General features: G+C 48.7%; 1 protein-coding gene, 1 long non-coding RNA gene and 1 pseudogene across 3 annotated transcripts; 1 reads left to right on the top strand and 2 right to left on the bottom strand.

The window, feature by feature from the left end:
* Positions 1 to 6,927: 6,927 nt before the first annotated feature.
* Positions 6,928 to 18,419, bottom strand: LOC115896479 (annotated as a pseudogene). Its single transcript, XR_004056358.1, has 3 exons — positions 18,415 to 18,419; positions 16,291 to 16,363; positions 6,928 to 9,339 (listed from the first exon to the last, which is right to left on the bottom strand). The product of XR_004056358.1 is annotated as an uncharacterized LOC115896479 (transcript).
* Positions 18,420 to 21,316: 2,897 nt separating this feature from the next.
* LOC115896452 lies at positions 21,317 to 33,133 on the bottom strand. Its single transcript, XR_004056338.1, has 3 exons — positions 33,027 to 33,133; positions 30,123 to 30,253; positions 21,317 to 22,247 (listed from the first exon to the last, which is right to left on the bottom strand). It is a non-coding gene; the product is annotated as an uncharacterized LOC115896452 (long non-coding RNA).
* A 102-nt stretch (positions 33,134 to 33,235) lies between these two features.
* Positions 33,236 to 69,458, top strand: LOC104662045 (succinate dehydrogenase [ubiquinone] flavoprotein subunit, mitochondrial-like). The gene is given in 18 exon segments (XM_030927130.1): positions 33,236 to 33,341; positions 38,391 to 38,477; positions 39,213 to 39,374; positions 40,275 to 40,418; positions 40,736 to 40,900; positions 42,730 to 42,878; positions 45,344 to 45,364; positions 45,366 to 45,457; positions 47,949 to 48,117; positions 49,202 to 49,397; positions 50,706 to 50,877; positions 54,647 to 54,688; positions 54,691 to 54,764; positions 64,477 to 64,588; positions 64,823 to 64,922; positions 64,924 to 64,951; positions 66,778 to 69,103; positions 69,334 to 69,458. Coding segments are annotated over 17 exon segments (2,043 nt in total). The 5' UTR covers positions 33,236 to 33,278; the 3' UTR covers positions 67,045 to 69,103; positions 69,334 to 69,458.
* Positions 69,459 to 70,611: the final 1,153 nt, after the last annotated feature.

The following is a 70,611-nucleotide window of genomic DNA, read 5'->3' as shown; positions in this document are numbered from 1 at the left end:
CAGCACCCTGAGCCCCTGACCACGGCTGAGCCCGCTGTACTCTGACTCTCTCTCATGGAAAGAGGACCTGGGTCTACCATGCTCAGTATCACCCAAAAATTCCTACAGAAGTCTCTTGGGACAAGAAAAGGCCTTCTTCCCTCCCTCCTCCTTTCCTCTTCCTTTCTTTCATCAGGGAACAGCTTCCGGCCGCCTTCACTGTTGGGGCGCTGTAATAAGCCGTGACGGCCTTCGCAGAGCTCCGGGTCTCACGGGTGTGGCTGACCTGCCCACAAATGAGGCGACAGAGGAGAGGGAGGGTCGGGCACCAATGGCTCAGGAGAGAAGAGATCCCTTCCGTAGGGGGAGACGGGGCCTTCCTGGATGGAGCCAGAGCGAGGGGCTCACCAGGGTGAGACATCCAAGGGACCTGGGGGACTGGCCATGGGACACTGTGGTCCCACGTGGCTCCTGGATGTGCTGTGTGTTTGCTGAGCTGGAGGGGATGGGGAGCCCATGTGCCAAACGTGGGCCCCTCGCGGGAGCAGGAGAGGCCATGCATGCCCTGAGTCGGGCTTTATAAAAACCTTCTGGAAACAGTACGAGAGGAGCCACACAGAGGTACGAGCCAGGAAGAGGCGGTGGGTAGTCAGGGGGATGTTGGGATGCATGGGTTCGGAGACCACCGAGCCCTGAGACCTGCACGCTGATGGTCAAAGTTGCAGAGGTGGCTGCTGTGGCGACTACAGGGCAGGGAGAGGTGGTGGGGTAGTGAGGGGATGTCGGGGTGCAAAACGCCAGACCCTCCCAGCCCTGGGACCTGTGAGTTGATGGTCAAGGTTGCAGAGCTGGCTGCTGCAGCAGCCGTGGGGCAGCTGTGTCCTCCAGGGCAGCAGCTCACAACAGCCAACCCCAGCTGCCCCTGCACTAGCCCGGCACCTAGGACACACTGGCGTGTACTGAGTCACTGACCACGCTGTGCCAGATGCCCAGATCAGGGCTGATCCCATCCCTCTTGCCATGTCTGGTCCGTGAGGCTGAAATGGAGGAAGGATCAGAGGACGTGTCCCTGGCAGATTTGCCCATGTTGAGGGAAATGCCCCTTCGACAGTGTCTGAGTGCGTCTCTGGCCATCACCTGCCTGAGTGCTGCCTGCCCTGCTCCCGGGGACGATAAGCTCAGAGCAGCGAGGGAGGGGACGCAGAGGCCCCGGAATAGGCTTACTGGGGCACCCGAGTGACTGCCATTCCATAACTCCAGTGGCTGCCTGGCCTCAGCACACAAGACCTCCTTAGGTGGAACTCACTCAGGAAACAGAAGGCCACAGGTTGAAACTCACCAGACCACGCGCCATTTTCATGTGGACACCCCTGCATATCTAGTGGGCCCAGCCACCATGTCATCACTGCCTGCGACTCTTCCCCTGCCTACGAGGAGGGAAAGGGCTGAGAGAAAGGCCCCTGCAGGCCAGGAGGGGCAGGCGCTGGGTGGGACGATCTCATGGCAGGTGGATCCAGGAGGCCGGGAGCTCGGGCCCTGCATGTAGTTGGGTTCCTCAGGGGCAAATCTCACTGCCGGGAACCGGTGGATTCTCCTGCATGGGAAGCCCACGGTCTCCTCAGTGGCTCCTGTCCTCGCCCTGCCACAACTGGCGCCCGTCACACACTGCCAACCTCTCAGTCGGGGCAGCGCCCGCCACACACTGCCAACCTCTGAGTCAGGGCAGCTGGCGTTGGGTCTGCAGATGCACGAGAGTACTACAGGCTTCCCTAGCTTCCCTGGAAGCCCCAGCAGTTGATGGTGAGTTTTCCAATCAATGATTTTATCCACAACTCAGCAGAACCCCAGGCCCTGGGAGTGGATAACCAGTGTCAGTCCCCGGCCATGTTCATAGAAAGCAGCACCGGAGAAACGCATGGGCAGAGCAGATGGCGCAGAGGGAGCCTCCCTCTGCTGGGAGCAAAGCAAGCACACAAGTTTTCACATATTGCATGGGCACTCAAACACACAGGACACGGGCACCCACACACAGGACACGGGCACACCACACACAGGACACGGGCACTCACACACACAGAACACGGGCACCCACACACAGGACATGGGCACACCACACACAGAGGACACGGGCACACTACACACAGGACATGGGCACCCCCACACACAGGGCACAAGAGCCCATACACAGGGCACAAGCGCCTACACCCAGGGCATGGGCACCCACACACAGGGTGCGAGAGCCCACACACAGGGCACCTGCCGGTCCTGACTCACACCTGGTGCACCTGGCGGCCGCCTCCTCAGCCATACACTGGAGCCACCCTGGCTCTGGGCAGCAGAAATGCTCTGGCTCCCAGGGAACCATGGTGGATTTAGCCGGTCTGAAGACACAGGGGCCAGGGCCACGGTGCTAACAGACTGCCTTGAACTTGAAGGCTGCCCGTTTCTGCACTCTTGCACCTGTCTCTGTGCGTGAGTAGGCTGTAGGAGTGCAGGATCCCAGCAAGTGCACTTGGCATTTGGACAGATGGTGGCAGGTCACCCACACAGCAGCTGCAGCGATGTGCACCCTGGCCACTTGGCCAGAGCAGGCTGATCACCCGCACTGCCATGGTCTTGTAGAAAAACTCTCTTAAGAGTCTGGCCTAAATTTAGCTGATGTCTCCCGGTTGTTGGGAAGACACAGCACCATCCAGCACCATCCATCAGATTAAACCTGCAGGAGACCTGCATGTGCTTCCAAAGGCGGGTTCTGGGCTCCGGTGTGGACGCCTTCGCAGGGGGCCCTTATGCTGCCGACCCCAGAGCCCTCCACGCTCCACTCACGGGTTCTCACCCAGAGGCCATTTCCCCCAGTGCCTGCAGAGGACCAGAAATCTTGGGCTTACAGAGCAGGTGACGATTTGTCCCACACTGGGGTGACCTGGCCCTGTCTTCCCAAGAAGCTTTAGGCAGCCTACGCATGTGCGTTGTGTTTTTACAGCTACATGTTTACTTCAACGGTTACCAAAACCATCAAGCCCACGAACGACCTCATGGATGAAGTGCTGCAGGTGGAGTAAAGCAAACCTGTGAGTCAAAAACAAGTGCCAGGACCTGACCCAGACAGTGCACAAATCACTCACGCTAGGGAAACACAGACGTAGAGGCTGATCCCCAGAACGAGGTGACAGAATCAAGCTTCTGAAACCCCACGGTTGTAGGGCTCGGAGGGTTGTGCTGGGTCTCACCCTCTTGCCCCCGTTCAGGTCACTCAGGCGTCACTCATGAGGCTTCATCAGTTGTACCCCATGAGCACGGATGACTCCGGAGAAAACCTTCTGAGGGTTTCCAGAGACACATTTTTGCTCCTTCAGAGTAATGGGAACAAGGGGTCACTCTGCTTCACGATAAAGCAGTGATCCGACATGTGTGTGCAGGTGCAAGTGCTTTCTCTTCGGCCAGAATAAAAGAGGAGGCTCACAGCCCTCCACCCAGCACCAGCAGCTGGCGACAGGGCCACGCGTTTGTCAGGACTGGACCCACGTGCACACACGGTTGTGTCAAGGGCTCTCTGCCTTGCATGTCTAGTTATAACAGAAAAACAGAAATCCAGGGGGAACATTATTCTGGTTCCCACCCGTTACACAGTTCTGGTTCAGGACCATGGCGACCTGGGCACAGGACTCCTCCACTCTCCACCTGCACCATGGCAAAGCCATCTCATGGTGAGCCTGCTAGAGAGTGTGGTGTGGACAGAGAGGAGGAAGCCCGTCCTCAGCTGTTTTCCAGCGGAACTCTGGATACTTTTGTGTTCTGCAGAGAATGAGGATGAAGTTGACAAAAAATCCAGAAAGGTTGCTGTGGATGGCACTGCAGGCCGTTCTCCCAGGGAGCTGGTCCCGCTCTGACCATCTTCCCTGCTCCGCAAGGGAATGGAGGGCCTCCGTGTAAGCAAACACCCTTGGGCTGTGCGTGTGGGAGATAACGTGCGCCAAACGCAATCTCATCAACCCATCTGCCCTTCGACACCCAGGAGCTTGGCCAAGCAGAGAGAAAACATTCATCCAGAGTTTAGCAAATGATGCCATCAATTGAAACAGGTTTACTTCCACTGAGATGTCTTTAAAAGCAGAGTGATTTTAAAATAATAGTTGGTTTTAAACTGTTTATTTAGGTGTCATGAGTGTTTTTGTTTTTTGTTGTTGTTGTTTTTAAGACAGAGTCGTGCACTGTCACCCAGGCTGGAGTGCAGGGATGTGATCTTTGCTCACTAAAACCTCCGCCTCCTGGGTTCAAGCGATTCTCATGCCTCAACCTCCCGAGTAGCTGGGATTACAGGCATGCACCACCACATTCAGCTAATTTCTGTATTTTGGACAGAGTTTTGCCATGTGGTCCAGGCTGGTCTCGAACTCCTGACCTCAAGTGATCCTCCTGCCTTGGCCTCCCAAAGTGCTGGGATTACAGGTGTGAGCCACCACGCCCGGCCGGGACTGTTTTTATAACATCGTTGTGTTTTAAGAAAACTTTCATGGCTTGTGACAAATAGTATGTAACGCAGTAAGTTTTGTGAACAAAGCTGTGTGAAAGGATAATAAAATCTTGGGACCCCAGTGCACTCTGCCAAAAGGAAAAATTTAAACTGGAAGCTGAATCATGCAAGAAGTGGCCTTTCCTTTTGTTCTAAGCAGAGGGCTATGGATAAAAGCATCTCCACCGGTAGCTGCTCTCCATAAAGTGCCAAGGTAATGAGCTCAAAAGGGACACAACATGGGCAACGCCCTGCCTGCTCTCTTTCTCTTGCAACACGTGGATTCCATAACGGGGCCACACCCTGCCTCTTCCCCCTCTAGCCCACTTTTCCCCTTTATAGTTCAGAGCCCTCAAAATTGTCTTTGGATAAAGGCAGGGACCACAGATTGTTCCTGTGGTTTTGTGTTCCCCTTTTCCAGAAATGTCCTTAACTTTGGCAAATAAATTTCAAAACTGATGGAGATCTGTCTCAGACACTTTCTGGTTTCCGCCTATGTAACCAGGACTGAGATCAAAAACAGGACCCTGGCAACCCCCTCTGTGGAGCTGTTACCTGACCCGTGCCAGGACCACTGTCCTGACCCAGCTGCCAATTGGGACTGCCCAGTTCTGAATTCCATGCATGTGGCCCCGGCAGAAGGCACTGGTGCCCTCCTTCCTTCCAGCATCATGCCAGCATCATGCCCGCATCACACCAGCATCACGCCAGCATTACCCTGTTGCGGCTGCACCTGAAGCTCGTTTACTATTGCTGCCTTGTTGGATTCTGTCCTGTGAACACACCATGGTTTACTCATTCATTCTGTCGTCAATGCGCATTTGGACTGCCTTCAGTTTGAGGCGATGAATGCACCTGCTGCGAACATTCAGATGCTTGTCTTTTGGTGAATTTACATACACATTTCTGTTGGGCATGTGCTAGGGTCTGCATTACTGGGTTACTGCCTGAGTCCCCTGTGTCCAGCTGCAGGACCCCCTCACATGCACCCCAGCTCCCACTGCTCCACAGTTAGGCCATGATTTGATATTTCTGCCTTTCTCATCTTAGCCATGCTAGTGCAGAACAGAAGTTCCTAATTTTGGCATAAATCAAATTTATCTGTGTAAGCTTCTGGAGCCTCTACTTGTTCCATGGGTCCATGTTTCTTTCCAGAGTCTCACCTTGTGTTATTTACTGTAACGTTAAATTAAGGCTCAATACCCAATAGTGATAGTACTCTGACTTTGCTCTTCCTCAAGATTGTATTAACTATTATTGACTCTTTGTATGTTTTTATTTTTTTATTATACTTTAAGTATAATAAAGTACTGGAGACCCGGGTGCTTGTGGTGTCAGAATCCAGTTGGAGTCTGAGGAGTGACCTGGGGCTGGCTGGGCTAGGCAGCATCACGGGTTTCTGCAACCCAAGTGCACATCAGGCTGGTGACAGTCACGCAGCCTGTTCATGTGTCGTCAGAACATCAGTAGAACACAGCACTTCAAGTGTGCAGATTTAGTGAGCCATAGTCTAAAGACAAATAGAGCCACTGAAATCCTAAATTTCAATCAATCATCTCATTGTTACTTGTCTTATTGGTATTAATCCTTTGAAATTATGTGGGGTGGGAGTTAAAGCTAATAACTAATTATGTTAATGCTAAAACTAAGATTTTTCTGGCCAGATGCAGTAAGCTCACGCCTGTAATCCCAACACTTTGGGAGGCCGAGGCAGGCAGATCACCTGAGGCCAGGAGTGCGAGACCAGCCTGGCCAACATGGTGAAACCCTATCTCTACTAAAATTCAAAAATTAGCTGGGCATGGCGACAGGTGCCTGTAATCCCAGCTATTCGGGAGCCTGAGGCAGGAGAATCGCTTGAACCAGGAGGCGGAGGTTGCAGTCAGCCGAGATTGCGCCACTGCACTCCAGCCTGGGCAACAGGAACGAAACTTCATCTCAAAAAATGAAACAAGATTTTTCTGAGAAAAAGGTGTAAAACCATATACTAAATTTGAAATAGAAATATAAGCATGTGGCCGGGCGCAGTGGCTCGAGCCTGTAATCCCAGCACTTTGGGAGACTGAGACGGGCGGATCACGAGGTCAGGAGATCGAGACCATCCTGGCTAACACGGTGAAACCCCGTCTCTACTAAAAAATACAAAAAACTAGCCAGGTGTGGTGGCGGGCGCCTGTAGTCCCAGCTACTCGGGAGGCTGAGGCAGGAGAATGGCGTGAACCCGGGAGGCGGAGCTTGCAGTGAGCTGAGATCCGGCCACTGCACTCCAGCCTGGGCGACAGAGCGAGACTCCGTCTCAAAAAAAAAAAAAAAAAAAAAAAATTTCTAAGTTTTTAAACGTCATTTCAAATGCTGTTTCCATCTCACATTGGACATAAGTAGATTACAAGGTTAATGGAAAGTAGAAAAGTTAACTCATGAACATAAAAGATACATCGATTTGAAAACAAAACATTTATTCATTTACTTCGGCTGCAGTTTTCTTGACTGCTGAATTTCGTGAGAAGGGATTGTTCAGGGAGGGTTGTGGGGCTGAAGACCCGGACAGGAGCTGGTGCTACCGCTGTTCAAATCTGAGGGTGGTGGAGCTGGAGCCTTGGGGAGGAGCCGACGCTGCCTTTTAAGTCTGAGAGTCGTTGAGCTGGAGGTCCACGGAGGAGCTGGTGCTGCCACTGATGTCTTAGGTTGTGGAGCGGAAGACAGTGAAGGAGCCGGTGTGGCTGTTCCTCTGTGAGGGTCGTGGAGCTGGAGATCCAGGGGCAGAGGTGATCTAGTTTGAGGTTCATGCAGCTGCAGACCCAGAGAGGGGCTGGTGTTTCTTTAGTTGGAGGGTCGCGCAGCTGTAGAACCCAGGAGGAGCTGGCATTTTTCTAGTATTAGTGTTCTGCAACTGGGGAGGAGCTCATGTCCCAGTTTGAGGGCCGTGCAGCTGGAGACCCGGCGGGAAGCTGATGTTCCAGTTTGAGGGCTGTGCCGCTGTAGATCCGGGGGGAGCTGATGTTCCAGTTTGAGGGCTGTGCCGCTGTAGATCCGGGGGGAGCCGATGTTCCAGTTTGAGGGCCGTGCAGCTGGAGACCTGAGGGGGAGCCGATGTTGCAGTTTGAGGGCCGTGCAGCTGGAGACCTGAGGGGGAGCCGATGTTCCAGTTTGAGGGCTGTGCATCTGGAGACCCGCGGGGGAGCCGATGTTCCAGTTTTAAGGGCCATGCAGCTGGAGACCCTACGGGGAGCTAATGTTCCATTTTTAGGGCCATGAAGCAGGATACCTGGCAGGGAGCTGATGTTCCAGTTTGAGGCCGTGCTGCTGTAGATCCACGGGGAGCCGATGTTCCAGTTTGAGGGCCATGCAGCTGGAGCCAGGGCTGAGCTGATGTTCCAATTTGAGGGCCGTGCAGCTGGAGACCCGGCGGGGAGCTGATATTCCAGTTGCAGGGCCGTGCAGCTCGAGACCTGATGGGGAGCAGATGTTCCAGTTTGAGGGCGGTGCAGCTGGAGACACGGGGGAGAACTGATGTTTTAGTTTCAGGGCCGTGTAGCTGGAGCCTGGGCAGGGAACTGATGTTCCAGTATGAGGGCCGTGCACCTGGAGACCCGGGGGGGAACATCAAACTGGAACATCAGCTCCCCTCCTGGTCTCCAGTTGCACGGCCCTCAAACTGGAACATCAGCTGCCTGTAGGGTCTCCAGCTACACGGCTCTCAAACTGGAACACTGGCTCCCCACCTGGTCTGCAGCTGCACAGTTCTCAAACTAGAACATCAGCTTTCTTGCCATGTGTCCAGCTGCACGGCCCTCAAACTGCAACATCAGCTACCCCCGAGTCTCCAGCTGCATGGCGCTCAAACTGGAATGTCAGCTGCCCGCCGGGTCTCCAGCTGCACAGACCTCAAACTGGAACAGTTTGAACTCGGTGGGGCAGCTCCTGTTCCAGTTTGAGGGCTGTGCAGCTGGAGCCCAGGGCTGAGCCGATGTTCCAGTTTGAGGACCGTGCAGCTGGAGACCCAGCGGGGAGCTGATGTTCCAGTTTGAGGGCCGTGCATCTGGAGACTCATCAGGGAGCTTATGTTCCAATTGGAGGGCCTGGGAGCTGGACACACGGGTAAGCTAATGCTCCAGTTTGAGGGCAGTGCTGCTATAGACCCAGTGGGGAGCTGATGTTCCAGTTTGAGGGCCGTGCAGCCGGACACCCGGCGGGGAGCTGATGTTCCAGTTTGTGGGCCGTGCAGCTGGACACATGGCAAGAGAGATGATGTTCTAGTTTGAGAACCGTGCAGCTGGAGATCAGGAGGGGAGCTGATGTTCCAGTTTAAGGGCCGTGCAGCTGGAGACCGGGTGGGGAGCCAATGTTCCAGTTTGAGAGCCATGCAGCTGGAGACCCTACAGGGTGCTTATGTTCCAGTTTGAGGGCCGTGCAACTGGAGACCCAGTGGGGAGCTGATGTTCCAGTTTGAGGGCTGTGCTGCTGGAGAACCGTGGGGGAGTTGATGTTGCAGTTTGAGGGCCGTGCAACTGGAGATTCAGGGTGGCGCTGATGTTCCAGTTTGAGGGCAATGCAGCTGGAGACCCGGTGGGAGCTGATGTTCCAGTTTGAGGGCCTGGAAGCTGATGTTCCCGTTTAAAGGCCATGCAGCTGGAGATACGGCAGGAAGCTCATGTTCCAATTTGAGGATCGTGCAGCTGGAGAACTAGGGAGGAGCTGATGTTGTTTTCATTTGAGAGCCGTGGAGCTGGAGACCTGGACAGGAACTGGTGTTCTAATTTGACGGTTGTGGAGCTGGGGATGCAGGGAGGAGCTGTTGTCTTTATAGTTTGAGGGCCGTGGAGCTGAAGACCCTGGGAGGAGCTGTTCTAGTTTGAGGGTCGTGCAGCTGGACACCCTAGGAGGAGCTGATGTTGTTGCAGTTTGAGTATTGTGCAGCTGGAGATCTAGGGGGGAAGTGGTCCCGCGGTTCAAATCTGAGGGTCTCGGAGCTGGAACCTAAGGGGGGAGCCAGTGCTGCCTCTCATGTCTAAGGCTGTGGAGCTGGAGACCCGTGGAGGAGCCAGTGTTGGTGTTTCTAGTTGAGGGTTGTGGAGCTGGAGACCCGCAGAGGAGCCAGTGTTGGTGTTTCTAGTTGAGGGTCGTGGAGCTGGAGACCCATGGAGGAGCTGGTGTTGGTGTTTCTAGTTGAGGGTTATGGAGCTGGAGATACAGGGTGGAGCATTGTTTTCTAGTTTGTGGGTCGTGGAGCTGGAGACCCACGGTGGAGCCGGAGACCCACGGTGGAGCCAGAGTTGGTGTTTCTACTTGAGGTTCGTGGAGCTGGAGACCCATGGAGGAGCCGGAGTTGGTGCTTCTAGTTGAGGGTGGTCAAACTGGAGACGGCAGAGTAGCCGCTGCTGGTGTTTTTGTTTGAGGGTCGTGGAGCTGGAGATACAGGGTGGAGTGTTGTTTTCTAGTTTGTGGGTTGTAGACCTGGACTCGTGGAGGAGCTGTCATTGGTGTTTCTGGTTGAAGGTCGTGGAGTTGGAGACACGTGGAGGAGCCGTTGTTGGTGTTTCTAGTTGAGGATCGTGGAGCTAGAGACTGCGGAGGAGCTGGTGTTGGTGTTTCTAGTTGAGGGTCGTGGAGCTGGAGACCTGCGGAGGAGCTATTGTTGGTGTTTCTTGTTGAGGGCTGTGGAGCTGGAGATACAGGGTGGAGCGTTGTTTTCTAGTTTGTGGGTCATGGAGCTGGAGACCCGTGGAGGAGCCGGTGTTGGTGTTTCTCGTTAAGGGTTGTGGAGCTGGAGATACAGGGTGGAGCGTTGTTTTCTAGTTTGTGGGTCGTGGAGCTGGAGACCCACGGAGGAGCCTGTGTTGGTCTTTCTAGTTGAGGGTCGTGGAGGAGGAGACCCGCAGAGGAGCTGCTGTTGGTGTTTCTTATTGAGGGTCGTGGTACTGGAGACACGCGGAGGAGCCGCTGTTGGTGTTTCTAGTTGAGGGTAGTGGAGCTGGAGACCCGTGGAGGAGCCGGTGTTGCTATTTCTAGTTCAGGGTCATGGAGCTGGAGACCCGTGGAGCAGCGGGTGTTGGTGTTTCTAGTTGAAGGTTGTGGAGCTGGAGACCCAAGGAGGAGCCATTGTTGGTGTTTCTTGTTGAGTGTTCTGGAGCTGGAGATAACAGGATGGAGCATTGTTTTCTAGTTTGTGGGCCGTTTAGCTGGAGACCCGTGGAGGAGCCGGAGTTGGTGTTTCTAGTTGAGGGTCGTGGAGCTGGAGACCCGTGGAGGAGCCAGTTTGGTGTTTCTAGTTGAGGCTCGTGGAGCTGGAGACCCGTGGAGGAGCCGGTGTTGGTCTTTCTTGTAGAGCCTTGTGGAGCTGGAGACCCGCGGAGGAGCCGGTGTTAGTGTTTCTAATTTAGGGTTGGGGAGGTGGAGATAAAAGGGGGAACGCTGTTATTCTAGTTTGTGGCTCATGGAGCTGGAGACCCATGGAGGAGCTGTTGTTGGTGCTTCCAGTTGAGGGTCGTGGAGCTGGCGACCTACAGAGGAGCCGTTGTTGGTGTTTCTCGTTGAGGGTTGTGGAGCTGGAGATAAAGGGTGGAGCGTTGTTTTCTAGTTTGTGGGTCGTGGAGCTGGAGACCCGTGGAGGAGCTGTTGTTGGTGTTTCTGGTTCAGGGTCGTGGAGCTGGAGACCTGCGGAGGAGACAGTATTGGTGTTTCTTGTTGAGAGTTGTGGAGCTGGAAACCTGCAGAGGAGCCGGTGTTGGTGTTTCTAGTTGACGGTCGTGGAGCTGGGACCCGTGGAGGAGCCGGTGTTGGTGTTTCTAGTTAAGGGTCATGGAGCTGGAGACTTGTGGAGGAGGCGGAGTTGGTGTTTCTAGTTTAGGGTGGTGGAGCTGGAGACCTGCAGAGGAGCCCTGTTGGTGTTTCTAGTTGAGGGTCGTGGAGCTCAAGACCTGCGGGGTAGGCGCTCTTGGTGTTTCTAGTTGAGGGTCGTAGAGCTGGAGACCTGCGGAGGTGCAGGTGCTGGTGTTTCTAGTTGAGGGTCATGGAGCTGGAGACCCGCGGAGCCGCCAGTGTTGGTGTTTCTAGTTGAGGGTTGTGGAGCTGGGACCGGCGGGGGAGCCGTTGTTGGTGTTTCTCATTGAGTATTGTGGAGCTGGAGATACAGGGTGGAGCGCTGTTTTCTAGTTTGTGGGTCATGGAGCTGGAGACCTGTGGAGGAGCCGGAATTGGTGTTTCTAGTTGAAGGTCGTGGAGCTGGAGATTCGTGGAGGACCCAGAGTTGGTGTTTCTAGTTGAGAGTCGTGGAGCTGGAGACCCATGGAGGAGGCAGAGTTGGTGTTTCTAGTTGAGGGTCATCAAGGTGGAGACGGTGGAGTAGCCGCTGTTGGTGTTTTTGTTTGAGGGTCGTGGAGCTGGAGATACAGGGTGGAGCGTTGTTTTCTAGTTTGTGAGGTCGTGGACCTGGAGACCTGTGGAGGAGCTGTCGTTGGTGTTTTCTGGTTGAGGGTCGTGAAGTTGGAGACACGTGGAGGAGCCAGTGTTGGTGTTTCTCGTTGAGGGTTGTGGAGCTGGAGATACAGAGTGGAGCATTGTTTTCTAGTTTGTGGGTCTTGGAGCTGGCGACCCGTGGAGAAGCTGTTGTCGGTGTTTCTGGTTGAGGGTCATGGAGCTGGACACCCGCAGAGGAGCCAGAGTTGGTGATTTTAGTTCAGGGTCGTGGAGCTGGAGACCTGCAGAGGAGATGGTGTTGGTGTTTCTTGTTGAGGGTCGTGGAGCTGGAGACCCGCACAGGAGCTGGTGGTGGTGTTTCTAGTTGAGGGTCGTGGAGCTGGAGACGCGCGGAGGAGCCAGTGTTGGTGTTTCTAGCTGAGGGTTGTGGAGCTGGGACCCGCGGAGGAGCCATTGTTGGTGTTTCTCGTTTAGTGTTGTGGAGCTGGAGATACAGGGTGGAGCGTTGTTTTCTAGTGTGTGGGTCATGGAGCTGGAGACCCATGGAGGAGCCTGTGTTGGTATTTCTAGTTAAGGGTCGTGTAGGAGGAGACCCGCAGAGGAGCTGGTGTTGGTGTTTCTTGTTGAGGGTTGTGGTGCTGAAGACACGTGGAGGAGCCGCTGTTGGTGTTTCTAGTTGAGGCTCGTGGAGCTGGAGACCCACAGAGGAGCCAATGTTGGTCTTTCTTGTAGAGCGTCGTGGAGCTGGAGACACGCGGAGGAGCTGTTGTTGGTGTTTTTAGTTTAGGGTTGGGGAGGTGGAGATAAAAGGGGGAGTGTTGTTATTCTAGTTTGTGGGTTGTGGAGCTGGAGATCCATGGAAGAGCTCTTGTTAGTGTTTCCAGTCAAGGGTCGTGGAGCTGGCGACCCACGGAGGAGCCGTTGTTGGTGTTTTTTGTTGAGGGTCGTGGAGCTGGAGACCCGCGGAGGAGCCACTATTGGTGTTTCTAGTTGAGGATCATGGAGCTGGAGACCCGCGGAGGAGCCGGAGTTGGTGTTTCTAGTTGAGGGTCGTCGAGCTGGAGAGGGCAGAGTAGCCGTTTTTGGTGTTTTTGTTTGAGGGTCGTGGAGCTGGAGATACAGGGTGGAGCGTTGTTTTCTAGTTTGTGGGTCGTGGACCTGGAGACCCATGGAGGAGCTATCGTTGGTGTTTCTGGTTGAGGGCTGTGGAGTTGGAGACACGCAGAGGAGCTGCTGTTGGTGTTTCTAGTAGAGGATCATGGCGCTAGAGATCCGTGGAGGAGCTGGTGTTGGTGTTTCTAGTTGAGGGTCGTGGAGCTGTAGACTGGTGGAGGAGCCGTTGTTGGTGTTTCTAGTTAAGGGTCATGGAGCTGAAGACCTGTGGAAGAGCCGTTGTTGGTGTTTCTTGTTGAGGGTTATGGAGCTGGAGATACAGGGTGGAGTGCTGTTTTCTAGTTTATGGGTCGTGGAGCTGGAGACCCATGGAGGAGCTGGTGTTGGTGTTTCTCATTGTGGTTTGTGGAGCTGGAGATACAGGGTGGAGCATTGTTTTCTAGTTTGTGGGTCGTGGAGCTGGCGACCCGTGGAGGAGCTGTTGTCGGTGTTTCTGGTTGAGGGTCATGGAGCTGGACACCTGCGGAGGAGCCAGAGTTGGTGATTTTACTTTAGGGTCGTGGAGCTGGAGACCTGCGGAGGAGCTGGTGTTGTTGTTTCTCGTTGAGGGTCGTGGAGCTGGAGACCTGCGGAGGAGCTGGTGTTGGTGTTTCTAGCTGAGGGTTGTGGAGCTGGGACCCGCGGAGGAGCCATTGTTGGTGTTTCTCATTGAGTGTTGTGGAGCTGGAGATATAGGGTGATGCGTTGTTTTCTAGTTTTTTGTTTGTGGAGCTGGAGACCTGCGGAGGAGCCTGTGTTGGTGTTTGTAGTTGAGGGTTTTGGAGCTGGAGATTTGCGGAGGAACTGCAGTTGGTGTTTCTAGTTGATGTTTGTGGAGCTGGAGATACAGGGTAGAGCGTTGTTTTCTAGTTTGTGGGTTATGGATCTGGAGACCCGTGGAGGAGCTGGTGTTGGTGTTTCTAGTTGAGGGTTGTGTTTGTAGTTGAGGGTCGTGTAGCTGGAGACCCATGGAGGAGCCGGTGTTGGTGTTTCTAGTTGAGGGTTGTGGAGCTGGAGACCCACGGAGGAGCCATTGTTGGCGTTTCTCATTGAGTGTTGTGGAGCTGGAGATATAGGGTGATGCGTTGTTTTCTAGTTTGTTGTTTGTGGAGCTGGAGACCTGTGGAGGAGCCAGTTTCGGCGTTTCTAATTGAGGATCATGGAGCTGGAGACCTGTGGAGGAGCCCGTGTTGGTGTTTGTAGTTAAGGGTTTTGGAGCTGGAGACTTGCGGAGGAACTGCAGTTGGTGTTTCTAGTTGATGTTTGTGGAGCTGGAGATACAGGGTGGAGCGTTGTTTTCTAGTTTTTGGGTCATGGAATTGGAGACCCGTGGAGGAGCTGGTGTTGGTGTTTCTCATTGAGGGTTGTGGAGCTAGAGATACAGGGTGGAGTATTGTTTTCTAGTTTGTGGGCCTTGGAGCTGGAGACCCGTGGAGGAGCCGGTGGTGGTGTTTCTCGTTGAGGGTTGTGGAGCTAGAGATACAGGGTGGAGCGTTGTTTTCTAGTTTGTGGGTCGTGGAGCTGGAGACCCATGGAGGAGCTGGAGTTGGTGTTTCTAGTTGAGGGTCGTGGAGCTGGAGACCCATGGAGGAGCCGGAGTTGGTGTTTCTAGTTGAGGGTCATTGAGGTGGAGACGGCGGAATAGCCACTGTTGGTGTTTTTGTTTGAGAGTCGTGGAGCTGGAGATATGGGGTGGAGCATTGTTTTCTAGTTTGTGGGTCGTGGACCTGGAGACCCGTGGAGGAGCTGTTGTTGGTGTTTCTGGTTGAGGGTTGTGGAGTTGGAGACACGCGGAGGAGCCATTGTTAGTGTTTCTAGTTGAGGATCGTGGAGCTGGAGACCTGCGGAGGAGCCGTTGTTGGTGTTTCTTCTTGGGGGCTGTGGAGCTGGAGATACAGGGTGGAGCATTGTTTTCTAGTTCATGGGTCGTGGAGCTGGAGACCCGCGGAGGAGCCGGTGTTAGTGTTTCTAGTTGAGGGTCGTGGAGGAGGAGACCTGCAGAGGAGCTGGAGTTGGTGTTTCTAGTTGAGGGTCGTGGAGCTGGAGACCCATGGTGGAGCCGGAGTTGGTGTTTCTAGTTGAGGGTCACTGAGGTGGAGACGGCGGAGTAGCCACTGTTGGTGTTTTTGTTTGAGGGTCGTGGAGCTGGAGATATGGGGTGGAGCATTGTTTTCTAGTTTGTGGGTCGTGGACCTGGAGACCCATGGAGGAGCTGTTGTTGGTGTTTCTGGTTGAGGATTGTGGAGTTGGAGACACGCGGAGGAGCCATTGTTAGTGTTTCTAGTTGAGGATCGTGGAGGTGGAGACCCGCAGAGGAGCCGTTGTTGGTGTTTCTTGTTGAGGGTTGTGGAGCTGGAGATACAGGGTGGAGCATTGTTTTCTAGTTCGTGGGTCGTGGAGCTGGAGACCCACGGAGGAGCCGGTGTTAGTGTTTCTAGTTGAGGGTCATGGAGGAGGAGACCTGCAGAGGAGCTGGTGTTGGTGTGTCTTGTTGAGGGTCGTGGAGCTGGAGACCCGCGGATGAGCTGATGTTCCTGCTGTTTAAATCTGAGGGTGGTGGAGCTGGAGATCCGGGGAAGAGCTGGTGCTGCGGTTCAAGTCTGAGGCTGTCAGAGCTGGAGCCTCCGGGAGGTGTAGGTACTGCCACTGATGTCTTCGGTTTTGGAGCTGGAGACCTAAGGAGAAGGAAGGCTGGTGGTGTAGTTTGAGGTTCGTGGAGCTGGAATCCTGGTCAGGAGCCAGTGATGCTGTTTAAGTCTGAAGTTCGTGGACCTAAACATGCAGCTGATGTTGGGGAAGTAGAGAGAGAGAGGGAGAGAGAGTTACAGGACCCCACTTGAAACTGTACATGTAGGTGAATCCCAAGCAAGTTAAGCCTGGGAGCTTCTCAGTCCTCGTGATCATTACATTCCTTTTTCTTTTACACAGTTCGGATTTGTTTTCTGTCTCATGAGACAGGAAGACTCTGATTAATACCCTCAGGAATTGAAAAGCTTTAAAAAAACTAAATATTGGTGTAGTAATAATAATAGAAATTAAACTATGAGTATCCTGACTGACAGACAAAATCAGACACCACACACAATATGTATCTTTTCAATCAATTAGTAAAATAAAATATAAATTGAAAAATAGACCCATGCAAAGCTATAAAAAGTTATTTCTTGGAGAAGCGATGATGACAGAGATTAATCTGGGAGTTACTATTAATGGAGAAACTTAGAACTTACCATTTTTCCTGTGAGGTTTCGGTGCTGATACTGATATTGTGTGAGTTCCGGCAATTGAGTCCGTTCACACAGCCTGGCGATGCAGCAGGTTCACAGAAGGGCCCTGTCCCAGCTGGTCCTGCTCCACTATGATGGTGTGGCCTCTGCTCTCTGTGTCGTGAGGGGAGACCAGGCCCTTGATCACAAGCGTATCCATGGTGAGGTTCTGTGGATGGAACCTCATGGATGTTCCTTCCTGATGTTCATCGGCCATCTTGCTATTTAATGCAATGTTTAATGTTTAATGTTTATAACTGTCTTCTAAATATTGAATACAAATAAAGCATTTGTACAATATGGGTAAAATATAAAGAATATCGACACATGGGACACAGAGGACCTCCACCAAGTTTAGGGAATAGAATCTGAAGAGACATGACTTCAGATGTTCCCTGGAGGCCCTGCCTGAGTCCCAGTCCCTTCCCTTCTCCTACCGAGGGAATCACTTCTTGCTTTAGTCTTTATTGTTCCCATACTTTTCTTCACAGTACGTTTCTTTCACCGCGTATGGGTACATCCTAAAAAATACGACATTTAGTTTTTGAACTTTGTTTTCTTTTTGAGGCAGGGTCTTGCTCTGTTGCCTCGGCTGTAGTTTTGAACTTTGATGTGAGGAAATTCTCCTGTGTGGCTGCTCCTACGCTGCATGGCTCTGAGCATCTGCTCAATGTCTGTTTTTGTCTTCCATTCTCCCCGAGACCCACCCACGCTGACGTGGTTCATTTTCATTGTGTGATCTCCTGTCGTCTGAGGGGAGCACGGGAAATGTCTTCATTTCCCTGTGGGTGAGTGTTTGACCAGGTTGGGGCCCTTAAGACTGTGTTTTGCTAGGAACGTTCTTGGGCATTTCTTTTTACACAAGTGCAAGTTTCTTTGGGTCAGTAGCTTTCAAGTTTTAAAATTTCATCCCAAGTAAGAAATGTAATTTTCATCATAACCGACAACACACACCCTTTCATATACAAGCATAACAAAAATACATTTCATAAACATTCTTAGCAGTGCCTGGTGTTCCTGCTACTCTCCATTCTCCCCAACACTGGCCGTGATTGGGTTGTGGGATTTCTGCCAGTCTGGCGGATGTCACGTGATATCTCCCCGTTAGGCTGAGCTGCTCTTTGTGTTTTCATTAGCCGCTCCTCCACATCTCCTCTTCTGTGGAGGGCCGGTTCAGCTCTTTTGCCCAGTATCTGTTAAGTTGTTTGAATTTTTGCACTTTTCTTTTATTATTCCAATTATTATGTTTTTGAGACAGAGTCTCACTCTGTCGCCCAAGCTGGAGTGCGCCATGATCTCAGCTCACTGCAACCTCCACCTTCTGGGTTCAAGTGATTCTCCTGCCTCAGCCTCCTGAGTAGCTGGGATTACAGGCGCACGCCATAACACCCAGCTAATGTTTGTATTTTTACTAGAGATGGGGTTCCACCATGTTGTCCAGGCTGGTCTGAAACTCCTGACCTCAGGTGATTCTCCTGCCTCAGCCTCCCAAAGTGCTGGGATTACAAGTGTGAGCCACCATGTCTGGCCTGCCTTTTTCTTTTTCAAAAGGACTCTTTATAGATTATACCTATTCATTCCGGTGACTATCTGTGTGGCAAAGATAGGTTTGAATCCACCAGGATGCACGTGGAGGATCTCCTCTCTGGTGGCAGAAGAGACAGAGAGGGATAGAAGGGGAGGGAGAATCAGAGCCGAGAGGAGGCCAAGGCAGGCGGGGATTGCAGGCTGCTGTGAGGACTTGGCTTCTTCTCTGAGTCGGGAGGGATTAGCAAGGGATTTAAACAGAGGAACCATGGGATTTCCCTTGTGCATTTCTGCCATGGTTGGCTCAGCTGAACGCACCTCTTGAACAAGACTTGGCCTTGGACACCCAGAGGCCCTTGGGTGAGGGTTTACCTCCTGGCCTGGCCACTGACACATCCACGTTTGGCGCCCACACGACTGGGCGGCCCCGAGACCTGCTCTGCCTGGGCTTCCCCTTGGTGGCATTTCTCAAGTTTGTCCCCTCTCAAGTCTGCCCCATCCAGAAAACCAAACACCTCTCTCTCCTACATGGAAACCCCCGTCAGCACCTCCCCGACTCACGGCATCCCGTCAACATCACAGTCCCGACTTTCCCACACGGACAAGCCCCCTGATGGACCAGGACAGCGTCGGCACTAAGACACGCCCTGCAACTCACAGAAAGAGCGGACCAAGAAGACAGGAACTGCCCGAGGCACGGGGAGCTGCAAACACCCAAGATACTGTCAGAGACGGAAAAAGGTATGGCCATGGCTGACACAAAATGTTACTCAACATTTATCACAGGCCTAAATGGAGAACAGAACGCTATAAAACCATTAGATAAAAACACGGGAAAATTTGTATGGCCTGGGGTTAGGTGACAAGTTCTTAGACATGACACCAAAGGCATGATTCATAGAAGATTGACAAATTAAATTTAGTCATAATTTAAAATTATAATTCTATAAAGCAATATAAAAATCTTAATGAAATGCAAACTATGGGCTAGAAAAAAATATTGGTGAATCACACATCTCACAACGTACTGGCACGTAGAATATACGAAGAACTGTCAAAACTTAACAGAAAGTAAAAACCCCAGTATTAAAGAGAAGGCAAATATTTGAATGGAGCCCTCATCAAGGAAGGTATAAGGAGGGCATATTGCCCGAGAAAGAGGCTCAACATCATAGAGACGCTGGAGAAATGCCAGTCAACAGTACCTCTGCAAATCTATTAAAATGGCTAAAAAGAGACAAAAACCACGGGCCCACCCAGCTTCTAGTGATGATGCAGAGGAACTGGGACCCTCATAAGCGGGAGTGGGAATGGGAGGGATCCCGCCATGCTGGAACGTGGTCCGGGAGTTTCTTATTGAGTTAAGCACATCCTTACCACGTCATCCAGCAACCCCACTCCTGAAATTTCCCCCAAGAGAAAACTTAAACGTGCACACACAAACCTGCACTCAAGTGTTTAGGCCTCATTGCTCATTGCCAATAACTGGAAGAAAACAAAATGTCCATCAGCAGGAGAAGGTGTGAACCAACATGGATGCTTCCACACAGGGGGCACCAACCAGCAGTGGAAACATGCACCCCAAATGCCCCAGGTCTCCCAGGCCACATGCCCGGTGAAGAAAACTAGTTTCGGTGGGCACAGGCCGAAGGATGCTGCCACATGACATCTTGGAAAAGACAGTGCTACCGTGTTGGGGAGCAGGGCAGTGGTTTCCAGGGGCTATGGATGGAGGGGCGAATGGAGGCGCTCTCTGCGGCAAAGGCTGAGCACCTGCACCTCACTGTGGGCTGCGGCTGAGAGGCTGTGCAGCAAACACTGGCTTCAGTACATGCAGACTGAAGGAGGAAGGTGCCCACAAGTCAAAGACAGAGGGCGTCACCTCCATGAAACAAAAACATTAAAAAAAAACCTCCTAAAATTAAGAAAAAAATACAGAAAGTATTTCATAAGCACGTTGGACTTTGAGTTGACACAATCTACCTGGGAGCATGGAACAAACCACCGGCTTGACGACCCCAGAGGGAGAGGGTGAAGGGTTTAGACCTCAATTGAAGGGCTCAGTACCTGGCTGTAGGAAATAACAGATTTCAAAAGCGACAGGGAGGAAATAATTTCTGCTGATGAGGTTGCATTTCCCCAGATAGCTGGCAGAGTAAATTAAAGCAATATAGTAAAAAAATGCACATCTTGATGGAATCTCAGGATCACGAGGTTGTGTTGAAGGAGATTTGAACATGTCCAGGAAAGAAGACAAATGAGCTGAATCTTGCAGCTGCCCTGCAATGGGGGCATGGGCCGGGTGGCCGTGATTCTCCGTGACATTGCAGGAATTCTCCTGTTGGGTCCTCAGGAGCCTTTTCTTCTTGTCCACACTCACCTTTGGGGGTTGGTGTGGGTCCTTGGTAGTCATGACTGCACTCAGGGCTGGGGGCCTGCTGAGGCTGGTCTCCATGTTTCCAAAATGCAGGGGTTTGTTCCAGATCCTACTGCTCAGCACACAGAAAGCCAGTCACTGAGACAATGGTTACTGCCAGTGAAGAAGGCGTGCATCAGGAGCTGCAGGCTAGGAGATGGGAGGTCAGCCTCAAATGCATTTTCCTGACTGACTATATAGCAGGGAAGAAATGTGACTATGTGTAAGGAAAACAGGAATTGGGGGGAGAGAGGAAGAGGAGTCGGTCAGGAGGAGGCAGGTGGCTGATCAGGCACTCATGATGGGTGAAGGGTTTGGTGTCTCACTGACCAGATGCCGTGATCTGGTGAGTCTCTGTTCCTTCACACTACCCAGGAGGCCTGATGGTCAGTTTCCTGAGAAAGGAACTCAGATAAGACACATGTCACATTCTCAAGTTTCAAGACCACAAGGATCCATTTCTATGTTATTCAGAGAAACCATGAACATCAGTTCTCTGGGACATTCAGGTCAGTTCAACACCAGACCCGATCTGCCATGACGCCTGCTGCTCGGCCCTCAGATAAAGTCCAGAATCCAGTGTCCTCTTTCCAACCCCAGCCTGGTCCCACACCCAAACCTCCCCACTACGCCCTGGGCCTCATTGCTCTCCTGCCGCAGAGGGGTCAGGGAGCTGCACGTGCCCTGCATGCACCTAGGCACGTGGCGTATTTCAGATGCACCTGGTGTCACTGTTCGCACAAACCCGAGTGGGAAGAGATCCAAATGCTCGTTCACTGCAGATGGATGAGGACGTCCCAGCAAGTCCCTCAGGGGAGTCAGCCAGCACAAGGTGAGTGAGGGACCTCCGGAGACATGAGTGGGTCTCAGACAGTGTGTGAGTGGACGACACAGCAAAAACACACACTGCTAGTTCAGTCAGTTCTGCTGAGCTCAGAATAGTCCACATCATGTTGATGTTTTTAACCTGGGGCTCACATTCTTCATTCAGAATATGGCAAGGACTTTAGAAGTCATCTAAAGTATCAATAATTTGAAGTCCTTTAATACAAAAAGTACAGAATATTACCTTTGTCACATAGCAACAGGGAAATGAAAAAAGAAAACTGACATGTTCTTTAATGGCTAGGAAAATATTCTTAGAAAGATATCTCAAGCACAGGTGAATCTAAGAAATGACCAATTTCTTTCTTTACATAGATAAATATAAGGTTAGATTCATGTAAATAAATGAAGCCATTAAGGGTAGAGTCCCGCAGATCACAGAACTGACCCAGCATCCAGCTCTGCTCACGATTTCAGGGAGTAATTTCCAGGGACAGGTCGAGCTGGAGAAGCTGGGGACCCTTGTAGCCCCCCTGTCTTTCCTGCCTCATAGGGTCTCTGAGGGGTGCCTGGAACGTTTCCTCTTGGGCTTTGAAGATCATTTCACTTAAATGCGACATCTTCCAGGTGCCATGGACCTGAGCCCAGAAACTTCACCCGCGACAGTGGCTCCCCAGGAGAGAGCACCAGGCAGTGTCAGGGGTTTTCTCCCAGCACATTTACAAGGACTTGATGGGTTCTTCTTCCTTCAGGAGCAATCCCAGTGGGCAGAAGGAGAGGACGGGAGGCCTGGCAAATGCTCCTCCCCAGCTCCGTTCCAAGCTCCATGGGGCTCTGTCAGGCTCCAGGTGACAAGCAGATGAGGGATTAGGGTTCCTCCCTGGCCTCACTGCTCTCAGGCCCTCATGGCACCCTCCCCACCCCCGTGCGGCCGGCAGACCCTGCTCCCACCCAGCTGTTCTCAGGACTCTCATCCTTCCAGGACGACGCCCTACCTGGAGCACCCGTTCCTGTGGCACCCCCAGTCCTGCACTGCAGCATTCACCCTGTCACCTCCATGGCGAGACCTTCCTGGAACTGTGATCAGCCCATCAGTTTCATCCACTGTCCTCCTAGCCCGTTTTCTATGCTTGTTTCTTGTTCCTAAAACATCCTGAAATTACAAGAAATTAACTTTTTTCAAGTCTCTGTGCTTCTGAAGTAGGTTTGCCTTAATATAACATTGATGTATTTTTAAGTGACATTTTTAAAGCTGTACTTTAAGAAATAATTCTTACATTCTTTTGAAGTTTTTTTTTTTTTTTTTCTGTAAGACGGAGTCTCACTCTGTCTCCCAGGCTGGAGTGCAATGGCGCGATCTTGGCTCCCTGCAACCTCCACCTCCCGGGTTCAAGCGATTCTCCTGCCTCAGCCTCCTGAGTAGCTGAGAATTACAGGTGCGCGCCACCATGCCCAGCTAATTGTTGTATTTTTAGTAGAGATGGGGTTTCACCATGTTGGTCAGGCTAGTCTCGAACTCCTGACCTCATGATTCATCTGCCTTGGCCTCCCAAAGTGCTGGGATTACAGCTGTGAGCCACCACGCCCAGCCGGGTTTTTTTGTTTGTTTTTTGTTTTTTTAATCAAATACAGTTGAGGCTCTCTTGGAGATCCCATATTAAAAAGAACTGAGACAAATCAGACCTCAGAAGCAGGACAGTGCCCTGTGAAGCACATGTCTAGTCCCATCACTGTCCTTCCCTCACATGGGCCCAGGGATGTGGGTGATGGTATTTGTTGCCCCTGGTGATGGAGCAGATTTGATCTGCCTATGTGGGAAGGGGTTAACTCAACAGGCCTGGATTGCTCAGACCCTGCACGTTCCCAGGAAGGGCCCTTGGCTGGCTCCTGGGAACTGAGCTCTTGCAGTGTTCTGGCTGATGAGAGACACTTGAGCCATGTTGCACTTCTTTCCTGGGTAGTTGACCAGCAAGGTGATGGATGGCAAACACCTGCTTTCCCTGTGGTTGGCTGGAACTTCCCTGACTGACCCCCAGGTTCAGGAGAGCCTCCCTGGTCCGCACACGGCACTAGCCGTCCCAGCTCCTTGCTGGAGGAATCCAGTGCACCCTGTGTGACTCCGCTGGGAGGGGCTCTGGAAGCACCTGGCTTCCCCAGCAGCCCTTCCCCTTGGTTGGTTTCGTCTGTACCCTTTCAAGTTGGAGGGTGGTCCAGGGATCCCCATGCAGTCTTTCATGCTTGCTTTCACCAGAAACTCACCTTGGCAGGGCTTCAGGGGAAGGGTTGGGATTTGGTGACAAATGACTCCATCGCCTTGGGCCAAGCACAGCATCTACTTAGGTTTTCAGGCAGATGCCCAGGTATGTCTAGCACCTAATGTAACTGAGGCATGAAATGTCTGTGCGCCACGATGCTTCAGCTTGTTACGGGCAGTTAGGCCTTGTGGTGGTTCTCTCTTGGTTTCTATGGAGAAGCCAGACCCCGCTGTGGTTGGCAAGGAAGGCGAGTGGAGACAGCAGGAGTGTCCATCCCTCAGCAGCCCTTTCTAGTGGAGCGGCTGCCTCTCTCTGATCCTTGATTCATCCCAGGGCAACCTCTGCTCTCCTGGGCAGTCCTTAGAATACTCCAGAAGACCCCAGTACAGCTGTCTGGTTCCTCCTGGACCCCAGCTCTCAGGAATGCACCATCTCTGCACTCTCCATGTGCCCATCCAGACGGCACCTGAGCTTCCCCATGCCTGCGCTGCAGGGTTAACATCTTGCTTGTTTTAACCTGTGTTGCTTTGGTTGAAAACTTGTTTGGCCATGTTATTTGCTGAGATGGCCCAGGGATCTACTTATGAGATGGCTTCTACTTATGATCAGGACACCTCACAGTGCAGCCTTCACTTGAGGACTTAGGTCTCATCCAGGTCCACACAGTCCAGGGCCCCGGACGCAGAAGACAGAGGAGAAGAAGCTCGTGGCACAAAGACAGAGGATTGATTGCCCAGGAGGCTTCCAGGGGCTTTGGCTCCTGGGGCTTCTTGTCAGCGCTGGGTCAGAGCAGGTCCCCTTGTGTGCAGACACTAGGTTCCTGTACACAGCGGTGAAGAATGGGGGAAGACCAGATGGATTTGGGTGAGGCAGGGATGCTCCTTGGTGTTTAGAGTTTTCCTCTTTCTTTGCCTTGTGGGTTCTCTATAGCTTATCTTTGTTTTTTGTAATACTACTTTCCAGTAATTCTGACCTTTCCAAATACCTCTCTCTATATAAACCTGCCTACTCTCCCTCCAGCTACCTGTAAAGCCTACAGAAACGTATTCCTGCAGATTATCACTCTATTCAGCTTAACAGACGCTCGTGAAGTGTTGCTGTGTGTGTGCCACGGGTTCAGGGTTCAGGTGCACCTATCTTTGTGGGAAGAGCACAGCTTCCCTGCATAACTGCTGGAGGGTGGGATCTTCCCAAGGGGAAGTTGGGAGGTGCTCAGGCAGAGTAAATGGATTTAACTTCTGGGCTGGGAGAACATGGTACCCCCATGGAAGGCTGCCTGAGGAAGGAAAGGAAGGAGCTGGAGGGAGGGTATGTGTGTCTTAGGAGGGGACGCACTTCAGGTGAGAGCGGGCATGGCACTAGGAGGAGCCCCATGAGCCCAGAGTGATGACTCGTAAAGGCCTAAGGGACCGTGCCAGCAGGCCCCACCGCCTGTGCTCCACCAGGAGCCTGACACTGTTCTCTGAGATCGGGGGCTGTCTCTGTGTGCTGCCCAGGACTGTGGCAATTTTGTGTATAGAAAAAAAAAATGTGTGTCTAATACAGATGGGGTATGAGGAGAGCCACTGGTCTTTCCTGACATTAACAATATGTTTTTAGTTCATTTTTAGTGAGTATGGAAGTTATTGAAAGTACAGATCACTCTGAAAATAGGCTCTTGTGTGTGAAGGTCATCAGTGAATCTTCACCCTCATAGTTGGCAAATGGTTGTGAGTGCTCAAGAGTATCAGATTCTACAATGAATCCAAGGATAGCACAGCCTTCCTGTTGAGTTTCAAGGAAAATCGTATAAAGCCCAGACCGTAATTTGTCAGGAATGTTTGCAGTGTGGTGATGGATGTCTTCACCGTGCTTTGGGGTGATTGCTGAGGGAGAATGGAAGGAGGGGTCTGGTACTTGCACCTTTCGGTAGAATTAGTGTGAATGCCACAGCGACTGAGCTGTGCTCAGGTGTCTGCCGGCAGTGGTGGCCTTGACGATGGATTTTCTGAAATGGGAATTTGTGAAGTTCTCTAACAAAAGTGCGAACTTCTTAACTTGGCTGGTGGCTGCATCCTTGAAAAATTCCGTGTGTAAAATGATACAGAACCATTTCTCGGTTATCTGTTAAATAAGAATGCGCGTCCAGCCATGATGACTGTGGACGGCCATGGAGGTCTGGCAGGCCACGGAGGACTCCCACACTCAGCAGGGTGTGACCCCACCAGGCAGTGCTTTGGCTCCTCCCAGGAGTCATGGCAGCTGACACATCACCTGGAGTGTCTAGAAAACCACTACCCTAGAGCCCCTACTGCCTTTCCCGGGGCCTCCAGCTGTAGATCAGGAACTCAGTGTCCCAGAAAGATCTTCCTTTTACTTTAACTCCTGTTGTTTGTTTTCAGGCACATGGACTCCCTTTAATCCAGTGACTGTCAGGTCGATCATATGTAAGTATCGGCAGACGGACACGCCTGGGCTTCTTTGTATCCGACCCGCTTGGGTACCTGCTTGTGTTTCCTTTGTCTGTGGGTCCGAATCACTTTCCTCCCTTCTGGAATTCCACTTAGATGAGCGTGGGCCCTTTCATCCCTCTCCCCCCGTCTTTTTACCTTTTCATGTCTCTCCGTGTATGTTTGCTTTATTCTCTATTCTGATTATTGTTAATGTACTGTTTAACCTGTCCTTTCAGTTTCTAATTCTAAAGATGACATATATTTAAAATTTCTAAATTATTAGTTACTTTCACATCTGGGTGTTTCTGATAGACATTGCTTATTTATTTTTGTGATTCCATCCTTTATTTATTCAAATATTTCTTTTGTTTTTGAGACGGAGTCTTGCTCTGTCTCCCAGGCTGGAGTGCAGTGGCCTGATCTCAGCTCACTACAACCTCCGCCTCCTGGGTTCAAGCAATTCTCCTGCCTCAGCTGAGCAGCTGAGTAGCTGGGACGGAGTAGCTGGGACTACAGGCGTCTGCCACCACTCCCAGCTAATTTTTATATTTTTAGTAGAGAGAGGGTTTCACCATATTGGCCAGGCTGGTCTCGAAATCCTGACCTTGTGATCTGCCCGCCTCGGCCTCCCAAAGTGCTGGGATTACAGGCTTGAGCCACCGCGACCGGCCTTATTCAAATATTTCATATGATAGTCTTCAGTTTTAAGAACATGTTTTTACTTAAAAGTGCTAGATATTTGTGACGTGGAGTTACTTGACAGTGTGTTTGAAGTCCTTGGGAGGGTGGTCTACAGCCGATTGTTTTTCCTGCTCAAGCCCACACAGAGTAACCAACTTCCTTGATGTTTTCGTAATTGTAATTTTTGTTTGTTTTATGGGTTCATGTGTAGCCTTAATGTGAAGGTCTGCATCATTTCTTTGGGTCCAGGGTCTCCCCAGCTGTACAGGTAGCCGGGATTTTGCTTGTTTCTTTTAAGACATAGGGTCTCCCTGTGTTGCCCAGGCCTGGTCTGGAATTCCTGGGCTGAAGCAATCATCCTGCCTCAGTCTCCCAAAGAGTGGGGATTACAGGTGTGCACCCCCATGCCCAGACAGTAGCTGGGGTGGGAGCTGCAGCTCCAAGGGCAGGCAGGTGTTCAGGAGAGTCGTGCTCTGTCTCCATCCCCCGTAGCCGGGTGGGAGCTGCAGCTCCAGGGGCAGGCAGGCTTGGGATGCAGGTGTTCAGGGGAGTCGTGTTTCCATCCCCGCCCCACTTGATTTCTGGAAGGTTCCTTTGCTGGGAGGTGCGGCCCCCTTCAGGCCTCTTTAATATGGAATCCCAGGTTCAATTCTGCCTCACAGGGACCACGGCAATGTGTCTCGAGGTTTCCCAGGGCGGCCTGGGGCTTCTTCCCTCACCTTCCGTCCATGCAGGTGTTTTAGTCTTGTGAGGATTCCCTGAGTTCCTTGCGGAGCCCATGTGCGATAAAGTGTCTGAGTTGATGATTTTTAAAAAATCTGTGCCATATTTGTGCAATAAAATACACAATGAATGCTCGTAGGAAAACATGTTAGACGTTGTGAAAGGAAAATCAACCTTGGGGACCCAAAATCACTAAGCTAAAGGGAAAAGTCAAGCTGGGGCTGCTGAGGGCAAACCTGCCTCCCATTCTGTCCAAAGTCACCCGTCTGCTCACCGAGAGAAATGCGTATCTGAGTGCCTCATCAGGAGAGGGTAACCGGCAACTCAAAAGAATGAAACCGTTTGTCTCTTACCTGCCTATGACCTGGAAATCCCGTCTGACCTTCTCTTCAAGTTGTCTCACCTTTCTGGGCCGACTGAACCAATGTACATCTTACACATATTGATCGATGTCTCATGTCTCCCTAAAGTGTGTAAAACCAAGCTGGGCCCCGACCCCTTGGGCCTGTGTTGTCAGGACCTCCTGCAGAGGCATCACAGGCGCATCCTCAAACTGGCAAAATGAACTTTCTAAAAAATCTGAGACCTGTCTCAGATTCATTTCTCTCAGTGAGCAGTGAACTCAACCAGTCCCTTTCAGCTCTAAGACAATGTGTTTTCTAGGTCAGAAGAGGAAATGGGAGGTACAGGAACACTAGAGGGGAGAAAGCATGGAGAGATGGGAAAAGCACAGAGAGAGAGATGGGGAAAGGGGAATCAGGAAGACCGAGAGAAAAGGGGGGAAAGCAGAATGACAGAGGAGGTGTGAAGAGAGAGAAGCCCACTGGAGCACTGAAATACTGAATAGTCTCCCAGGGGAGTGACTCAGGGTAAGAATTTCTCCAGGGACTGCTCTTTCAGGCAAGCACAGTTACACACATTTCTATGTTATGTTAAGTAAAAATCTAGTAAATGGCAGGGCGCAGTGGCTCACACCTGTAATCCCAGCACTTTGGGAGGCCGAGGTGGGCAGATCACAAGGTCAGGAGATGAAGACAATCCTGGCCAACATGGTAAAAACCCATCTCTACTGAAAATACAAAAATTAGGCGGGCATGGTGGTGGATGCCTGTAATCCCAGCTACTCAGGAGGCTGAGGCAGGAGAACCACTTGAACCAGGGAGTTGGAGGTTGCAGTGAGCTGAGATTGCGCCACTGCACTCCAACCTGGCGACAGAGCAGGCCTCCGTCTCAAAAAAAAAAAAAAAAAAAAAAAAAAAATCTAGTAAATGTAGTAAGTGATCAGGACAAAACTGGCTTCTCATCAGTAAATCAATCAATAGCGCTTATGAAGTATTCATACGTCTGCCTCTTCTTCTAGACTACACTAGGGGCTGGTTAACGCTCCTGTGTGCAACAGAACCTCAAACACACCATAACACACCTTTGGAGAATCCTTACAAGAATGCCAAGTTAACAATTATCTCTGACCACACTACCTCAGCAAAAAACCAAGAAGAAAAAATAAAGTATTCTTCAACCCTTTTCAGGGACAGAAAGCATCATTTCAAAAGTCCAAGAAGGGGAGGTAAGAATTTCAAAAGTGAAAGTTATCATGAAAGGCTATAAAAGCTGGAGATGAGTCTGAAAAACAAATGGAAAATGAGTCACTTCAGGGCCTCTCCCAGTCTCAAAGCCAATTAATTATTATATTAGTAAGAGTAATTTTAAGCCTTCCAATCCACTCACCCTAGCCACAGGCAACAGTAGCCTCTCCAAGTGTTATGTGTTTTTTTTCCAAGCCTGCAGGCGGGTGAGCTTTTCACATGGCAGCCCCTTAGCACTGGATGTGGACCTGCCCTGTCTTTCACCAAGAAGCAAGCACTGTGCAGATCGCTGAGTCATAAAAGCCACCTGCTCTTACCAGCCTCCTCTTCCTCTACAGCAAAACTTCTGACCTGAGACATGGAAGCAGATAAAAGCCTCTACATAAAATGTATCACTACAGCTAGAGGGCAGTTTTGCCTTTCTTCCATTCAATTATTCAGTCTCTCATGTTCCTAAGTGCCAGCCCAGAACCACGGAATGTGAAGAAACACAAAACTCACTCCTCTGCATCAGTGAATTGATTGTGTGTTGGGGATATAAGTCTGCATGTGACTGACAGGTCCCCAATGTGGTGCCAAGTCAATCTAAACCAGAGAGAATTTCTGGCTAGGCCAAGCAGAGATTTCCTGGATGAAGTCTCCAAAGATTGATTTCCTAAACATTAAACATCACTGGTTTTCCAAAACTGGTTTTCTTTTTTTTTTAAACCCTGTTGCCCAGGCTGGAGGGCAAGTGGTGCCATCTCCATTCACTGCAGCCTCGACCTCCCATCTCCACTGATCTTCCCACCTCAGCCTCCTGAGGAGCTGGGACTACAGGTGTGCATGGCCACAACTGGCTAATTTTTCTACTTTTGTAGAGACGGGGTTTTGCTGTGTTCCTCAGGCTGGTCATGCGATCTGCCCACCTGGGCCTCGCAGAGTGCTGGGATTACAGGTGTGAGCCACCACACCCAGCCCACTGGTTTCCTTTACACCCATTTTTCCCCCATCAGTCCTTATGAGGGCACCTGAAACAAGGAACCGCCCCCCTGACTTGAGAGCAGCAAAGCCTTGAGAGGGAACTTAGTTATTAAAACCCACCCCACACAAAATGCTTCTAAACGCCTTGGCTGACTTAATCCTCACAATGTGCTGAGGTTAAGTATGATTCTCCATCTCCTGTGAACAGGAAAACGGAGGTTCAGAGGTTAAGTGATTTGCCCACGGTTCACTGCATGGGATAAAACTCGGCTGTCCCTGACAGGTCCCAAAGTCACGGCCTTCAGGCTCCCACATCATGCTGCCTCCCTCACTGGGGCTCCACACTCTCAGCCCGGAAAACATGAATTTTAAGAAAACCATGACTTACGAAAAGCAGCCAATCCCAGCATTGGAACCAACAGGGCATAATTCCATCTGCTTCCATCACCACCATCCGCCCTGGAATTAGGCCGGATATCCCAATTTGGGGGATCATTTAGGTTATTCATGGAGATATACCTTGAAGTAAAGAATAAAAACGTTAACTAGTTTTATTCAATAATTTTTTTTCAGTTTTAACTATGTGCTGCAAAGCACTGAGGCCCTACAGGATTCAAAGAAGGAAAAAACAAGCCCAGGGTCAGGCGTGGTGGCGCGCACCTGTAGTCCCAGCTACTCGGGAGGCTGAGGCAGGAGAATCGCTTGAACCTGGGAGGTGGAGGTTGCAGTGAGCCGAGGTCACACCACTGCACTCCAGCCTGGCAACAGAATGAGACTCCATCTCAAAAACAAACAAACAAACAAAAAAACCAAGAACTTAGATGAAAGTGACTCACAGTCTGGTTGGTGAAAGTGGAGAAAACAGACATGTCTTAAGCATCTGAAGTGCAGGTAGAATCAGGTAAGTTCTCTAGTACAAATATGTTTAAGTGTATGGCTGCTGGGATGGTTAATTTTGCATGTCAACTTGACTGTACCATGAGGTGCTCAGATACATGGTTAAGCATTATTTCTGGGTGTGTCTCTAAGGGAGTTTTTGGATGAGATTAGCATTTGAACCTTTAAACCAGTTCCTTACATCTCTCCCCTCTATTGGTTGTTCCTCTGGAGAACCCTCATACAGCTGTATCAAAGATACAGAATCAATTCGAAAAAACTGGGCTCACACCAGACTTTCATATGAGCTAGGGTTTGAAGAGTGAGCAGCATCCTGACAGGCAGAGAAAGAAGGAAAGGCTCTTCTGATCAGAAGGAAGACTGTGAGGAAGGCAGGGAGGGGTGATGTGGTGGCGAAGGTGCAAACAGTGCTAGAAGCTTCTCAGGCCTCCTGGTGTGGTGCTGATGAATGCAGAGATGACAGAGCTCTCTGCTTCAGGCTCAGCATGCACCCTCTATAGCAAGGCTGGGGGGCTAACGTTAATAAGAATTTACTAATTTACTGAGTACCTACACGAGGTTGCACATTTTCACAAAGTAGAATCACTTTAAATTTGTTTACATGTGACCTCCACAAATACACATGATTACAAAATAGTCAAGGGATGTATAATAAACAAGAAATCCAATCCAATTTCTGAAAACTTTTCATGGGATTTTCAACAAATACTTAACATCTAAAGATAGAAAATTATGATAAGCAATAAAGGTATGACAAAAATATGTCTCGGAGCTTAATACTAAGGGCTTTGTGGTAATTATAGAATTAAAAAATTAAGGCCAGGCACGGTGGCTCACGCCTGTAATCGCAGCACTTTGGGAGGCTGAGGCAGGTGGATCACCTGAGGTCGGGAGTTTGAAACCAGCCTGGCCAATATGGTGAAACCCCGTCTCTACTAAAAATACAAAAATTAGCTGGGCTTGGTGGCGGTGGCCTGTAGTCCCAGTTACTTGGGAGGCTGAGGCGGGAGAATCTCTCTTTTTTTTTTAGACGGAGTCTTGCTCTGTTGCCCAGGCTGGAGGGCAGCTGCGTGATCCCCACTGTCCGCGGGAGAATCTCTTGAACCCTGGAGGAGGAGGTTGCAGTGAGCTGAGATCGCACCATTGCACTCCAGCCTGGGCAACAAGAGCGAAACTCCATCTCAGACAAAATAAAACAAAATTAGATAGATAACTAACCCAGCACCAAAACTGCATAACTAAAAAAAAAGTCTAGGAGGTACTATGTCCATTCCCTGCAAGCCAATAAAGGCCACGTCTGGGGCATATATCCCAGAAAATAATCCTAAAGATGAAGTTATGATCACAAATATGTTCTGTACGGTGTTATTTATTAAGAGCAAAAATGGAAAACAACCCAAATATCAATAAAATGGGACTGAACCATTGCAAATGTACTAAAATAACACTGTTAAACATATTTTTTTTTTTTTTTTGAGACGGAGTCTCGCTCTGTCACCCAGGCTGGAGTGCAGTGGCCAGATCTCAGCTCACTGCAAGCTCCGCCTCCCAGGTTCACGCCATTCTCCTGCCTCAGCCTCCCGAGTAGCTGGGACTACAGGCGCCGCCACCTCGCCCGGCTATTTTTTTGTATTTTTAGTAGAGACGGGGTTTCACCGTGTTAGCCAGGATGGTCTCGATCTCCTGACCTCGTGATCTGCCCGTCTCGGCCTCCCAAAGTGCTGGGATTACAGGCTTGAGCCACCGCGCCCGGCCTGTTAAACATTTTTGTAAAAGAGAAAGATTTTAATAATTTAAAGTGAAAAGACAGGAAACAAAATTACTAAGGATTATTGGTTTATTTTTCATGCCACTTTATTCCACAAAAAGATTTCAGATATCTTACAAAAAGACACCCTAGAAATATTAAAATACTCTCTGAACCTGAAGCAAAATCAGGGTAAGCTAGCAGAAAGGCGTATAAGCCAAAGGCATCTACGCATCTTTAACAGCTGACCACGGCCCTGCGCGGTGGCTCCGCCCCAATCCCCGCACTTGGGGAGGCCGAGGAGGGAGGATCGCTTGAGACCAAGAGTTCGAGACCAGCCCGGCCAACACAGCAAGCCCCCGCCACTAGAAAAAATTTAAAAATCAGCCGGAAGCCAGAAGCCAGGGACAGGGCTGAGGATCGCTCCCGCCCCTCGGAGGCCGGTGACCGAGGGTCACTCCCGCTCAGTAGAGGCCGGAGGCCCCGGGTCGCTCCCGCCCACCTCCGCGGACCAGCGCAGCCCCTCCCACCCCATTCCCTGTGGTCTGGACGTTCAGGCCCCCTCGGTCTAGGCAATCCCGCAGAGCCACCCACGGCGCTTTAAAAATGTTGGTGCCCAACACCTCCCCGAAATAGAGCCCGCTCTACCTCGGTCGGAGGGCCCAGGACCTTCGCGTCCCCCCAACGCCTCCGTCCGCGGGTCCGCTTTGCGCAGGCGCGGCGCCCCCACTCAGCCCCCACCCGGGCGTGACGTGTTGCGCAGGCGCGATGTCTCCGACTACTGCCCCGCTCGACCCTGCGTGGTGCGCAGGCGCGATATCCCCCTAGCGCGACCCCGGTGTGGTGCGCAGGCGCAATTTGCGCAGGGACTGGCGGGACTGCGTGGCGGCGTCAACAGTCATGTTGGGCGTCCGGAGCCTGTCGTGGCTGCTGAGCGCTCGGCGCCTGGCGCTGGCCAAGGCGGTTAGTCGGTACTGCTGACCGGGGTGGGACAGGCGGGGGCCGAGGCGGCGGTAGGAGCGGGACGGTCCCCAGCGGCTGCGAGTGGAGCGGGCGCCGGGTCCCCGCGCCCCCTGTCCCGGGATTGGGAAGGGGCTGGGAGAGCCCTGGGCCGGTGCGATGGGGAGCCGCGGGGCGGACTCGGGGGACCGGGTAGCTGGGTCCTTAGCAGGTAGTCCGCGTTCCCGGTGATGGTCACGACCCCGGGCTTGCTGGGCGTTCCCTCCCCCCCTGGGTCCCGGCCTGGGGTCCAGGGACCCCGCGGGCTGAGGTAGCCCCTCGCCTCAGTGCCCGCCGGGTGGACTCGGGGAGGAGTCGTCTCTGCCCAAGGTCACCCGGGCGGATAGCGGCCCGTGGCCGCCCTGGCTGGGCTGGGCCGGGCCTCTGCCGCCCTCTGTGCGGGTTGTCCCGAGGGGCCGCCTGCAGCCCGTGGATGGGGCGGGCGAAACCGCCCGGGTGGGTGCGAGGAGTGGCCGGGCTCGGCCGGTGGGCGTCCGGTGGGAAGCGCTGCGCGCCCGAGCTTAGACTTGCAGTTCTGCTTTCCGGAAAGCGCAAATCTGCATGTCTACTTCGGGACCTTGTAAGTTAAGGGTCTCAACTTTGGGTCGTGTTTGATGGCTCTTGTGCCACTGAAAATGTGTCAGTGTTTAAAAGCAGCTGTACCCGTTTTTAAAAATCAGATGGAGAGCTCAGCGCACTGACCGGGTGAGGACGCCGGGACCTGTGCTTGCCTGTGAGCTGAGTGCCTCGAGGGCCGGGCTCGGCTTAGTCCAGGATGATGGTCAGGGTTATACTTCCCTGAGCCCTTGCTCTCTGAGTTTGTCTGAATGTGTCCTCTACGATTGCACCTTCAGAATCGGCCTTCTAGGGTTTTAGTTAATCAAGCTGAATTGGATAGGTTTCGTTGCTTGATTTTTTTGAATGAACTTACCCACCCACCTCCTTAATTACGAAGTAATTTTAAATTGCAGAGTAAAAATCTCAATAGGAACCAAGGCATTCAGCAATATTGATTTGAATTATGCCTGTAATTGTGCAATTTTCTCCTTTTTGAAATAGTTATTAAAAACCTCCTTGAATTAAATGTGAAGATTAGTCATACTGCCGTCCTGTCAACATCAGAAAGCATGTAAACGTTCTAGTGTGTTGCTGTGGTTGGTGCTGACTGAGCAGAGATCCCTGCCGCATCTTGGGCTTTTAAGAGCTGCTTGGAGGGCGTCCACAGGCAGGAAGTAAAGCCCATGGTCAGTGGGGCTTTTTAGGGGAAACGTTAGCTTGTGATTGGAGAAAACCAAGGGTTGGTGCCTTTGTCCTCAACCCAGATGGTGCCCAGTGTTCCTTCTGCAGCCTAAGACCCCGCCAGCGGCGGAGGCACCTCAGACAAGATGGCAAGATAGCAAAATTGAACCAAAATTTAGTCTTGGGTTTTGTAAAAGTCTTTTTATCTTGAAGTTAGCGTTTCCTACAGAAATTCTGCCTGCAAGCAGTATGTTTATCGGCATTTCAGATAGGTTTTTTTTCCTGAAGAATTGGAGTTTACAAAGTAACAACATAATCAAATTAGCAGAAAAAAAGAAATTCATGATAGCCAACTGAGAAATGTGTTTGGAAAATAGATGCTGAGGATAATTTCAGTAAAGTCCAGAGAGAATTTTTTAATCTCATTTTGGCCAGTTCTGTGGTGTATTGATGATTCTGTATTTACAGCTGCTTTCAAGTGACAAGCTTATCAGACTTCGTTTTTGGTTTCTTTTTATGTCCTGATGCACTGACATAGCTTGCAAACTGTTCGAAAGCAGTTTAATCAGAGGAAAAGTAAAACCAAGAAACTTAAATAGTTACTGGGTTAACTGCTTACTTCAGGTGAAGTTTTTCAAATCCCTGAGCATGAACATCAAATATATTGTTCTAGGACAAATTGATTTCATTTCTTTGAATGGTTTGTTCTGCATGTGTTTAATGATGTTCTAGAAATACATTATTTAGGCCATTACAGTAGTAAGCGTTTGTTTTGCTTCCTGGGATAATTGTAGCAACAGTGGCATTCCAGTCTGCGTTCTTCATGATGTTTTCGCTGATTTATTTCAAAAATTGTGACTTGGTTTTGATATGAAACCTGGATATTAATATCAGTTGGGAGTCTCAGAGATTTTTCCCAAGGGTCTTTAGATAGGGGCCAAGTCCAGGATCCAGAGCCAGCCGACCTACTTGAATCCTCTGTGAGGTTCCGTCTTTCCGTGGGGTTAGTGGGGTTTCTGTGGGTAATGTTTGAAACCTTTGGTGGTGCTCTTGTGAACCAGGGTTCACAGCCTGTGCACAGTAACCATGTGTGAACTGTATTTGTTTTTGTTTCTTTTTTTTTCGAGAGGGATTCTCACTCTGTGGCCCAGGCTGGAGTGCAGTGGCGCTATCTTGGCTCACTGCAAGCTCCGCCTCCTGGGTTCACGCCATTCTCCTGCCTCAGCCTCCACGGTAGCTGGAACTACTGCCATCATGCCTGGCTAATTTTTTTTGTATTTTTAGTAGAGATGGGATTTCACCGTGTTAGCCAGGATGGTCTCAATCTCCTGACCTCGTGATCTGCCCGCCTCAACCTCCCAAAGGGCTGGGATTACAGGCGTGAGCCACTGTACCTGGCCGAACTGTATTTTAAGTATCCGGTTTTAAAATAATAAACACTAAAATTCTAGTGAGAATAATTACACGTAGTTGTAAAAGAATCAGTGAATATACTACTGCCCCCCGTTCATTTTCCATGAAAGCAATTCCTGTTTCTGATATTGACTCTTGGTGTTTGTAAGACCTCTGTTTCTTTAGCGGATGTGCAGGTTGTGCAGGTGCATTTTTATCAGTTTTAAACTTCCTGCCTGGAGAGGGGATTTAGTTCACTTAAACTACCCTACTTCCACTTCTTCCTGATACGGTCATGCGTGTTTAGGTTCTTCGCTGGCTGCTTCTGTGATTGTATGGGTTGTACATGCAGATTAGTTTCTTGCTCATGATTTATAGTTGCATTTGATTAGATGAGGACCCCTTACTTTGGTAGATTTCGGGATTAATGTCTCTGCACTTCTTTCTTTTCCCCCTCCACCTCGTAATTCAGTCATCTGAAATTCTATATTGTTAAGCAAGGTCTAATATTCCTTTATATGTTCCCCATTTTTTTCTTAGAGGAAATGTTTGATAGTTTCTCCTAAAAAAATTAATAATTGGCACACAAGACTAGTCTTGTGATAAAACTAGTTTTCAGTTTTATCTAAAGACTGAAATTGGCTTAAAGTTGGGCTTTCAAATTCAAAACTGCCACAGATTAGATTTAGACACAGAGGGTGAGTGTCCTTGTCCCCAGGGGTTTGGCATGATAATTTGTTCACAGTTGTGTTATGGGAGCTGCCCCTTTTAAGCTGGCTCTGTGTGTGTGGGGAGGGGGCGGGGGGGCTGGGCAGTGGGTATTCCACGTCAGCATCCTGGAAAGAACAAATAAACATTTAGTGATCTCACTGTTTCTACTTACATTTGGTGTAATACACTGTTGTTATTGGTGCTGTTACCTGTGTTAATAGGGCAGTTTACAAAAGTTTCAAGAACATTTGTATTAAAATTATTTCAAAGACTTCTTTCTTAAAATATGATTTTACCACGTCAAAAATTATGTTAAGGTAGAAGAATATTTGTTCTTTCTCGTTCGTTTTCTGAGAAAAGAAAAAACAAACTGAATTAGCTTATGTCAATGAAAACAGAGACTAGAAATTGGAGAAATGGAGAATAATTTTTTATTCCACATAATAAGTAATTTCTGAATTGCAGATATTTCTAAATACTCAAAGACATCTCTCACATCCCCTCTTCTGATTGCTGAGTGTATTTATTTCCTAAAGCTTTTTTTCTTTTTTTTTTTTTTTTTTTTTTTTGGAGACATTGTCTCGCTCTGTCGCCCAGACTGGAGTGCAGTGGCAGAGTCTAGGCTCACTGCAACCTCTGCCTCCTGGGTTCAAGTGATTCTCCTGCCTCACCCTCCCAAGTAGCTGGGATTACAGCTGCCATGCCTGGCTAATTTTTAGTACAGATGGGGTTTCGCCATGTTGGCAGACTGGTCTTGAACTCCTGACTTCAGGTGATCCACGCACCTTGGCCTCCCAAAATGCTGGGATTACAGGCAGGAGCCACCATGCCCAGCCCCTAAAACTATTCTTTATGATATTTCTGAGACTATTCAGTGGTCTTCTAAAATGCACCCAGCAGAATGGAAAAATGTATCCTCTAAATGACTGGCCAACCTTAGCATATGGACAGTGTCACCTCTTACACACAGCCACTAAAAACTAAACACTAAAACCAGTTTTCTTGGGTAAAGTTTTCTAAGATGGAAAATTTAGGCAGCAAGATGTGTCAAATTGTAGACATTGGCCAGGAGCAGCCAGGCAGGGGAGAGTGTGCATCCAACATCCTCCTGTGTGATGAAGGGATGACACCTCGTCCCTCTGGGCTGTCAGCTTTTACTGCTCCAGAATACAGATCTCCTGATTCAGTGTCCAGTGCCTTTTGAACTGACCGCAAGCCCTCATGGACGATTGGAACTGTAATGTGGAAAGGGCTATGATGGAGCCAATTAAAATGCTTCATTATTTGCAAAATACCACATACAGTAATACAATATAGATGTCTTCCCCTTCTCCACTAAGTAGCATAAATTAAGATTTTACAGAGGAAGTGTGCCTTTTTCATGTCGTATCTGAGTCAGTGAGTATCCTGTTTGGAAACAGGCTTCATCCTGGTTTTCTAGAGTGCCGAGTCGGGGTGGAAAGGACGACCGGGGGCTCAGTCCTTCCTCGCCCCTTGGGCTGCCCTTCAGGGTTAAGTAGAGAGGCTCAGCTGAGCTCCCTGGATGCACAGGAGCACCTGGGTACATAAGAAGGGGACCAGTTTGCAAGGGGAAGTTTAAATTACTGTCCCCCATAGCATCTGTTCCTTCAGGACGCTAACCCTCTGCATCTGCGTCTTCTGTGTCACCAGTGGCCAACAGTGTTGCAAACAGGAACCCGAGGTTTTCACTTCACTGTTGATGGGAACAAGAGGGCATCTGCTAAAGTTTCAGATTCCGTAAGTTCATGCTTTTTGTTCCATTATAAATGATTTTTTTGGCTTGGGGGTAAGGATCTATACGAGTTTGTTTTCATATGAGTCGTAGACATAAGAGAAAAATCTCTCATAGGTGTCCAATGCATGCTGAAATTATTTTCAGTGTTGTAATAATCAATTGCAAGTACAAACACAAACATAGATGTTAGCATTTTTACTTATATTTCTTATGTATCTATAAACTAGATTTAAATTTAGATCAAGTAAAGTAATAAATTAAAATAAAATGAACAGTATCTGCTGTGATAGATGATAAAATTCCTACTGAAATTAGGACCGTGGGCCCACTCGGGTGTGGGTTCCTTGGTATTTAGTATGCCTGTTCTCTCTCTGTTGGAAAACTGAAACTTGCTGAGAAGTTCTTTTCTCATAAGCTCACAGTAGCGACTGAATACTCCTTAGCACCTTCTCAGCCATAAGCACAGGCATGGCCCTGAAGTAGAGTTGTAGTCCTCAGTCTGATCCCATGGGACAGACCCTCTACCATTCATAGAATCTGATTGTCAGTCCCTTCTCCAAATACGAATGTGCCCACCTCTCCCCGCACTGTTCAGGGCTCACCCCCGGGACAGGATGGAGGCCCTGTGTGCCTAGCAGTTGGTCCTTCTGTCTTTGTCAAGCTCCTTCACTCTAACAAGAGTCTTCGTGTTTGGCGTAGTGGAGCACGTGATTGACAGGTGAATTTTTCTTTTCCAGATTTCTGCTCAGTATCCAGTAGTGGATCATGAATTTGATGCAGTGGTGGTAGGCGCTGGAGGGGCAGGCTTGCGAGCTGCATTTGGCCTTTCTGAGGCAGGGTTTAATACAGCATGTGTTACAAAGCTGTTTCCTATCAGGTCACACACTGTTGCAGTGCAGGTAAGAGAAAGGTGCCCCACTGTGCTCCCACTCTGTGCAGGTCCCGCATAGCCTTGCGCTTTCTACCTGGGCAGCCTCCTGCCTCCTCCCCATGCTCCAGCCACATGGCCTCTTGCTGTGCCTTGCTCACTCAGCTCACCCTCTCAGCGATCTTTCCCTGGAGCCTGTTCCCTGGAGACTTGGAAGGGCTGGAGCCTTGTTGTCACTCCTAGTTGGGACTCCAGTCACACTTGGGTTTTCTTTGACCATCTCGCCTACTTTCCTCCCCACCCACCCCCACCGCCCCAACACCTTAAGAAAAGGAGATCATCTAAAGAGGAGGAATCAGAATTTAGGGTGGGGAAGGAAAGGGCAAGGGCTTTATTTGTCCCTGTGCTGCTGTCTTCTGGGACTCTCTGAGGAGTAAGACGGTGGTGGGCACACACAGCCAGAGGAAGTAGGGGTACAGGGGAGTGCGACTCTGAGTGTGGAGCTTATTACTTGGCAGGAAGCACTTCTGGTCTTTAACACATGCCCGTAAATGCCATTGGGAAGATTTGTTAATACCATTATCTGGAAAGATTTGCTGAGTACCTTTTCTGTGCCAGATATGTTAGGTAATAAGCATATTACAGGTAGCTTTTCCCTCACGGCTCCAGTCCGCCCTTCCTGGAGCTCCCTCTGTCTCCACCACACAGATGAGGAGACGGAGGCTAAGGGATTGAATCACTGGGCGAGCTGGGGAGGGTTGTGACCCGGAATCTGTCGGGCCTCGCTGCTCCTCCGCTGAGGTCAGCTCTCGCTGGGAGTCACCGCGTGAGGAGTTGGCTTTCTCTGGATCCCCCAGTGGGTGGATTTGGGCCTGGAAGACAAAGCTGGGGCTCCTGTGTGTGGCTTGTAAGGAGTGGTTGGTGTTTCCAGGGAGGAATCAACGCTGCTCTGGGGAACATGGAGGAGGACAACTGGAGGTGGCATTTCTACGACACCGTGAAGGGCTCCAACTGGCTGGGGGACCAGGATGCCATCCACTACATGACAGAGCAGGCTCCCGCCGCCGTGGTTGAGGTGATGGGCGGGAGGCTCTGGGCTCCCTCGTGGTCTGTTTCTAGTCAAAAAGAGTCCTGGAAAGGATGTAAGCAATTGAGGCAGATGTGGCCGGCCGAAAGAATGGTGATGAGCAAAGCCCACAAGAGGAGTCTTTTTCCGTCACGAACTATGCATTACACGTAACAAGAAGACTTCTCTTTGATGTGTTGACATTTTCATAAAATAGGTTCCTTTGGGTTTGCAGATTTGTGTTAAAGTTGTTCAGTGTAGATGAGCTATGAATATCTTGACTCCTTTAAGGCAATAAGGTTTTTGTTTGTTTTTATCTTCCACAGCTGGAAAATTACGGCATGCCGTTCAGCAGAACTGAAGATGGGAAGATTTATCAGCGTGCATTTGGTGGACAGAGCCTCAAATTTGGAAAGGGCGGGCAGGCCCATCGGTGCTGCTGTGTGGCTGATCGGACCGGCCACTCACTATTGCACACCTTATATGGAAGGGTAGGGCCACCCCCGGTCCACTGAGACAGGACATGTAGTGCTGGGGCTTAAGGTGACAGCGGGGAATGGGTTAGCGTGCCCAGTGAGTCCGCCAGAGATTATGTAAAAAGCAGCAGAGAACAGCGGCGTAGGACACATGCAGCGACTGTTGCTGTGAAAGGACCAGGCATGTGCTCTGAGAAGCTGCCCCTAAGGCAATATGTTATTTCTTGTGTCCATTTTGGAAAGGTGAACTGATAATCTTATATACCAGGTTTTTAACTTGGGGTATGTGATACTCAACATGTCAGAACCGAGCAAGCAGGCCAGGCACAGTGGCTCACATCTGTAATCCCAGCACTTTAGGAGGCCAAGGCAGGAGGATCACTTGAGACCAGAGGTTTGAGACCAGTCTGGACAACATAGCGAGACCCTGTCTCTACAAAAAGTTGACAGATCAGCTGGGCATGGTGGTACATGCTTGTAATCCCAGTTACTCAGGAGGCTGAGGCAGGAGGATCACTTGAGACCAGGATCACTTGAGACAGTGAGCCATGTTCATACCACTGCATTCCAGCCTGGGCAACAGGAGACCTGTCTCAAAAAAAGAGAAAAGTATTTTAAGGCTGTTTTACCACCTCTGAGTTCCTGAATGGGTTGGTTTTGTTTGTTTTGTTTTGTTTTGCTTTGTTTTTGAGATGGAGTGTCACTCTTGTCACGCAGGCTGGAGTGCAATGGCGCAATCTCTGCTCACTGCAACCTCAGCCACCTGGGTTCAAGCGATTCTCCTGCCTCAGCCTCCTGAGTAGCTGGGACTATAAGTGCACGCCGCCATGCCTGGCTAATTTTTTGTATTTCAGTAGAGACAAGGTTTCCCATGTTGCCCAGGCTGGTCCCGAACTCCTGAGCTCAGGCAGTCCACCCGCCTCAGCTTCCCAAAGTGCTGGGATTAGAGGCGTGAGCCACCACACCTGGCCATGGATTGTTTTAATATTAATTGTTATCACTGGACAAAGACTTGAGGTGACAATAGTTACTGAGTAATCAGGGTCAACTTTGGCGTGGCCAAATAATATTCTGAACGGTATCGATTCAGAGTATTCAACATTCTGAACTTTGTTGTTTTCTGATGAATGGGGACAGACCATTAATTTGCAAGTTGTTAGAACACCCGTGCTTTCTCTGTGGCTGAGTGCAGGGATGAGTGTGTGGTAGGAGGAGAAAGCAGCTCCGTCCGGAGCAGGAGTTGTCATGTGGGGAACTGGCCCAGGCTTACGAGGGCACCTCGCACCGGCTGAGGGAATAGCAGGTCCAGGCGGGCAGTGCTGTCCAGTGCCTACCTTTCTGCAGTGCTGGAATCTGCTTGTCTGCAACCATCCGCATTGGGAGCTGCCAGCCACATGTGGCTGTTGCTAATGTGGCAGGTGTAGCTGAAGAGCTGAATGTTTGATTTATTTTAATTAATTAAGTGGTTGTGTGTTGCCAGCAGCTCCCACCTGGGCTGTGACCCCATGGTCTGTGGACCTCACTATGGCACCAAACTCTGAGCGGTGCTGCCTGTGGCCACCAGACAGTGTGGAGTGCCTCTTCGGGTTGTGTAGAAATAGGAAATGTGTCACCAAAATAGGAGCTGTTGCTGCTGCGTTCTCTAGTGCACCTGCCTTGTTTGTGCTGCTCGGTGTGGAATGCCTCTCGGGCTCTGACAGTGTCCTTGACTCTGTTGCTGATCTCCTTGGATTTACCTGGTCCATTTGGATCAGGTTCCTTCATCTATTCACACGAGCAAATACCACCTTAAAACCTTAAAGGTTGGCTTAACACTTCCTGCCCTTTTTTTCCCTTTCTTTTAGTCTCTGCGATATGATACCAGCTATTTTGTGGAGTATTTTGCCTTGGATCTCCTGATGGAGAACGGGGAGTGCCATGGTGTCATCGCACTGTGCATAGAGGACGGGTCCATCCATCGCATAAGAGCAAAGAACACTGTTGTTGCCACAGGGTAGGACTCTAATTTCTACTTTATTTCATTTATAAAAATGAATAACTTTCATTTAGAGTTTCTTTGTTTTAATGAAAATAAAGGTATTGTAGAATAACGGTTCAGACATAGGCCTTGATATAACCTTGTGAGGGTGATGGCCTCTCCCAGCCGTGGTTCCTCACCTGTAAAGGGTAAGGACGGGAGCACCTGCCTCAGGCGGTGAGAAAGCATGGCCCTCAGTAGACCGGAGTGGCTGCCATCAGGTTCACAGCTTACCTGTCCCGATTTTAGATGAGGAAACTGCGGCCCAAAGAGTCCCATGGGGTTTTTTGGCAAAATCCCTCTTGTTTTAGTGGGTACTGTGTTAATACTGATTCCTGGGATGGGTAAGTCCTTCTTCTCCACATAATGAAAATAAGTAACTTTAATTTTATACACTGTCAGTTACTTTAACCATTTTCAAAGTTAAAAAGTGTCAATATGGCCAAGGAAGAAATCAACAAAACTACAGGTTGGGAAAAAATGTTTTCCAAACCTTGTATCTAATAATATCTTAGTATCTAAAATAGAAAAAAAAAAAAAAAAAAACAACCTACTAAACCCTACTAAAAAACAACTCTACTAAAAATGGGCAAAGGACTTGAATAGATATTTTTCCAGAGGAGACAAACAAATGGCCAATTGATGTATGAAAAAATGCTCAACATCACTAAGCACCAAAGCAATAAAAATTAAAAACCCCACTCTGGAGGTTCCTCAAAATTCACAGGACTACCATGTGCTCCAGCAACCCCATTTCTGGGTGTATATCCAAAGGGCATGAAATCAGAAGCTCAAAGAGACACTTGGACCCCCATGTTCATTGCAGCGTTGTTCACAGTACCCAAGATATGGAAACAACCTAAATATGTGTTGGTGTTTAATGAAAATGTGGTGTGTATACACAACTGAATATTACTCAGCTGTGAAAACGAAGGGAATCCTGCCATTTGTGACAGCATGGATGAACCCAAAGTCATTATGTTAAGTGAAACAAGCCAGGCACAGAATGACAGATACTGCATGTCACTTATACGTGGAATCTAAAAAAGTCAAAACTCATGGAAACAGAGTAGGACAGTGGTTGCCAGGGGCTGGGGGAATGCAGACTGCGGCGATGCTGATGAAAGGTGTGACTTCCCGTTACCAGGTGAGGTTCAGAAAGTCTAATATACAACATGGTGGCTATAGTGAATATTATACAGCACGGTGGCTAGAGTTAACATACAGCATGGTGGCTATAGTGAATTATACAGCACGGTGGCTATAGTGAATATTATACAGCACTGTGGCTATAGTGAATATTATACAGCACGGTGGCTAGAGTTAACATACAGCATGGTGGCTATAGTGAATATTATACAGCACGGTGGCTATAGTGACTATTATACACCACGGTGGCTATAGTGAATATTATACAGCACGGTGGCTACAGTTAACATTATACAGCACTGTGGCTATAGTGAATATACAGCATGGTGGCTAGAGTTAACATTATACAGCACGGTGGCTATAGTGAATATTATACAGCACGGTGGCTAGAGTTAACATTATACAACGTGGGGGCTATAGTTAATATTATACGACACGGTGGCTAGAGTTAATATTATAACTTGAAATTTGCTAACAGAGTAGACCTTAAGCATCTGTATCTCCAAAAAAACCGTAGTTGTATGAAGTGATGGATGTGTATTAACTTGATTGTGTCATCAGTTCACAAAATATATCAAATCATCACATTGTACACCTTAAATATATACACTTTTGTTTTTTTTAATTCATCAATCATGCCTCAGTAAATCTGGGGGAAAAAAGCAAAATCCATAAAAATTTTAAAATTGTCATTATAAAAGTAGTATATGCTTGTTGGGGAAATCTTTTGAACAGCACAAAGTTAAATACAAATAGGGCCAGGCACGCAGTGGCTCATGCCTGTAATCCCAGCACTTTGGGAGGCCGAAGTGCGAGGATCACTTGAGGTCAGGAGTTCAAGACCAGCCTGGCCAACATGGCGAAACCCCATCTCTACTAAAAATACAAAAATTAACTGGGCATGGTGGTGCACACCTGTAATCCCAGCTACCCGGGAGGCTGAGACGGAAGAGTCACTTGAACCTGGGAGCCGGAGGTTGCCGTGAGCTGAGATCGTGCCACTGTACTCCAGCCTGGGCGACAGAGTTAGACCCTATCTCAAAATAAATAAATAAAATACAAATGGAAGTCCCTTCTCCGATCCCAGGCTTCTATCCTACCTGCATAGGGTAGCAGCTCCACTGGCATGGCCACCAGTGATGTGTGTGGGGTGTGCGTGAGTAGAGGGTTGTGTGCACACAGACAGCACTGAGAAGACAGTGCCCGGGGGCTGCTGTGTCCGTTCTGTGATCTCACCAGACAGGAGGTCCGGACGTGGGCCGCTGTCAGTCACTGCTGTCTGTTGTTTCCAGAGGTTACGGGTGTACCTACTTCTGCCCACACCAGCACCGGCGACGGCACGGCCATGATCACCAGGGCAGGCCTTCCTTGCCAGGACCTAGAGTTTGTTCAGTTCCACCCCACAGGTAGGGCAGGACACCTTGCCCGGCAGGCGTTCAGCTCACATGTGTCTTGTAAGCTGTACTTGTAAGTTGTAAGCAACTACTCATTGCTCCTCCATAGTTTTACATAGTAACGTGGTTTTGAAGATCAGCTTTTTCAGCTCTCAGGTCCTAACTTCAATGTCATTTCCTTAAGGAGACTTTTCCCACACTCTTCTTCCCCTAAGGCAGTTTGGGCCAGCATCTTATGCATTTCTCAAGAGCCCTAAACCCTGCCTTGGTGATGCTTATGCCAGCAGTAAAGCAGGGATTGAGGCCAGGCGCGGTGGCTCACACCTGTAATCCCAGCACTTTGGGAGGCCAAGGTGGCCGGATCACCTGAGGTCAGGAGTTCGAGACCAGCCCGACCAACATGGTGAAACCTCATCTCTACTGAAAATACAAAAATCAGCATGGCGTGGTGGCATGTACCTGTAATCCCAGCTACTTGGGAGGCTGAGGTGGGAGGAATGTTTCAACCTGGGAGGCAGAGGTTGCAGTGAGCCGAGATCGCACCACTGCACTCCAGCCTGGGCAACAGAGTAGACTCTGTCTCAAAAAAAAAGGTAAAGCAGGGATTGTTCAGTGTCCCTCTTCGCAACGAGGTCGTCAGCTCCTCGGGCAGGCAGGTCTTCTCGTTAGCTGGGTGGCCCAGGCCCAGCACGCGGTAGGGTCTCCATCAGGGTTTACCGAGTGAGCATTCTGAGAGCTGGGACAATGCCGTGGAACCCAGAAGCAGCACAGGCAGATTTCGGCTTTGTAGGAGAACATGGAGCTCCCGCGATGATGGGATGTAAAGTCAGGGCACAGCCGTGACAGAACCGCATGTGACGTTCGGACATTGGGGCTCAGCCCACACGACCACTGAGGGAGCTTGTTGTGGGGAAGATGCGCTCATCTCGGGGACGTCTGACGGTTGAGCTTGTGAATGTGCAATTTGGAGACATTAACACAGAAATGACAGTTGAAGTCTTGAGTTTGGGGGAGGTTCTTCAGAATGAGTCAGAGAGAGACACACACATCTGCCTCTTGTTTGAGGTGACTCGTCCTGGACTTCTCTGAGTTGCTTTTCTGACCTGTGGACGATGGAGACCCCTGAAGTGGTGCTGAAGAACCAGACGTGTGCCTTCTCTTTCTCTGTCAGTGTCAGCTTTCTGATCCCTGGAAGGGATGAAAATAAGAAATGAATTTGTTGTAGGTTTTTGTTTTTAATTTGTTTAGTGATGAGGTCTTGCTCTGTTGCCCAGGCTGGAGTGCAGTGGAGCAGTCTTGGCTCACTGCAGCCTTTGTCTCCCGGGCTCAAAGGCTCCTTCCACCGAAGCCTCCCAAACGGCTGGGACTACAGGCATGCGTTACCATGCCCAGCTAATTTTTGAGGGTGGTTTTGTTTTTGGTAGAGATGGAGTGTCACCGTTTTGCCCAGGCTGGTCTCAAACTCCAGGGCTTAGGCAATCTTCCTGCCTCGGCCCTTCAGAGTGCTGGGATTATAGCCATGAGCCACTGCACCTGGTCTGTTGTATTTTTTATTACTTTTTTTAATCAATAAAATGTCACTGAGCCCCTGAATTCCCTCTGTAATTTGTTTAGAGCTCCACTTCTCATGCTTTGTCTTCAATATGTGAGAAGTAATCCACAGAAAAAAGAGCATTGAAACTTAGAAAATCAAAAGACAGGTGAGATGCAAGAAGCACATTCTCGTTTTAAAAGCAAGATTGCCCTTTTTGTGTACTAATAAAAATTGTAGCTTTTGAAATACGTTTAGTTTTGGGTTTTTGATCTCCTTTGTTAAAATTCGAGAGCTAGGCATGCCCTGTTTCTCATCGCACTGAGGAGTCACAGAGCCACTGTTTGGAGCACAGACCGCCAGACTGCCCAGGTTTGGGTTTGAGCTGTGTCCTCAATTGCATGACTGGATGTTACCAAGCGTTAATTTGCTGTCCCTGAGAAAGGGGGTAGTACGACCTGGAGTTGTTTTAAGACTTAAATGAGTTAACATGTGGAAAGCAGCTAGAACTGCCCCTAGCAAGTGCAGTGTGAATATTAACTAAAATAATCATTATTACTGTCCTTGCCACTGTTTGAGTAATTTAGATATGAATTCTCCAAGCTGGTATCCTTAACTAGTCACCACAGTATCATAGTACCAAAGAATGTTCAAAAATTAAAACAAAATTTGAGGCATCCAGTGTACACTGGGCTGTATTCAGAGTATCGGCCAGAGGTCTGTGGGCTGGCCTTTCTCCTCGCTGGGGACACTGCTCTGCCCCAACCTCTGCTGCAGCTGTCAGCCTCGTCAGTGCTTTTTGTTATCCAGACTTTCTACTGTATCTTAACTGTTCTTTCTGTTCAGTTTTGCATATAATGCCTTCTGCATATCTTCTTCCTCTCTCCCCCCAAAAATATCTTGATAAAAATAATGCATTTGAAATAGAGTCCTAGCAATTGTTAGGTTATAAATGTTTGGGTTTTTTTGCAGCCATATATGGTGCCGGTTGTCTCATTACGGAAGGATGTCGTGGAGAGGGAGGCATTCTCATTAACAGTCAAGGCGAAAGGTTTATGGAGCGATACGCCCCTGTGGCGAGGGACCTGGCGTCTAGAGACGTGGTGTCTCGGTCGATGACTCTGGAGATCCGCGAAGGAAGGTCCGTGTGATTTGCCACCAGCATTGTCTGAGCGGGACCATGGGCTGGGGTTGCTTCTGTTGAGTTCCAGCACCGCTCGCCCTCACCTTCGTGTGCAGGCCCACGTGCACAGCCACCTCTCTCAGCTGCTGACAGGGGTCTGTTAGTCTGTGGTATTTTCTTAAAGAAGACCTACATTTTGAAAATTTTAGCCAGTTTCTTTCTCAGATCTGTGGAACAGAGTTTCTCTTAGTGTGGGTGAGTATGTGACAGAGTGCGGGGGAGAGAGACGCACACGCAACCTGAAGTCGGCACGTGAGCCTTGGGTGTCGCGTCTGATGCCCACAGGTGTTTTTCGGCAGGTTTTCAAAGGGTGTGGGTTACTTGGCTTTCAGTAAAACAGTTTGCAGCTCTTTCATTCCTGACCCTGTTCTTGAATGTAATATCTGCTGGTATGGCCTTTGTGTGGTTTTAGCCAACTATGTATTGAAAGTAAAATTGCATCCTTACAAATATGCAGACTTTTTTTCCTTGTCATTGTTCCCTAAACAACACAGTGTAACAACTATTTACGTAGCATTTACATTGTATTAGGTACTATGAGTAATCCTGGAGGTGTTGTAAAGCTTAAATGTAAAACTTTAAATGAGGATGATTTAAAGTATAGAGGAGGATGTGCATAGGTTATATGCAAATACTCTCCCATTTTGTATTAGGGACTTGAGCATCCACGGATTTTGGTATCCATGGGGGTCCTGGACCCAACCTGCCACGGATACGCAGGGACAACTGTGTTTGGCATGGAGCCCTTTCTAATGCGCTTACCAAGGACAGCCGCAGCAGGCTGTGATCCCTGAGACGAGTGTGGGTTCAGGTAGGTCAGTTTTTGTTCTGGGTCTCAGCTGTGTCCCAGCACCTAGGATTATCCCTGGCACACAGTAGATGCTTAGAAAAGATTTGATGAGAGGGCAACCATAAATGAGGGGAAATTTTCCTCAGTATCAAAACATGTTGAAACTCACAGGCTTCCAAGATGACGTATTCTGAGGTCTCCTGCCGTTGCCGTTCTCTGCCTTATGTGATGGTGTTCATTCTGTCTTCCCAGAGGCTGTGGCCCTGAGAAAGATCACGTCTACCTGCAGCTGCACCACCTGCCTCCAGAGCAGCTGGCCACGCGCCTGCCCGGCATTTCAGAGACCGCCATGATCTTCGCTGGTGTGGACGTCACGAAGGAGCCGATCCCTGTCCTCCCCACCGTGCATTATAACATGGGCGGCATTCCCACCAACTACAAGGGGCAGGTGATGGTGCTGGCTCCCCTCCCACAGCTGGAAAGAAGGCTGGGACAATGGGGCCCACCTCGCAGTTGTCTCTTTAGATCTTAGAGGAAAAGACAGATGTTTTCTTAAGAAAGTACTGTCTTGTTTTCTAGATTGCACTTTAAATTTCTATTACTGGAGGATGGAGGGGGCTTAATAATTTATTCCTCCTTAGTAAATTGTCATAGATGCATCATTTGCAGCTTTTTCCATTTTATAATTACTTTCCTATATGATCTCGTGTTATTTCTAACGATCTTGTACATCGAGGGATCTTTCTAATTCCTACCTTTGAGTGGTTTGCGATTCACACAGAGCTTGTTGGTCACTTAGGCTCCTTGTTGGGCAAGGTGGGCGGCAGCTGTTACTTTCCTGCGTAGATGAAGAGGTGAACAGGGGTAGAAGAGCCTGGAACATCAGTGTCCCCTGCTGATGTTCCTCCACCTGCCGTGCTCCCGGGTCTGAGCCGGAGCGCAGGTGGTGAGGGCCTCGGGAACATGGGACACGGGGACAGTCGCAGATGCTGACATTGGGGGTCCTCTGCAGGTGGTGAGGGCCTCGGGAACGTGGGACACGGGGACAGTCGCAGATGCTGACATTGGGGGTCCTCTGCAGGTGGTGGGGGTGTCGGGAACGTGGGACATGGGGACAGTCGCAGGTGCCGACATTGGGGGTCCTCTGACCTACTTGTAACAGCATCAGAGCACAGGTGGTGGGGGCCTCAGGAACGTGGGACCCAGTCGCAAATGCCGACATTGGGGGTCCTCTGATTTACTGGTCACAGCAGGTGCTCAGGGCAAGGGAAACGGGGATACATTCGGAAGCTTCCCTCTGAAGAAGAGGAGCTATGGTCCTTACCTCCCTCTGAGATACGGTCTTTCCTTCCCTCTTTTTTTCTTGGAGATTCAGTCTTGCTCTGTCGCTTAAGCTGGAGCACAATGGTGCGATCTTGGCTCACTGCAACCTCCGCCTCCCAGGTTCAAGCGATTCTTCTGCCTCAGCCTCCCGAGTAGCTGGGATTATAGGCACCCGCCATCATGCCTGTCTAATGTTTGTATTTTTAGTTGAGACGGGGTTTCACCATGTTAGCCAGGCAGGTCTTGAACCCCTGACCTCAGGTGATCCACCCGCCTCAACCTCCCAAAGTGCTGGGATTACAGGCGTAAACCACCGCGCCTGGCCTACTTCCCTCTCTTTCTCTGGTCTGCAGCACAGACACCCTGTTGCGGGAGGTGGCCTGGTGGAGGTACGGGCACCTTGACATTTCACCTGAAATCTTCCTTTCCACAGGTCCTGAGGCACGTGAATGGCCAGGATCAGATTGTGCCCGGGCTGTACGCCTGTGGGGAGGCCGCCTGTGCCTCGGTACATGGTGCCAACCGGCTCGGGGCAAACTCCCTCTTGGACCTGGTTGTCTTTGGTCGGGCATGTGCCCTGAGCATCGAAGAGTCATGCAGGCCTGGTAAGTGTTTTCTTCAGGAGCCAGACTGTTTGAGAAGGCGCAGGAGGTTACAGTCGTTTTTCTTTTTTTTGAGACAGGTCAGCCCAGGCTGGAGTGCTGTGGCACAGTCGTAGCCACCTCAACCTCCCAGGCTCGAGCAGTCCTCAACACCTGGACCTGCAGAGTCCCAAGTAGCTGGGACTACAGATGTGCACCACCACACCTGGCTAATTTTAAAAAGTTTTTTTTTTTTTGTAGAGACAGGGTCTCACAATATTGCCCAGGCTGGTCTTGAACGCCTAGACCCAAACAGTCCTGCCTCAGCTTCCCAAAGTACTGGGATTACAGACATGAGCCACTGCACCCAGCCAGGTCACAAAACCTCAGTTTGTTACTGGAAATTTGCTTAGTGGTCATATAGAGGTAGTCTGGGTTTTTTCCCCTAGAAGTGATTAAACTGAGAAATCCGGAGGTTATATGGTGGTAATGTTGAGACTAGATAGAGGCTGGTTGGGGATCTTAACAGTTAAGGTGACATTTTTGGGGTTTCTTTTTTTAAAAAATTATTTTGCAGTCATGTTCTGCTTAGAAAAACTATTATTAGGAAGTTGTTATTTTTAGGGGAAGTTCATTACATATTACTTGCCTGATAAAAATCACTTATTTGCAATGAAATTTTTTAAATAGTTGGCGTGAACGAATATGTAACTTGGTACTTAGAAAAATACTTTAGGCCATTCTGAAAACAAAGTACAGCTGGCCTCTATTAGAGGAGAGGGGACGACTTACAGTGAACAGGATTCCCACCCTCTACGGACAGATTGGATTTCACTTGCTGGTTTTCTTTTCATGGTAGCATCAAATAATGTGTAGGAGAAGAAATACCATGTGTGGGAGTGTGAGTCTCATGTGCACTAAGAACAGGACAGTTAGTATCGCTCCCACCTCCAGAGATCTTCACGGTGGTTATCCAGGCTCGTGTGCTCAGAACAGTGTGAGGTGGATGAGGCACTGGTGGATGTTTGTGTGGCAAGGATGGTGGGACCCCAGGCCCACATTCTTCCCATTACCTTTCTCTGGTGTTAACTGTTTGGCATCCTTTCTGCTGTGTTTATAGAACAGGTGGTTTTTGTATGGATTCAAGTGAAATAAAAACTAGGACTGCCGTAACTTATAAACATGCCTGCTTTTATATCTGTAGTTAGAAAGGTATGGAGAGTATTAAAAAGGTAGCTTACTTCAGACACTCTGTCTCTGGATCTGACCACAGCTCGAGAGGGCAGCACATGCAGAGCTGGCGTCTTACCCCAAGTCGCTGCTGATCATGGGTGAAGGCGGAGTTCAGGTCCATCGTTCCTGACGCTGCAGGTTGTGCTTGTCTCACTCCATAGCCCTGCACTTTATAGCAGTGAGGACTGATACCACTTCTCTCAGAGCAATGTAGAAATTTTGAGCTTCTCTTTCTTTGAAAATGCAAAAAAGAACATTTTGTAAGAATACCCTGTACTTTACATCTGAGAAACCGCTCACGCATGCCGCACCTCACGCAGAATGCTGTGGAGTCAGACTCAAAAGGCTCCACACCTGTGGTTCCCTTGATACGACATTCTGGAAAAGGCACATCTAGGGAAGAAAAGGGATTGGTGGTTGCCAGAGGCTGTTTCCTGATTGTGCTAATACAGACACAGCTCTGTGTGTGTCAAAATTTGAAAAACCCTATACTAAAAATGATGAGTTTATTTTACTGTATCTTTATGCTTTAATTTTTAAAAATGAAAAGGAAAGAAAAAATACTTGTAGCATCACTACTTCTCCCCCACCCCCCCAAAAAAATACATATGTATGTTTTTAGAGATAGTCTCCCTCTGTCGCCCAGGCTGGAGTGCAGTGGTATGGTCAGGTGCACACCACCACACATGGCTAATTTTTTAAAATGTTTCATAGGGACAGGGTCTCCCTGTGTTGCCCAGGATGGTCTTGAACTCCTGGCCTCAAGTAATCCTCCTGTCTCAGCCTCCCAAAGTGGTTACATGCATCTATACATGTGTTAAAGTTGGTAGAACTGAGGCTGGGTGCAGTGGCTCACGCCTATAATCCCACCACTTTGAGAGGCTGAGGCAGGCAGATTGCTTGAGCTCAGGAGTTCAAGACCAGCTTGGGCAAGGTGGTAAAACCCTGTCTGTACAAAAAATACAAGAATTAGCTGGGCATGGTGGCTCACACCAGTGTAGTCCCAGCTACTTGGGAGGCTGAGGTGGGAGGATTGCTGGAGCCTGGAAGGCGGAGGTTGCAGTGAGCCGAGATCACACCACTGCACTCCAGCCTGAGCAACAGAGGGAGGAGACACTGTCTCAAAAAAAAGAAAAAACAAATTGTGGAACTGTCCACTGAAAGAAAAAAGTCAGTTTTACTGAATGATCAATTTTTAAAGCATTATAATCAAAAGGAAAAGAAATAGCAGCAAGCCTAGAAGCATTTGAGCAGGACCTCAAGAGACCCACACCCTGGTCCCCTGGGGAGGCGGTGGGCCGGGCGGGGCCTGTTTGACTCCTGCATTTCATACCTCCTACCTTCTGCATGTATTACCTGTTGAAGAAAAAATATATAATGTTACTAAAAAAACTTTAAAACTTTTTTGAAGACATCTTAGAAACACAAGAGTTGCAAATCTTGGCTGTGCACAGTGGCTCACACATGTGATCCCAGCACTTTGGGAGGCCGAGGCAGGTGGCTCAGCTGAGGTCAGGAGTTTGAGACCAGCCTGGCCAACATGGTAAAACCCCATCTCTACTGAAAATACAAAAATTAGCCAGGTATGGTGGCATACTCCTGTAGTCCCAGCTACTCCGGAGGCTGAGGCAGGAGGATTGCTTGAACCAGGAGGTGGAGTTTGCAGTGAGCCGAGATGGTGCCAGTACACTCCAGCCTGGGCTACAGAGCAAAATTCCATCTCAAAAAAAAAAAAAAAATTGCAAATCTTGAAGTGTAGGTGAGAGCACACAAGAGTCCGAATCAGCAGGTGACTTTCAAGCACACAGCAGCCACCTTCCTTCCCCTGATGCAAAGGACAGTGGGGTGGCCGGCCCCTTGAGACCACCATCTGGAAGGTGTCCTTTTTTTCCCCTTATATACACTTATTCCCCTTATATACGCACATTTATATACACTTAATATGTATAAATTTGTATACTTTTTTTTTTTTTTTTTTTAAGGCAGGGTCTCACTCTGTTTTGCAGGCTGGAGTGCAGTGGCGCGATCTCAACTCACTGCAACTTTCACCTTTCAGGTTCAAGCAGTTCTCATGCCTCAGCCTCCCGAGTAGCTGGGATTATAGGCGCGCGCCACCGTACCCAGGTAATTTTTGTGTTTTTAGTAGAAATGAGGTTTTGCCACGTTGGCCAGGCTGCACTTGAACTCCTGACCTCAAGTGATCCACCTATCTTGGCCTCCTAAAGTGCTGGGATTACAAGTGAGAGCTACCGCACCCGGCCTTCATTTAATTTTTTAATTTTAGAGATGATTTCTAGTTTATTCACTCTAAGATAAGTTAATGGATGTCTACTGTGTGGCAACAATTTTGCCTTTATGTATGTTCTTCAAAATTGGCCCCAACTCAACAGATGGCCTCAGATGTAGGGTGGGCTGGCAGTGTGTTAGCTGAAGAGACTTTCGCAGTTTCCAAGCTCCTTGAACGGCTATGCTACGTACTTTTGTGCCATTCTAAATCCATTTGGTTTTTTAAAACGGTTTTGAGAAGTTAAATTCTAACTTTTGTTTTGTTTTGTTTTAGGAGATAAAGTCCCTCCAATTAAACCAAATGCTGGGGAAGAATCTTCATGAATCTTGACAAATTGAGATTTGCTGACAGAAGCATAAGAACATCAGAACTTCAACTCAGCATGCAGAAGGTAAGAGCCTGGACTCACTCTGGAGTGAGCAGCTGGCTGCATACCTGGCCCTGCACTGGTTTTGTTTTTTTAAAAATAGATTTAGGGGGATGCAGGTGCAGTTTGTGTGGATGAACCGTGAGGTGGTGGAGTCTGGGCTTTTCATGTACCCGTTACCCAAGTCATGTATGTTGTACCCAGCAGGTAATTGCTCATCCCCACCCCTCCCGCTTTTTGGAGCCCCCAGTCTCTTGTTAGTCCACTCCGTGTGGCCACGTGTACTCACCATTCAGCTCCCACTTCCAAGTGAGAATGTGACACTTGACCTTGAGTCACTTCACTTAGGATAGTGACCTCCTGTTTCATCCACGTGGCTGCAGAAGACATGATTGCTTTATTTTTGTATGGCTGAGTATTTCACAGTGTTTATGTACAACATTTTCTTTGTCCGGTCATCATTGATGGGCACTTAGGTTGATTCTAGACTTTGCTGTTGTGACTAGTGCTGCGATAAACATGTGAGGCTGCACCAGTGTCGAGGTAAACAGCAGTAGGACCTACTCCTCACCGTATCAAGAACATGAAAGAGACCAGGAGGCCTGAGCTACACAGAAGTGCACTTTTCCACATAGAAGGTCAGCAGGCTAGGGCATAGTTAGTGACTGCTTGGCATCCAGGACGGCCTTCTCTGGTTCGCTCGTGTGTGCTTGGGCATGACCTCCGTGCCCTGACCGTCTCTGGCTGTTGTGGATGAGTCACAGCGTGGAGGAGAGGGAGCAGCAGGACTGCCGGAGAAGCTCAGTCCCCAGCAGGGCAGCTTTCTCTTCGTAGGTTTCCTGGAGTTCAACACAGTACTGCTGCTTACATCTCAGGCCCACGTATTGATCATGTCATCATGCCTGGCTTCCAGCAGCTTGGAAATGTCTTTAAGCCAGGCCTGTTGCTGCCCCTGAATATACTCAGAAGCGAGGGAGAGTGGGCGGCAGGTGGAAACCGATCTGTGCGGCCTGTGCTGCTGGGAGTTGGTCCAGTAGGACCATCTGTGACGATGGAAATGTTCCGAGTGTTTGCCGTCCAGTATGGCAGCCATTAGCCACAGAGGGCTGTGGAGAACTTGATATATAGTCAGTCTGAGAAACTGAATTCCTCTAATAACAAGGATTCTTGTCTGTGAATGAGATCTCCTGTCTACTATTTGCAAGAATTTCTGCATATTTTCTAAAAAGAAGTCCATTGCTTTAGTGGTATTCTGAAAGGCATATGGTGTTAAGACACAAGAGAACAGGTTCCCTGCTGACATTTTCACAGGCCTGTGCCCTTCAGTCTTCAAGTGAGGCTGGGCTTGAAGGAGGCTTTGTGGAACGGTGAGAAGAACAGTGTGACTAAGGCACAGAAGGCTGAGTGATGCCTTGCAGTACTTTTGTAGGGTTGGAGGCCAGCTGTGAGAGAAGGAACCATTGCATTAGAGAGTGGGAACATGCCTTAGGATATAGAACTGGCAAATCCGTGAGACAGTTTGAAGTGAGAATAATAGAAGCATTCTCACCAAACAAGGTGTGTCTTGGTGCCTGCTGTGTTGCAGGCTCCGTGAGATGCTGGAGTCAGCACTGAACAAACAGAGCTTCCTGTGCTCGTGGAAATGCGTTTCGTTGGGGGAAGGGATTTTTCTGCTGACTCTGGCTATTAATAGTAAGAATCAAAAAAAGAAATGAGGTAAATTGTTGGGAACAGGCCCTGAAATCTGGCCATAAACTGGCCCCCAAACTGGCCATAAACAAAATCTCTGCAGCACTGTGACGTGCTCGTGATGGCCATGATGCCCACGCTGGAAGGCTGTCAGTTTACTGGAATGAGGGCAAGGAACACCTGGCCCACCCAGGGCGGAAAACCGCTTAAGGGTTTCTTAAACCACAAACAGTAGCATGAGCGATCTGTGCTTAAGGACATGTTCCTGCTACAGATAACTAGCCAGAGCCCATCCCTTTGTTTCCCATAAGGGATACTTTTAGTAAATCTTATGACTGGCTTGTTGTCAGTAAATATGTGGGTAAACTTCTGTTCAAGGCTCTCAGCTCTGAAGGCTGTGAGACCCCTGATTTCCCACCCCACGTGCTATAGTTCTGTGTGTGTGTCTTTAATTCCTCTAGTGCTGCTGGGTTAGGGTCTCCACGACCGAGCTGGTCTCGGCAAGCGGCGCCCACGTGTGGGGTTCAGACCCAGGTCAAAGGGTCACCGGAGTGACAGAGAACATGCAGCTAAGCTGGAGGACGCCCAAGTACTCTTAAGCCATCCCCATGGTGAGTAAGAAGGGGAGCTTGGAAGCATCACGGTAACAATGGGACAAAGGTGGGCTCTGGTTCCTTCCCTTGGAACCTTTTCATGCTAATAATAAGGGGGACGGAGAGTATAACGAAGTAACAGAAGAAGTAACAGAGCAGGCTTATTTGCCAGCTAAAGCTAAAGTGGCAAAGGAGGGAGAGGTTCATCCCTACCCTTCTGTACCCCCTCTTTATTTTGAAGAAAAAGAGTGACCTGACCCTCCAGATCTTTATTTTCTGGAGGACACTGGGCGAAAAGTAGTTGCTCCAGTGACTGACTGAGCAGTGCCTCGAGCGACCACTCTCAGTTCTATTCAGGCAGGAATTCAGCAAATTAGAAGAGAGGGTGATACAGAATCTTGTCAGTTCCCTGTTAGAATACACCCCACAGATCAACAGGGAAATATTTTAGCTACATTTGAGCCTTTCCCTTTAAATTACTTAAAGAGTCTAAACAGGCTGTCAATCAACATGGACCAGGTTCTCCTTTTGTAACTGGACTATTAAAGAATGTTGCTGTTTCCAGTCACATAATTCCTACTGACTGGGACACTCTTACTCAAGCTTGTTTAACTCCTGCTCAGTTCTTACAATTTAAAACTTGGTGGGCAGATGAAGCTTCCATTCAGGCTGCTTGCAACACCCAGGCCCAACCTCAAATTAATATAACTGCAGACCAACTTTTAGAGGTCGCGGCTGGGCTGGTTTAGATGCACAAGTGGTCATGCAGGATGATGCCATAGAGCCGCTTAGAGGAGTGTGCATTAGAGCTTGTGAAAAAATCACTTGAGGTGGAGAACAGTACCCTTCCTTTAGTGCGGTAAAACAGGGACCAAAAGAACCGTATGCAGATTTTATAGCTTGGTTACAGGAGTCTCTTAAAAAGGTGATTGCAGTTTTGGCTGCTCAGCGTATAGTTTTGCGGTTATTAGCTTTTGACAATGCTAATCCCGGCTGCCAGGCTGCTCTACGACCTATCAGAGAGAAAGCACGCTTAGTTGGTTATATCAAGGCCTATGATGGTATCGGAGGTAATATGCATAAAGCTACATTGTTGGCACAGGCAGGGGCGGGACTGAGAGTGGATAAAGGAAATCCTCTGTTCCCTGGAGCTTGTTTTAACTGTGGGAAGCATGGTCATACTAAACAAGAAAGTAGAAAAAATCAGTAAGTCAGGCTGCCAGATAGGGGAAAAAAGAAAACTACAGAGACAGAAATATGTCCAAAATGTAAAAAGGAAAACATTGGGCTAATCACTGTCACTCTAAGTTTGATAAAGATGGAAACCCAATTTCGGGAAATGCCATGAGGGGCCCGTCCTGGGCTCCGTTCCAAACCAGGGCATTTCCGGCTCAGGCCACTCCTTCACCCCTGTACAATGTCTGTCCCCCACCACAGCCGGCAGTGCTGCAGTAGATTTATGCTGCGCAATAGCTGTGAGTCTTCTGCCTGGGGAGCCCCTGCAAAAGGTACCAACAGGAGTCTGTGGATGCTTGCCAGTGGGGACAATAAGATTATTTTTAGGAAGATTTAGTTTAAATGTAAAAGGGGTACAAATACATGCAGGAGTCATTGATTCAGATTACAATGGGGAAATTCAAATTATTATATCTACTTCTGTTCCCTGGAAAGCAGCACCAGGAGAGCGCGTAGCACAGCTCCTGACTGTGCCATATGTGGGAATGGGGAAAAGTGAAACTAAGTGAACAGGAGGATTTGGAAGCACAAACAAACAAGGCAGAGCAGCTTATTAGGTGAATCCAATTACTGATAAACGTCCTACCTGTGAAATAACTATTCAGGGAAAGAAATTTAAAGGTTTGGTAGATACAGGAGCAGACATTTCAGTCATTTCTCTACAGCACTGGCCATCCGTGTGGCCAATTCAGCCTGCTCACTTTAACATAGTTGGAGTTGGTAAAGCCCCTGAAGTATATCAAAGTAGTTATGTTTTACATTGTGAAGGGCCCAGTGGACAACTTGGGACTATTCAACCAATTATAACTTCTGTACCTATAAATTTATGGGGGAGATTTATTACAACAGTGGGGAGCACAAGTTCTAATTCCAGAACAATTATATAGCCCTCAAAGTCAGCATGTGATGCATGAAATGGGGTATATCTGTGGTATGGGACTAGAAAAAAATTTCCAAGCTTTGAAAGAACCGCTTGAAGCGGAAAGACAAAGTTCCTGCCAAGGTTTAGGGTGTCATTTTTGATGGCAGCCATTGTTAAGCCACTAGAACCTATACCTTTGAAATGGTTAACAGAGAAGCCAGTTTGGATAGAACAATGGCCGCTAAGTAAAGAGAAACTGGAGGCTTTAGAGGACTTAGTTAATGAACAATTAGAAAAGGAACACATAGCTCCAACATTTTCCCCTTGTAATTCTCCAGTTTTTGTAATTAAGAAAAAAATCGGGTAAATGTAGAATGTTAACTGACTTAAGATCCATTAATTCAGTTATACAACCTATGGGGACATGAGAGCCAGGATTGCCTTCTCCTGCTATGATTCCGAAAAATTGGCCTTTAATAGTCATAGATTTATTAAAAGACTGTTTCTTTACTATCCCCTTAGCTGAGCAAGACTGTGAATGGTTTCCATTTACAATTCCTGCAGTAAACAACCTGCAGCCTGCTAAGCGTTTTCATTGGAAAGTGTTGCCACAAGTCAGGTTAAACAGTCCAACAATTTGCCAGACATATGTAGGGCAAGCAATTGAACCTACTCCTAAAACATTTTCACAGTGTTACATTATTCATTGTATGGACAATATACTTTGTGCTTCCCCCACTTGAGAAATATTACTCCAATGTTATGATCACTTGCAAAATTCAGTTTCTGGTGCTGGTTTAATTACAGCTCCTGACAAAATTCAGATTACTACTACTTACTCCTACTTGGGGACCTTAGTAAATGACACTACCATTGTGCCACAGAAAGTAGCCATACGTAGGGATCAACTGAAAACATTAAAAGACTTTCAAAAATTACTAGGGGACATTAACAGGATACGATCTGCTCTAGGCATTCTTGCCTATGCCATGAGTAGTCTATTTTCTATCCTTAGAGGAGATCCTAGTCGCAATAGCCCTCGGCAATTAACGAAGGAAGCTGAGGCAGAGCTGCAGCTAATTGAAAAGCAAGGCCATAAAGCTCAAATAAATAGAATAGATCCAGAGAAGAGTCTAGATTTGCTCATTTCTCCAACTCGCGCTCACCTGCTGATGTTAGTGTCCAAGAGCAAGATCTTGTAGAGCAGCTTTCCCCCGCATCCCAATCCACGGTGTAGAGCGGCTTTCCCCCTGCGTCCCGATCCACGGCGTAGAGCGGCTTTCCCCCCGCGTCCCGATCCACGGCGTAGAGCGGCTTTCCCCCAACGTCCCGATCCACGGTGTAGAGCGGCTTTCCCTCCACATCCTAATTCACGGACTCTGACCCCTCATTTGGATCAAATCGCTACTATGATAGGAAATGAGAGAACTCGGATTGTTAAATTACATGTATATGATCCTGGAAAAATTATTATCCCTCTCATGAAGGCACAAATACAGCAAGATTTTACAAATAGTCTTACTTGGCAAACCCATTTAGCTGACTTTGTGGGTATTCTCGATAATCATTTTCCTAAGATGAAACTTTCAATTTTTGAAATTAACTAATTGGATTCTCCCTAAAATAACTAAATTTAAACCAATTGAAGGTGCTGAGAATGTTTTTACAGATGAGTCTAGTAATGGTAAAGCTTCTTATTCTGGCTCGAAAGGTAAAGTTTTCCAGATGCCCTATACTTCAGCTCAAAAAGAGGAGCTTGTATCTGTCATTGAGGTAGTTACTGCTTTTAATATGCCTATTAATGTGATTTCTGATTCTTCATACGTGGTTCATCCCACACAGTTAATTGAAAATGCTCAGTTACGATTTCACACAGATGAACAACTGATGACTTTATCCAGTTGCAAACAGCAGTTAGGAGTAGAGCGCACCCTTTTTACATCACTCACATTAGGGCTCATACACCTCTTCCAGGACCTTTGACTGCAGGGAATCAAATGGCCAATTGCCTAGTTGCTACTGCAATATCTAATGCCAGACACTTTCACAATTTAACCCATGTTAATGCCTCTGGTCTCAAATGCAGATACAGCATTACCCAGAAAGAAGCTAAAGCTATTATCCAACGATGCCCAACTTGATAAGTGGTACATTGCTCATCTTTTACAGGAGGAGTTAATTCTCAAGGATTGGAACTCAATTCTCAAGCTCTAGCTACATTTTTCTCTACATGGAATATTAAACACGTTACTGGTATCCCATGTAATTCTCAAGGACAAGCCATGGTGGAAAGAATGAATCTCTCCCTGAAACAGCAGTTGCAAAAGCAGAGGGTGGAAAACAGGGACTACGGGACACCCCATATGCAACTGAATCACATTATTAACTTTAAATGTTTTGAGCCTGCCTAAAGGCCAGATGTTGTCAGCAGCTGAACAGCATCTACAGAAACCAGCCGCAAAGACAGAAGCAGAACGACTGGTTTGGTGGAGAGACCTGATAACAAAAAGTTGGGAAATAGGTAAAATAGTAACTTGGGGTAGAGGTTATGCTTCTGTTTCTCCAGGACTGAACCATCAAGACACTTGAAACCTTATCATGAGCTGATGCTGAGGAAGAGATTCTGGGAGGATCCAGAGGACCCCCTGGTTGCGGCCATGTCGAGACTGACACTAAGGAGGGCCCCAACTGTCACGAGCAACGCCTGTCAAACAGTCACCACCTCGGGACAGATCAAGAAGCCGTCACAGATGGCAGAAGAAACCCTGAGGAAAGCGGGACAGCCAGTCCCAATGAGTGATTTAATGGTAGCTGTGGTAGCAGTGATCACTACTGCTGTGAGTGTTCCTTCAGCCAGGGCTGACATGGAACAATTGTACTTATTGGGCGTATTTATCAATCTTGGCTGGCAGTAGTGCCTGGACGTAATCACTCTATGACACAGTTACACATGCTTAGTAAATCTCCTATGATTGGGGCATACCACCCTCAAAAACCTATTTCTAAACAGGATTGGACCTGCTCAGAGAAAATGAACGTGCTTATTTGGGAAGATTGCTTTGCAAAACAGGCAGAGGTGCTTCACAACGATTCCTATGGAATCATTATTGATTGGTCCCCTAAGGGGATGTGTAGCTTGAATTTTACCTCTCAGTCCGCGTGCCGTGGCCACACTATGTTCAGCTGGTCTGAACAAAATGGTCAGATGGTAGAAATGGTAAGAAATACGGCAAGAGTTCCTATTATCTGGAACCGTGGCGATGTAGTGGCACCTCAGCCTCCAGTGATATGGCCCACTGTAGGAGCTAAACCTAAGGATTTATGGAAACTATTAATAGCTTTTAATAAGATCAGAATTGGGGAAAGAATAAAAAAACATCTAGAAGGACACTCTACAAACTTGTCTTTGGATGTTGCAAAATTAAAAGAACAAATAGTTGAAGCATCCCACGCACACCTGACCTTAATGCCAGGAACTGGAGTGCTTGGAGGAGCTGCAGACAGGTTAGCAGCTAGTAACCCATTAAAATGGATAAAAACACTTAGAGGCTCTGTGATTTCAGTGTTGATTGTGCTTTTCATCTGTGCTGTTTGTATAGTCTGCAGTTGCAGATCCTGACGCCTGTGAGAAGTAGCTCACCGTGACAGAGCTGCCTTTGCTTTTATCACCTTGCAAAACAAAGAAGGGGGACATGTTGGGAACAGGCCCCCCAGTGTGGCCATAAACTGGCCTCCAAACTGGCCATAAACAAAATCTCTGCAGTGCTGTGACACGCTCGTGATGGCCATGACACCCATGCTGGAAGGTTGTCGGTTTACCAGAATCAAGGCAAGGAACACCTGGCCCACCCAGAGCGGAAAACCGCTTAAGGGGTTCTTAAACCACAAACAATAGCGAGTGATCTGTGCCTTAAGGACGTGTTCCTGCTGCAGATAACGACCCAGAGCCCATCCCTTTGTTTCCCGTAAGGAGTACTTTTAGTAAATCTTATGACTGGCTTGTTATCAATAAATATGTGGGTAAATCTCTGTTGGAGGCTCTCAGCTCTGAAGGCTGTGAGACCCCTGATTTCCCACCCCACGTGCTATTTTCTGTATGTGTATCTTTAATTCCTCTAGTGCTGTTGGGTTAGGGTCTCCCCAACCGAGTTGATCTCGGCAGCAAATATTGAAAAGAAATCGATACAATTGCTATTATTTACAGACGTAATTTCCAAAAAATTCCCAGAGAATAAACTGAAAAATTTAACAGAAACAAAACAAGAATGCAGTAAGGTGTCTGGATAAGAGATTTTTATCTAAAAATCAGTAGCTTTGCAATGTGCCAGCAGTAATCTGCTCAGACATCAGTAAATACTTTGTTCACATTTCAAACAAAAAATGTAAAATGCTTTGAAATAATGTAACCAGAAATACAAGAAAGGATATGAAAATGTGGCTGCTAAAGGACATGAAAGAATGTAATACTAGATTCTGAGATGCAACTTTTTTCATTTGTTCTTCCTGAAAAACCATTAGGTTGATGTGCATTACAGTGTCATGATTATGTATGAGTCTAAGGAAAATCAGATGAAATGTCCAAATTAAACCATGAAGCTGCATTGGTAGAGGAAGAGACAATTAGGGTCAGTAGAGCAAAGCAGAGTTAGAGGGAGAAGCAAGGAGGAGGAGGGATCACAGAGGTTTTGCCTCTCTGTCCCACAGGAAGCAAAAGCTGACGCCTGGTTCCCAGCACACCTACAGTAAACTTCAGGTCCACTGCATGGCACGTTTCTTGCCACAGTAAAACTATGAAGGAAGTCAGTGTACAAGAAGCTTCTACAAAATAGGCAGAAGGCAGTAGCCAGATGGGCCAAGGGCCCGAGCCACCCACGCCCCTCCCTCTCACTAAAGACCTTCGGCTCCAACCCCACCATCACCAGGACTCTGCTCAGCTCCCCCTAGTGTGTGTCACCACAGGGCTGCTGGCTTGTGTCACGTTCACCACCAGACCCCACGTCAGGAGCCCCTCCAGGGGTGTGGGCAGGCAGCACTGCCTGGTTGACTGTGGAGCCATACGGAACATGGTGCCTCACAGGCAGTCTGCTTGGAGTCCTGGACCCTGGCTGTATCCCACTGGAAAAGATGTGTCTGGGTCTAAGATGTGTATGTAATAGAAACATTTATTCAGAAGCTTTAGTCAAAACTTCATTTTTAAGTTCAGAGTAATAAACTCGTAGTCTGAATTTCCTAATTTTTCTGTTTAATTTACGTAACTTTTAAATGAAATGCAAAACAACAGGTCTAAAAGTTAAGCAGTTCTTGGTGTGACTACTTGTATGGATTAAAAGTTTACAAATAATATTTTGTGCCACAGTCAATGCAAAATCATGCTGCTGTGTTCCGTGTGGGAAGCGTGTTGCAAGAAGGTTGTGGGAAAATCAGCAAGCTCTATGGAGACCTGAAGCACCTGAAGACGTTTTACCGGGGTGAACAGACAGCGGGCTCTGTGCACAGTGTTGGGCCCTGCCTTCTGCAGGGTGGGCTGGTGTCTGTCCCATCAGTGCTGACTTAGTTCCATGCTTGCTGTCCGGATGGGTCCTGGCCCACAGCTATAAAGCCACAACCAGTGGCTCCACGGACTAGCAGGCCCAGGCTGACAGCTCAGAAGGCCCATGTGACTGGGTCCCGCCTGCCCCTGATGGAACTTTTTGTGTCCCCAGGAATGATCTGGAACACGGACCTGGTGGAGACCCTGGAGCTGCAGAACCTGATGCTGTGTGCGCTGCAGACCATCTACGGAGCAGAGGTGTGCAAGGAGTTGGGGCACACATGCCAGGGAAGACTACAAGGTGTGCCTTCTCGCCACACCCACCTGCACCTGCCTTTTCCTCCCACCTGGTGGGACTCAGCCCCACCCCTGCATTTTCTCTGCATTTTATTTCATTTCCCCAAAAGTAAATCCAAAAAATGCCTTTTTCCCCCTGGTAACTTTGATCCTTGGGTTCCCACCATCCTCTGGATCACTGTGACCTTTTCCTTGCTTTGGGTCAGCATCCACTGATGCCAGCAGTGGCATCTCCAAGCCAATGTGCTTTGCTGTTAGAAGGCCAAGGTTAGAAGTGCAGGCAGAGTGGCATGACCAGGAAATAAATGCCAGTTTATTAAATAACGAGGAAGCCACCGTTTCAGACCTGCCCTAAGGAGGAAATGCCAGTTTATTAAATAACGAGGAAGCCACCGTTTCAGACCTGCCCTGTGGTTTGGAAAAGGTATTATAGAGCCTGCCCTGTGGTCACTTGTTCTTCAGGTGAACTGATTTTTGTGCAGAGCACACATGTTGGATTCTGCCTGGTAAGAGTTTTTCACATAACAATAGCAAAAAAAAACACGGAAAGGGAAGCTTGGGGCACAAATGCAAGTTCAGGATAAACCACATCAGCAAAAGGACAAAGGCTCGACAAGGCAGGCACACAGGCTGGTTCAGGACCGTGTGTGGGCGGCTGCTGGCGGCCTTTCCAGTCAGCTGAACACGGTGAGTGGGAAAGCATTTTTATTCACCATGAAATTTTACCGATTTACCCTCCACTGGAATATGCTGATGGCTGTAATCACTGCTCGGAACTTGCTCTTGCCTCCTTGTACATATTAAGAGTCTTTCCTGCAAAGTATATGAATCCGTGTTTGCCAGAATACAGAATAATAATAAATTTGTTATTTTTATTTTTATTTTTTTGAGATGGAGTCTTGCTGTCCCCCAGGCTGGAATGCAATGGTGTGATCTCAGCTCACTGCAAGCTCTGCCTCCCGGGTTTGAGTAATTCCCCTGCCTCAGCCTCCCAAGCAGCTGGGATTACAGACGCATGCCACCATGCCTGCCTAATTTTGTATTTTCAGTAGAGTCGGGGTGTCACCATGTTGGCCGGGCTGGTCTTGAACTCGTGACCTCAAGTGAACCACCTACCTCAACCTCCCAAAGTGCTAGGATTACAGGCATGAGCCACTGGGCCTGGCCAGTAGCATAAATTTAGTTGGTCACAACAAGTTTTAATTAGAATAGAAGCCAGGTGCAGTGGCTCACACCTGTAATCCCAGCATTTGGGAGGCTGAGGCAGGCAGATCACTTGAGCCCGGAGTTCTAGACCAGCCTGGGCAACATGGCAAAACCTGTCTCTACACAAAAATAAAACATTAGCCAGGCGTGGTGGTACACGCAGGAGACTGAGGCAGGATGATTGATTGAGCCTGGGAAGTCAAGGCTCCAGCAAGCTGTGATCACGCCACTGCACTCCAGCCCAGGTGACATAGCAAGAGCCTGTCTCAAAAGAAGAAAAAATTTTTTTTAAATAAAAACAGGCTGAAAGAAAAGATTGAGGTAGTAGGTAGTCTCCCAGCGCATGCAGCAAAAAGACAAAGTATTTGGTAAACTCTTAGGTACATAAAGGATGTCTAAGGGAACGTGCGGACACGGATTACTCTGGACTCACTGCTGGCTGCACACCCCCTGGCCAGCCATGTGGCCTCTGTGGGTTCTGAACATGTTGATGGTGCCAGGGCTGAAGTGGAAATGGAATGAGTTCTAGGGCATCTGTCTCTTAGATCATTTTAATGTTTGCTGTGTTTTTTCTGTATTGCTCTGTTAGAGTAATAAGATACGTGATGGTGTTTCTGGCCTCAGGTGCGGATTGATGAGCACGATTACTCCAAGCCCATCCAGGGGCAACAGAAGAAGCCCTTTGAGGAGCACTGGAGGAAGCACACCCTGTCCTATGTGGACATCAGCACTGGGAAGGTCAGTGTGGAGTTCGTTCTCACCACAGCCCAGAACGCGCACGGCCCCGCCCAGGTTCGCGGGCTGACCTTGCTGATGGTGAACGGGGAGGAGCAGGCTGGATTTAAATCAACTCCTGACAGATTTGAGGCACCACTGAAAAAGGCACTCTGATAGCAGTCAGGCTTCTGGCTGGAAACAGAATCCAGTGCCTGCAAGTGGTTCAGAGGAGCCTTGAGGAAGTGTTGCTCCGTGGTGTGGGCCAGATGGAAGTCACTGGGGAGGAGCAAGTGTCCAAGGCCTGGTGGCGGGGGAGGAGAGGAGGATTGTGGACTTAGGGAGAAAGTCAGCGTCTATGGGGTGGGGACACAGCCACTGCCAGAAACCAGTCCCAAGCCAAGGGAGCCCAGAAGAGACCCCTCCCCTCTCCTCCCTTGGGCTGGCCCAACCGGAAGCATCTGCCGGGGAGCCGAGGGGATGTGGTGCAGCCCTTAGCATCCCCTGGGCACTGAGCACGCAGAGAAGGGAAGGGCAGAAATTGAGGAGGGGTTGTGGTGAGCAGTGTCCTGGGAACAGCCAGCCAAGGGTGGGGTAGGGGGGTTGCAGCCTTGTTCCACACAAGCACAGTTCACCTGTGTGGCATTTCCGCTGGGCATTAAGATTCAGAAATAATGAAGATAGAAAAGCTTTTACGCTTAAGCTTTTCGTAGCTTGTAAGAGATAGTCGTATAATCACTTAGCTGTGTCTGTGGAAGTTACCTTTGGACCCTCACTATCATCTAGTGTGTCTGTAATTCAGGCAGTAGGTCATTTTCAGGATGTATCATGAAGGCCATTTCCTGATCGTATATAGAAATCACACCTCATTCGCTTAGCACAAGTCTATTTTTAATGTTTCCGGGTTCGGGTTTTTTGTTTTGTTTTTGTTTTTCTGAGATAGAGTCTCATCTCTGTTGCTCAGGCTGAAATGTGGTGGCTCGATCTTGTCTCACTGCAGCCTCAACCTCCCCCTGGCTCAGGTGATCCTCCCACCTCAGCCTCCCAGGCACATGCCACCATGCCTGGCTAATTTTTGTATGTTTTGTAGAGATGGGGTTTCGCCACGTTGCCTAGGCTAGTCTTGGACTCAAGTGATCCACCTGTCTTGGCCTCCCCAACAGGCATGAACCAACACGCTCAGCCAGTTTTAGTGATTTCTCAAGAAATACATACTCATTTCAGAAAGTACAGAGAGATTGAAATAAGAGCTCACTAACCAGAGACGACCCATTATGGTTTAAATTTCTTTGTATATGTGCCTACCTTTTCCTGTGTGTGCATTTTTAATACACAGCCTGAGTATTCCTTCTCTGAAATCCTTGGGACCAGAAGTGTTTTGGATTTCAGGCTTGTTCAGACTTTGGAATATCTGCATGATACTTACTGTCTGAGCATCCCCAGTCGGAAGATCTGACTCCATAGCACATTTCTTTTGAATGTCATGTTGGTGCTCTGAAAGCTTCAGATTTTGGAGAATTTCAGATTTTTGGATTAGGGATGTTCAACCTATGTAAATATTTACTTTGAACTGGAAGTGGGTAGTTTAAACATAAAGTGTCTCAGTATAGACAAAGGTTCTCCCACTTTTCATGACCGAAGCATTTTTGTAAAGCACTGAGAATCTGGCACAGGGTCATTTCGTTGCTATGTTCTACTCTACGGATCTGCCGCCATTTACAGTCCCCTGTTGCACGTGTGGAACATTGTTGAATTTGTTATCGGAAAAGACTGCGGCAAATACCTTTAAGTTCCCAGGCCGTAAATCTGCTGGTTAGGGACCGCCAGTTTAAATAACCAAATACTGAAAGAACTGGCATAGAAGTAAATGGGCTGTTGCTTTATTTTTAGACTGTTCTTTTTAGAGAACAATGACAATTATTTCCAAGTTTGTCATTAGAAAATAATATTAGGTTGGTGCAGAAGTAATTGCAGTTTTTGCCATTACTTTCAGTGGTAAAAGCCATAATTTTGCACCAACTTAATATGATAAATTTGTTCCTTAAAGTGTATTTTTGGTAAGAAAAACCTTTTGTTTGTCCTTCTATTAATTTTTTGTCTTTTTCTTGGTAGAGACAGAGTCTTGCCATGCTGCCCAGGCTGGAGTGCAGTGGTGTGATCTCGGCTCACTACAACCTCCACTTCCCAGGCTCCAGCAATCCTCCCGCCTCAGCCTCCCAAGGAGCTGAGACTACAGGTGTGAGCCACTATGCCTGGCTACTTTTTATATTTTTTTTTATAGAGACCGGGTTTCACCATCTTGCCCAGGCTGGTCTCAAACTCTTGGGCTCAAGCCGTCCTCCTGCCTCAGCCTCCCAGAGTATTGGGATTATAGGTGTGAGCCACTGCCAGAAAAACTTTTCCTAAGGCAAGGCAGATTTTACATTATATTGATTTTTTTTTTTTAAGTGATGTCTTTTTTGGCAGTTTACAGCCAGAGAACAACACATCACGCAGAGGAAACAGTTGTGCTTATGTGATGGGGCCTCAGCACTAGGAAGGAGTGGACTGTTGGCACATGCAGCAGCTTGAATAAATCTGAAAGTCACTATGCTGCATAAGAGAAGCCAAATAAAAAAGTGCATGCTGTGTACAGAGGGTGTCGAGAATGCCTCCTACGTGACGGAAAGCAGATCTGTGGTTCCCTGCAGACTGGCAGGAGCAGATTCCAAAGGCACAGGAAGAAGCTTGCAGGTAGAATGTGTTCATTACCTTCTGTGCATTACACCACAAAAAAGCTGGTAATAAAAATGCTAACCAAAAAAAAGTGAAACTAGGATGAAATTTCTCACCTGAGTGATTGGTAAACGTGCAGGTTTGCCATCATGCTTTGTTTATGAAGCTGTGGGATACAAGGACTCTCATACGTCACTGTGGAATGCAGATTGTGGAAGAGGATTTGGCAGCGTCTAACAAAACTATGTGGCATTTGCCCTTTGACTCAGCAATTCTGGAATCTGCATCAAAAAACTGGCAAAGAAGTGAAAGGACTTTATGCACAGAGTTCTTTTGACAGCCTGAATGTGTTTGCAACCAAGTTCTTCACTGTGGCATTTGTAAATGTAGGGAAAGAAAGAGAAATCAAACTGTTACTGTGTCTATGTAGAAAAGGAAGACATAAGAACTCCATTCTGATCTGTACCCTGAACAACTGTTTTGCCCTGAGATGCTGTTATTCTGTAACTTTGCCCCAACCTTGAGCTGACAGAAACGCGTGTTGTATGGAATCAAGGTTTAAGGATCTAGGGCTGTGCAGGATGTGCCTTGTGAACAATATGTTTACAGGCAGTGTGCTTGGGAAAAGTCATCGCCATTCTCCATTCTCGATAAACCAGGGGCACAGTGCACTGCGGAAAGCCGCAGGGACCTCTGCCTAGGAAAGCCGGGTACTGTCCAAGGCTTCTCCCTACTGAGATAGCCTGAGATATGGCCTCGTGGGATGGGAAAGACCTGACCATCCCCGAGCCCGACACCCGTGGAGGGTCTGTGCTGAGGAGGATGAGTGAAAGAGGAAGGCCTCTGTCTCCTGCCTGCCTCTGGGAACGGAATGTCTCGGTATAAAACCCGATTATACATTTGTTCAGTTCTGAGATAGAAAAACCACCCTGTGGCGGGAGGTGAGACATGATTGGCAGCAATGCTGCTCTGTTACTCTTTACTCCACTGAGAGATTTGGGTGGAGAGAAGCATAAATCTGGCCTACAT

This window comes from Rhinopithecus roxellana, chromosome 3 (genome assembly GCF_007565055.1).
Source record: "Rhinopithecus roxellana isolate Shanxi Qingling chromosome 3, ASM756505v1, whole genome shotgun sequence".
In the NCBI taxonomy this organism is placed as follows: domain Eukaryota; kingdom Metazoa; phylum Chordata; class Mammalia; order Primates; family Cercopithecidae; genus Rhinopithecus; species Rhinopithecus roxellana.
The sequence above is the reverse complement of the archived record's forward strand: the minus strand, read 5'-3'. Positions and strand labels throughout refer to the sequence as shown.